Source organism: Cyclopterus lumpus, chromosome 15 (assembly GCF_009769545.1).
Source record: "Cyclopterus lumpus isolate fCycLum1 chromosome 15, fCycLum1.pri, whole genome shotgun sequence".
Classification (NCBI taxonomy): Eukaryota; Metazoa; Chordata; class Actinopteri; order Perciformes; family Cyclopteridae; genus Cyclopterus; species Cyclopterus lumpus.
This window is the reverse complement of record NC_046980.1, coordinates 19,107,956-19,180,044: the sequence shown is the minus strand read 5'-3', so window position 1 is coordinate 19,180,044 and position 72,089 is coordinate 19,107,956. Positions and strand designations below refer to the sequence as shown.

Sequence of the window (72,089 nt, the reverse complement as noted above, 5' to 3'; positions counted from 1 at the left end):
TTTAAAGCAACGACATTACCTGAACAAGATTGGAAAGAACTTACAAGTGTCAAGCCTACCTTGAAGTTACATGCAATGCCACCTATGAGAGCGGTTTCAGTGAAAACAAAGACGGGGTTTGAAAGGCAATTTGCTTTTGAGGGTTTGCTTCTATCCATTTCCTCCCCTGTGTGTGTTGGGTGATTGACAGAAAACACGGAGCAGAGAATTGCAGCACTGATATGAAAACACTCAGCAGAGGGACGCTGAAATTAGATTAAGAAGAGAAACGTTGCCGGAATCAAATTGAGAGTAGATGCTTACTGTTGAAGTCTTGCTGTGCTGAAGTTGTTGTCAGACTGCGAGAGAATGAACGCCGGCCATGCAATGACAAAAATAAGTCCTGGTATCTGATTGTGTTTATCTTGTCTGGCTGGGCAAATATGATTGTGTGTATAATATGCATCTACTAACGGGCTCCAGCTGGAGATGCACTGATCATTTTGGGATGCGTATGGTAGGAGGGCTGAGAGGGTGGGTGGAGGTACCGGAGAGGATGAGGGCGAGAAATTGTAATTTGCTCAGGTTTGATTCGCAAATATTTTTCTGCTGATATGTTTACAGAAGAAAAAAACTGGCTGGTGGGATACCTGCAGCTGTTTTTGCAGCATTCATCAGTGTTATTGTTGAGGATTAGGCATTTTCCATCACCAACACACATTTATATGCAGAAATGTCAAGTTTTGAGCAATTGGGATTTGAAGCATTTTCCCCTCGTAGGATCTAGATACCAAAGAATGCCGTGACGTCCCACTTTATCATGCATGACTCAAAGAAGTCAAGCATAAAAACACCTTTGCCAGTGTGTTATGGCAGCTACCATGAAAATGGATGCTGGGGAACGGCAGTCTGGATGATTCATATCACATATAAGACATAACTTCTTTGAAAAATTGAAAGAATATATGGAAAAATATGTATTCATACCACAAGGTTGTTCTTGTTTGAGCTGAAATCAATGGTCGTTGCGAGGAGGTAACTTAATTAACCCTTCTTTTAAGCCCCACCTCCCTTTTACAATATGCATTTGAAGGATATATGAGAATGTCAAACTAATTCAGCAATGAAAACAGGTAAAGATAAAGATAGAAACTAAAGCCTACAGTGTAAAAGTGAACTACCACATCATCGCTAGAGACAGTAGAAAATTAAATGAAGGATCAACTTCTGCTGTATTGTGTGATTGAATTAATACAACACACCATTGACTAATTGTCTATATACCCAGCTGTGTGAAGAGTAGTAAGTTAGGTAGTCAGCTGGCAGTCAATGGCAGTAAAAAAAACAGGCAATAAAAAGGTGTTTGATTGTTCAGTCACAACAGAGGCCATTCAGCATGCAGCCATAACTGGTGCCACAAATATTATGCAGTTTGCTGCAGCAGAATGCAGAAATAGCCGTGGACAGACACAGAGGTGCACACACAGTCACTCGGAGACGCACAAATGGACTGGACGGCACACACGCAACCAATCGCAAAATCCTCCTGGCGTGATAAGAAAGTTAAAGCGGCATTTGCGTTCAGTGTACATTCGGTGGCTAGCTTAGCATAGAAGTGCTAACGCTTGTTAATGATGTGCTAATGCTAGTTTGTCTGCTAATGTTAGCTCCACATGTTTTTATGTAGAAACGCAACATTTTAGAAATGTATATCTTCTTCCATCCTTTCCGGGTAAGGAGTATTACTATTACACAACATTTAACCATGACCAGCTTGACATAAAAAATTAAAAAGACATTGCACATATAATAGATCTTGTGTGGTTCGATTTTATGAAAACACCTTGTGTCAGAGTAGGACTACCACCCAAAACAAAACAAGAAACCAAGGATATAGCTGTGAGAGCCCAGGACACACTGTTTGATGGATGCAGTGCGAGGACATAAACAACAAAAAACAGTAACTCACAAAGACCACTGAGACTGTATTTTGTTTTTGTACGGAAACATCCCCTCCTCAGCGCTTGAAACAGAGAACATCTGCGACGGCACTGCGCTACATAAAAACAGAAGTACACAATGTACTTTTAATAGGCTACAGACAGCAGTCTTTGCATCTGCAGAGAGGCTGTCTGTTCACAGAAGGTGTTTTCAACATCCTTCCACAACATAATAGGTAAATATATATTTATATTTCAATATTCTATATTTCAATATTTACTCCAGCCAACATTCAGTATGAATCTGCCTTACTGTACGTCTAATTTTTTTATACTGCTGTCAAGTGTGCATGCTCTGACTAAAGCCTGAAAAGAAACTGTGTGATGACCGGGGTCTCTCTGGCAACACGACAGGACCATGAAGGCTGGGCCAGAGTGACCCTGATTCAAGGAAACACTGAATGAAGTAGTAATGGAATGACAGCATGACCTTCAGACATAAAATTGGCAAGGGTCACTGCATGAAGCAGGCAATCCGCCCTTGTGTGAGTGTGTTGTAGGAAGAGGAGGAAGATGGAGGATGCGACGGATAGTTTTTTTTGTTGAAAATGAAACACTATCAGATCATAGTTGGGAATCGCACCACCTGTGCGTTTAACTGACTATCAATTATTTAAAAGAATTCCTCACTACCGCCTTACCAGAAAAGAGAACTAAACTCACATTTACACAAACATGAACAACAATGAATAAAAAAGAAACTCAGGCTACATATATTTGAATAACCTGCATCTTGAATAGCAGAATAAAGTTTCTCCGAGGCAGGCAACACAGGGATGTCAATTCGAAATCAAGTCGACAGCTGCTGCAGCCAACACACACATTAAAACAAATAGAGAGACTGCAGTTTGTACACTCACCATTGCACACACAGACACACACACAACTCTACACAACACAGTGGTTGTAGAGTGAGTTACAAAAATCAATCTAATGCTGCAGAAAGAAACCTTGGAAATAAGTTAACACCTTTTCACTTCCAACTCCCTCCTCTCAAAGTACCTGAAAGAAGGTCTGTTGTTAACACAAGCTTTGAAATATTCCTTTTATCAAAATTATTAAACACGCCAATAAGATAAGATAATCCTTTATTAGTCCCGCAGTGGGGAAATGTACAGTATTACAGCAGCATCCCACATTCATCACTTGCGAAGCTTTTACGTGTCTTAGAGAAGGCGCTCGCTAACAGGTGGGTAAATGAGACTCCCGAACGCCAGTCCATCTTCAGCTTCGTGGCGGCGACGTGAAGTCATGTGACTGTTGTGTAGTAGTTCGTTTCCAGACTAGTTTTTTTCTTTTACTCTACTTTTTACTGAAAGTGGTCAGTGTGAAGATCATCTTGCTGAACAAAATGTGTAAGTATCATGAATTTGAGCTTATTTTTCTGAAGTAATCCAATATGGACAAATGCCATTGGATTTTTGTTGAGGGAACCAGTGCAATGATAATTTTGGGTTGGCCTACAAAAAAAAGTAATTCACGCAGCACTTTTTCGATGTGTAATTTTGTACTCACCTGTCTCACCTGTCTGAGCGGCATTCTGTGAGTCTGTACCTACACAATCTGCACTTTCAACTTTTTTGCCGTTCATCTACAGAGCATAAGGTCCATTGGACCTGACTGTTTCTGAAGCTAGTCCTGGCTCCTGGGTCCTGACTCCTTGCCCCTGCTTTCTGCCTCCGTGGCCCTGCCTCCTGCCATGACCCTGCTGATGCCCCCTTATTTTGGCCCATGCCCTGAGGCCGGAGCCAATCTGTTGGGCAATCAGCCAAGGAGCAACTGAGAAAAGACCGAGTAACTGAGTAAGAAAACATAATGCGTCCAGAAAAATAAATACTTTCCAAAATGATTTTAAATATAATTTATATCTCATACAAATGGGTTGCTCTGCAATTTTGTTCCTTTTCTAAATCATATAGTGACAGTGTCGCATTTTGAGTTTCTTCAAGCACATCACTTTTCTTATCATCAAAGAGAAACAAAGGCAGAAAGAGGTGGAGGGCGAGAGAGGGAGCAGCTCCTTCTGAAAATGCTTTCATAATGTGACTGCAATATGAACTTTGACAGCAATATATCAAGGACAACGGATCCCGAGCAAATATATATATTCGTACGGTAAAATGTTCAGTGTGATTCTGCTTGACGGGTTGCTTGCTGCCATGTGTGTTTCCACTGGGTTTGGAACGCAGTCTGATTTAAAGCACAGCACTAGAGGAGAAGGAGATAAAATGGGTAGTGTCAGAGGGAGGAGGACGGTTCTGGCTGGTTACCATGGTACCTGAGCTCAGCAATGTCGCAGGAGCATTAAATATCACTGAGGGTCCTTTTTTGCCTTGAATGGTGATGCACCATCATATCTTAAGGAGCTTGTAGTACCATATTGCCCCACTAGAGAGCTGCGCTCACTAAATGCGGGGCTACTTGTGGTTCCTAGAGTCCTAAAAAGTAGGATGGGAGCCAGAGCCTTCAGTTATCAAGCTCCTCTTTTATGGAACCAGCTTCCACTTTCAGTCCGGGAGGCAGACACAGTCAACTAATTTAAGAATAGACTTAAGACTTTCCTCTTTAATAGTGCTTATAGTTAGGGCTGAATCAGGTTTGCCCTGGTCGAGCTCCTAGATATGCTACTATAGGCTTATAGGCTGCTGGGGGATGTTTTAGGATACACTGAGCACCTATCTCCTCTTCTCTCTCTACTTATGGATGAATTTACATCTCTCCATTGCACCTTACTAACTCTGCTTCCTCCCATGAGTCGTTGTGACTTCACATCTCATAGGGTCCATTGGACCTGGTGGTGTCTGATGCCTGGTGAGCCGGCCTCCCACGTTGTCCCTGCTGATGCGCCCCGCCCCCTCTCCTCTCTACCTCCTTCTGTTTCATGGATTGGAGTTCCATTCATACATTGTCATATTCATGTAATGTGTTTATGTAACTTTGTAAATGCTGTTCATTCTGTACACATGACATCTATTGCATCTGTCCATCCGGGGAGAGGGATCCTCCTCTATCACTCTCCTGAAGGTTTCTTCCCTTTTTTCCCTGTGAAAGGGTTTTTGGGGAGTTTTTCCTGATCCGATGTGAGGTCCTGGGACAGGGATGTTGTATGTGTACAGATTGTAAAGCCCTCAGGCAAATTTGTAATTTGTGATATTGGGCTATACAAAATAAACTGAATTGAATTGAAATGTTGCTTTTCATCCAACTCTTCCAGACGTGCAGGCTGCTGGAAGGACAGGTGGCTGGAGAAACGCATCAGCCACCTGAGAAGAGAGATACATTTCATACACACATTCACGAACCGATGTCATGTATGAAGGCGTGACGAAATGCTGGCTCCCATCAGACAAATGTAGCATTTTGAGAAAGACAAGTTCCTCCTGAAATATTCAGAAAATTTAACTTTTTCATCTCTTATTTTGAAAGAGATTTCCTCATAGTTGATAAAGTCGGCAGATATAACACCGTGCATGAACCAGATTGTTTTTTCCCACATACACATGTCCCAGCCCTGACATGAAAACATTACCATACAGGAAGGAGCCACAGTTCGCGGAAATACTACTGTAAATAATATGAATGAATATGTAAAGCTGACATGTGTTTATCCAGGAAATTTAAAGCACGGTGCAATTTAAAGCACGGTGCAGTCAATCACACAAAAACCAACACATCACTCATATTTCCACATTTGGAGACGCATATCTCATGTGTCTTATGGAGAAGGTGGTAAACTCGATGAGCTAGGTGGAAATTATGGCGTGAACTGACACAAAACATATTTTACCTATTATTCTGTCGGCATTGCTAATAATAATCTTTGTCTTTTTTCTCAACGTATTGGGTTACAGATAAAGCAAAAAGTTGGTCAGCAACTGTTTGACAACAAAAAGCACAATAAAGTCATCAAACCAAAGATTTAGTGGGAGATCAATCTATCGGCAACAAAGAAATAGAAATGCTGCTGGGAAACTGTAGTGTCAAACTACCAATGTAAATGTGAATAAACTTTTGGAATTATGTTATTGTCAATCGCTCAACAGCCAGTAATGTAAGGTACCAGGGGCCAAGTCTGAAATCTCATTTTATCTAATCTCAGTATGGGATGAAATTTGGGCTTAACATGTAGGAAACAAATCCTATCTTATTGTACGATAGCAATACAGACATATTTGGAAAGTTAGGAATCCTAATAAGGGTGAAATACCTGCCAAAAATTGCAGCAACACCGCTGTCAGGTCTATGACGAATAGGAATAACACAAACACCAAAATGTGATAATTAAAAGGCTACTCAAACTGTATGATGCCCCCCAAAATGTCCAGGACCATGTATTTTTGTGTATGTACATTGACTGCCAAGGCACTTCATTTACAGTATAGATTTATTTTTATAAAGTAGTGTTTCCACTCCTCCATCGACATGACTAATGCCTCCAACTCCTCGTAGCTCAAATAGAACGCCTGCCGTTTCTTTTGTGTGATTCCATGATAGCTATCTAGCTAGCTAGCCATTGACAACCAGACATGGTGGAACAGCCACGAGTTTGGGAATTGCTCCTATTATTGGAAGAGAGGATTTTTCCTATCTTTGAAACGTATCTGTAAGTTAAAATAGGACAAGCAGTTAGGATATTTGTCTGTCATTGGGCCCCTGGTGCTTTAGAATTGTTATTATTATTGGTTGATCTTGTTGTGATGGACTGTCGGTTGTGGCTCAGTCTTAATGGCTTAAAAGCACCTTAAGTATTCTTATCAGCAACACCCTGTGCTTCATTTAGCTCGACATTCTAACATTAGAGCTGAGAACTACCAAAGAGTTCAATCTTTTAGTTGTAGCTATATAGTGACCATTCAGTTTAGCAGTTTGGTGTCAAATCCTTGTAGCTCGTCACTCCTTTCCGATTTTAACCTTCTGACTTCATCACATCTTACATACATCACTAAACAGATCAAATGTGACACTAAAGCTTTTGCTTCATACATCATTCTCATTGTTTGTGTAGTATTCCTGGCAGTTATAGTCCATGTTAGTTTACACTTTTACCAACAAGATAAAAAAATTTAATAAAAAACAGTCCCATCACCAGACCGTTGACCTTAACGCGTCATCAGGAAAGCAATAGGCTGTAAAGTAGCACAACGCTCAAGAAACAGCACATAGCAAGCAAATGCACGAGCCACAGAATATTTGTGTCAATGAGCATGAATGATAATCCCCTCGGTGAAGTGGCTCAGGGTGCAGATACGTCTATGAATAAGAGATGTGGTTTATGTTCCGGTCAATCTGTATTCAAGCACTGTCAGGCGGCAGCAGACAGTAGAAGGTAAAAGTGCAAGCAGCTTGTGTCTTTAAGTGGTTTATCGATGCCTGTCAACGATAGTGTTGCTAATCACAACCGATGACCTGCCCCTGCGCTGAGTAAATGGGCTAAAGACGGAGTTGTTGGAACCTCTTAACCAGTAGATCAATCAGTCCGGCTGATCCTTTCAGCAATCGAAATGGAAACGACTTAATGTCTATTGGTATACTACAGCGTTGTGAGCTGCAATAATCAGTACGCATCAGAAAAGTAGTTGGTGGGAAATGAAAGGCAGTTTTGTTAATCTTAGATTGTTACCAGTGGGGCACATTTTGAAGTCAGAAGGGTTTATTTTATTTGCCACAGATACCACGAACTCCAACAATGTTGACCACATCTGCCTCCCCATCCAAGTTTTCATCCAAATGCAGCATAAATGTAGCAAGATTTCCAGAAAACCCCAAAAGAAATTAATTAATGCGTGTTTTCATCCACTTTTATGCATTATTCATAAGGCAAGAAAAACTGCTGGTGTCAATTATCAGCGCCAGTCAAACCTTAAAGGACGTAAAATGTAGAAAACGTGATGGAATTATAATAATTATTATTATTATAATACTTTTAATTTATATAGCGCTTTTCTAGACACTCAAAGACGATTTACATAAGGCATATACAAACAGAACAAAACTAAATAGAAAGACAAGGAGCAAACAAAACAAACAAACACAACATTTCGGGTAAAAAGGAAAAGAAACTGGAGAAGCTATGCGGAATAAGTCATGTGGGTAGGGTGCAGGGTTTAGCAGGTGAAGGCGAGTTTGAAGAGGTGGATTTTGAGGGCTTGCTTGAATGATGAAAGGGTGGGAGCCTGACGGATGTGGATGGGGAGGGCAGGGCGTTTTGGTCCTCATGCCTGTCTCACCTGCAGCCCATTCCCTCGTTAGTCCCTCACTACTTAGGTGCCCTCACTTGCACTTGTCCTCTGCCAGATTGTCTTGTGTTTTCCAACCAAGCTCTCCAGCGGTCTGTAATCTGTTTATGTCTGTTCTGTTCCTGCAGTTACTCCAGTAAAGGATTATTATTTGTTACCTCTGTTTCGTGAGTCGTGCTTTGGGTCCCTGGTTATTGCTCCGTGACAACACCAACCCTTACACCTTTGCCAAGTTATTTCTCTCCCGACCCTTGAGGTTGCCTATGCAAAAATTGAAAGTGTGCATTGAAGCAGGTCGATGGAAATGCACTCTCTGAATGAGACTTTTCTGAATGGTTCGGACAAGGTAAAGCATACTGTAATATATGGTTGGCACAGTAAATTGTCTCATCACTTTGAATAGCTGAGTCAAATCAATAGTATTCTCAGCAAAGGACCCTCGCCCTTTTTTCTTAATTGGATAATAAACAACACTTTCCTGTCTGACTTTGCAGAGTTAGCCCAATAATACACACTGTAATGCCACTTTAATTCCAATTCCTATGTAATCTGACATTGTCTTAAAGTTAGTTAGTTTTCTGTTGATCCAACCAATCAACAGCAAGGGGTGTACTGGACACCTGAGGCCAATAACAGACCTACTTGAATCACTGGAAAAACAATCATCTTCCTCAGCAATGCTTATGTTTGAACATTCAACTAGCTTCACTTCACAACTTTTATTATAGTGACATAGTTCTTAGAATCAGCTGCTGAATATACAATTTAGCTAGGTGATTTGTTAATATATTATGGATGGAGCTATAGTGTAGCTATTACTACATAGTTTATAGAATATTATGAATCCAAGAACTGACAGAAGGCTATTACAAATCTGTCTGCTACTTCAGCACCAAGGACAGCGCTGTGGATATATTGACACAGCGCAATTAGGTTTCTGATGTTTTAGAGCCAGTTTACAGGGGGCCATAGATTCTATCTTAACAAAACTCGGTCAGGTGAAGAATCGATGAGTCAGGCAAACTAGACTAACATATTCAAATAACAACCCCTCTGCTCTTCCACTCGCTCTCCTGCTATGGGACGGAGAGAGGTGGCAAGATAACATGGGGCAAGGAATTCTGGTGGGAGATTGCATCCCTCCTCAAATCGCCTAACGCTGTATACTGTAAGTCAACTGAAGTATTTCACATAGGAAAAGCTTAGACCCTTTGGTGGCACTTGATCATCCCACTAGAATTCATAAGAATCCCTCTTTGTGGGCCATAAACAGACCACATTTGATGACAACCCATCCAGTGGTTATCTGATGATGCAGATATATCACTCTTGTCCAATGTGTTATACCAACAGAATTGCCGTCCCAAGAGTGTTGTGGCTGAAATACGTCTGGTGAATAAAACATCTAATTTATCTTTCACAGTACAACTGATTAATCATTTCCCAATGGATCAAGCTCAATCAGGCGCTTTAGTCTGTTGAGCAATTGCAGCAAAGCTGAGAACTAAAACTGTAGTGTATGCATTCCGCCGGCATACATTAAATCTACCTTCAAAAACAAACGAGAGCATACAGTACATGTAAATATGCAGCAATGCAGCTCGAGTGGGAACATTTGTCATCCGGTCAACTTGATGTTATTGGCTTATTTCTATGGAGTGTAACCACATCAGCAGATACATGCTGTGAAGGATTGGGCACCGTGCGTGTTATTGCTAAGTATGCATCCAGGGTGCCATCAAATCAAATCCCCATGCAGATGATGTTTTAACAAATCAGTGACATCCGTCATCTCCGATGAGAGCGCGAGCAATGAGTCAATACCCCTCATTAGCCGTTTGAGCACATGCTTGCGTAGATAAGAAACTGTGCGTCAGGCAGTCCAGCTCTGACAGGCCAGATTACTTTCAAATGTCAAATAGTTTCAGCTCGCAGATTGGGAAACCACGTCATCCTGAAAGTGTGTTTGCCTATTGTGCATAAAGTAGGACACTTGACTAGCACAGGATACATACGAACAGAAATGTATGAATAATTAGTAGTAGGCATGGACCACGATCCAGACCTCCACAATCCATGAAGCAGAAGGAGGAAGAGAGGAGGTGGTCCTGCTAATCCGTTGCTCGCAAGTGCAGTAAACACTTGTAGTTATCTCTCCCTGTGCATGTGCATGTGCACAATATGTAAGCTTGCTCAGGTTGTTTAGCCACGCCAGCCTTAACAATGTCCGTCAGCCCAGCACCTTTGTCCAGGTTGAATTATCCCAAAAATATGCAAACAAATATTAATTAATTAAGTATTTTATTAAGGAGACACAACATGTGTACTGAAACTCATATAGGCAAGTCAAAAAATTTAAAATTGGTGCAGCTCCATCGTGTATAAATCTATATTTCATATCTGCTGTTTCAGCCCAACAACCCTTTTACAAGATAACTTCCTCATCCTCCAATTTACGCCACAGCACTCTGGGTTCTCCTTCCTCGAGATGTTCAGCAGGTATATATTATGCCACACTGGAATAATGTGTCACAGTCAGTTAAGTTCACTTCAAACGTGCTCTTTTACTGAACCTGATACTTTTATTGACATGCCATCACCGACAAAACGGATTAGAGAGCGTCATAGTTCGAAGCTTTTGAAGCACTGACCAAAATGCATTATTTTGTTATTGGTGTAATAATGTTTTTCTCCAAGCTCTTGATCTTAGTTAAATTCCTCATTATTTCCTGTCCCATGCGGTGCTGTAGAACAATGACACTGAGACTCAGTGGGAAAATGATTTGATTCAGACCAGTGTAAACCTTGGCACTAGTTATTTTTGATGAGCTTTTGAAGACACCTCACATCTTGCTAATACAATATTGATAACATGTCACTAGATTCACAAATTGTACAAACATTTTTGCTCATACCAGTTGTTTGATAACCTTAATGAAAGGCTATTTCTACACATTGCTCTCTATTGCAGTAGACTCACAAAGAAATCCCTCTTTTTAATCAGAGATGAACAATACAACCTGTTTGGCTTCCAGTCCAAAAGCAAGACGCGTGGTACTTCTTTATATATTCACATATAAGTACAATGGAAATTGCGTGAATGGAGAGAAACAACCAGATCGTATAAATTAGGCTGATGGTTGCTGCCATTCCTCTGTATGTGGGCCTCACATGTGCAAAACGCTCAATTATTGATAACCATTTGAGAGTCGATCAATAATTGATCTCATCCTGCTGATTTACCATCTTAAGGATATGCTGGTTTGGCAGGGGTTTTCAGAGATGTTGAAAGTTATCCCGTCAGGAGGCTGGATAATGCAAAAGAGTTTCTTCCACACAATGCCTTTGGTTCATTATGAATGAGAGGTGAACTGTGCATGTGTGTAGCTTGACGCAAACAAATATCTTTATATATAACGTTCTACATGCCTTTGAGAGTGAACAGTTTCATTATAGCAGCTAATACTGCGGTCAAAGAACCTCCGATCTATGTGACAAATCTGTTCTCTTCTCGCGTTTTCTCATGGATTATCACTTAATGACATTTCAATCATTACATTTGTTACGGTTTGTCTCTGACCCCAAGCTCACGACAACAGGAAGGTTCTAGTCTTAGCCGAACACACGGCGTAGTTTATTTGAGCACAAACGAAACACAAAAAAACTCCTCTTCTCCAGGGGAAGGTAATCCACTTGATGGTCGAACAGAAAATAATCTATACAAAAAAATCCAAGAAAATACTCAGCAAAGACACGAGGGAAAACAGCAAAGACCCGAGGAGGGAAAGTCCACAGACATCATGGCACGAACTCGCAACGTCAGCACAGACAGTCCTGATCTTTATTCCACGTAGACAACGACCTGACGAGCTGCAGCTGTGGGACGAGCTGAGTGGCTTCAGGTGTGAGTTGGAGCGCACCTGGCTTGGCCCCGCCTCCAAGCCCGTAGCTCCCTGGCAGCGCGCTCTGAGGTACCGGGTGTCACTGTGTGAACGGGCTGAGGAGGGAGTCCGGCTGGCTGAGTCCTGACAACATTCTCAATTTGCAAGAGGTCACGAACCAAAGCGTGCCGCGTTTCGGCAAGATAGTATTTGTGATGACTTGTAAACAGGAGCTGAATTGAGCTAAAAACAAAATCTGCTGTTTAGCCTCGACAGAAGCTTAACATGTATTCATTGGATTGAGCTTCAACATGTATTCATTGGATTAAGCTTCAACTCACAAATATTGTTTGTTAAATTCAATTCTGAAATAGTCCAGGCTTGTTATTCATGTAATCCGAGAAAGTCTTCCTTTGTGGATGTGAGCCATTCCTGGGACTGCTCCACTGACAGTGAATTAAAGTCAGATTTTGTGGACAAAGTGAAAATGATCAGGTTGTTTTTCCCGGGACATAATCCGTTTCATACCAGTTACCATGATGAGGTTTTGCCATGACAATACATGTTGAAGTCTTGGCTCATGGATTCTATATTTCCATCTCTATTCAAATTGACAGATATTGATAGAATTTTGTGAGAATATAGCAATTTATTGCATTGTTTAAATCCCATTTCATAGGATTATACGGCAGTAAAGATTTGTGTAAGCTTTACAGCTGGGCAGGTGTATTGTTGTAATATATGGATCACAGCCTGAACAAACACATGTAGCATTTTAAGAGCCTATTCATCTTCATATAGCACCATCTGCGTCGACCAGATTAGCCTGGCTACGAGCTTTGTCAAGCCAGCCACACCCTCCTCTGCTATGAATTGATTATGTCACCAACATGAAATAAAACTACTTGTCCTGTACCTTAATCCTAGGTAGATTGTGCATGTTATGTTTTAATCTGTTTAAATGGGCACTTACAGTAAGGTGGCAGGAGAAAATGAACATGAGTTGTAGGTAGTATGCACTGAAAAAGATCTTACATCATATATCTGTGTCAGTACACCTAACCAAAACATTTTTAGAGGGTCGCGGTTCCACAGTGATTGGCTCGAAATGACCAGGATTTCAGCATGTGGGTAGAGTATCTCAACTCAACACTGAGTGCACAGTAAAGCTCCTGTTTATCAGCAGAAGGCGCTGCTTTGAAAATGGTGAAATTTTAAACAACAAATAAAAGCACCAACCATTAAGTAGGTCAACAGAGGAAAATGCTCTGCAGTAAATAATTATATATTTCACATTTAAAGCCATCCCGAAGGGTGACTATTCTCTCTGTGTGTATATTTAGACGGGTCCCACGATGAGAGTATATTAAATTTGACGTTTAGAGACTACAGTGAGTTGTTTGAACTCAAGTTAGTAGTCAATCAGTACAACAAGTATCAACACTTTTGGTCCCATTCGTTTTCCGTAGTTCCCTCCCGGTCTCGGGTTGCCTAGTAACGCTTCCTAACTACAAACACGCTCTATCCAGCGTTTCCGTCGACACCGGGTTAGTTGTTCATTAAAGACAAGTGGCATGTTTATATTGACGGTAAAATGGAACGTGTTGCTTTTCCAATGTCCAGAGTTTCACACACCTGTAACTTTACAGTTTAACGCGAACAACAGCAGTCGTAATTAGCTTTACGACCCTGGCTAGCTAACATTCTCAAACAAACACAGGAAACGCCTCATTGTTGGCGTAAACATATGAGCTACCGATAGCTGACGTTCTCCCAGGATGGAACTGGATATCCGTCAGTATCTCACTCAGGCAAAGGAGCGACAAGGTCTGTATTGTATCGACGTTCAGCTTCAACGAGTTATTAAAGTGTGCCTGTGTTGTGTTTAACGTCACGTAACGCTACTTTACGTCCAGACTCTGGAGCTCTGCGGTCAGCGTACCAATTAATGGAGAGCGCAGCCGTGGCTCGAACCGGCGGACGAACTCCACGCATCGCCCCGGAGTTGTACGTTGTTTGCGCGGAGGTAGCTTTGCAGGTGAGACCGGGCGAGGGGGTATGTTCGTTAGACTGTGTCAGCAGGGTCAAAGAAAGGATTTGAAACCTCCACTTAACGTGAGGTCATGAGGTTGGATAGGCCCTGGATAAAAAAGAAAAAGAAGGCTGTGCCGAGTGTGTGTATTTTCTGAGTTCCTTGGAAACAATGTCCCTCAAAAATGTAAGTTTTATATTATTTATTATTATTAGGATGAGCTATAGTCACAGGGCTCGTTTGTCTGCACTGTTAAATAATAGGCAGACGAATAAGCCTCTACAAGATATAATTATTGTATTTTTTTCTTTAAATCATGTAATCATGATCTAACTACCCCTGCCAGAAGTGAATCATGTGTAGATCTACTGTACATTGATGACAGCCAATCAAGGTCTTCACAGATGCTGCCAAGACATCTGATGCTGAAATCCGTGTGTTTGAGAGAACACATGCTCTTTGCCTTCCTGTTGCTCTGAGGAGTTTGTGAGGAGTTCAGAGACTGGCGATATGTTAGCATGAGATGCGTTGCTTCAAGCAGCCTCAGAGAATGAAAGATTTATTATCATTTATATGGGTAAATGCCTGGTGCTGTGATGACGTGTCAGCGCCATCGTCTGTGGGAGCACTGACATTTATTGGCGCGTGGAGAGAATTTATTTGGTTTGAGTAAATGAAGCAGAAACTTGATCCTTTTGGAATTCTTCGTCGATGAACACACATGCTTTGTTGGTGACAGCATCTCAAGGTACTGATATAGAAAATCATTTGATTCAAAAAACCTTTGCAGGAAGACTCGTATCATTAATTCCATTCTGTCACTGTTTTTGCACAGTTACTTTAGTTAGCTAAATCTAACGATTCTCCCAGGAGGATAGGATATTAATGAATATTCACTAATGTGGACTGAAGTGTCCCAGGGGAAGCATATTTGAATAATGATATTCCATAATGTGATTTGTTCTCTCTTCTTTATATCACACAGCAAGTCTTCTCAGTGCAGATTGCCTTGAAGTCTCAGGCCTATTTGAATACTGAGATAGTCCCCATCCTTAGCAGGAACACATCTCAATAGTCCTCAGGTGTTGGAGAACTATGACTTTTCCTGTTGCATTAAGACATTTTTCTAACGTTTTCTACCATACTGATGCACTCACTGTTAAGTACTACTTTGTTTTGTCATCTTCCAGCATGAGCAAAACATGAAATACCTAATGATAACACAATTAAAAGTTTACAGCATACAACTTTTCTGTTATGAATGTTCTCCCCTGGCAGCGCTACAATTCTTTGAACAAGAACGAGCCTGTGTGAATTTGTATAACAAGTAGCAGGAGACAGTGTATAAAACAGTGCTGACGCTCTCAAGGGCAAAAACCTGCAATTAGGATCATTTTCCGTCACGCGTAAAACCGATCACACATTTATCGAGACATTTGTGAGTAGTTTGGATACTGCATACATTTTAGAAAAATGCTGGTGACAAAATGTGACAGCGGATGAGGTTTAAATATTGTTGTTGTTTGGCCTTTGTGTGTGTTTTTTCCCCCTTGTGTTTTCAGCTGGGTTGTTTGGAGATAAGCACAGTGTGTCTAAAGATCTACTTTGAAGGGAATCCGACGGCTAATCAATTTTTGTGTCGAGCGTACCTCTGCCAGGGCCAGCTGAAGTCTCCGCCGACCACTGGGAGCGTGGTGAGGACAGTCAACCTCCTCAAGGGGAGGTTGTGTGTATATGTGTTTCTTTGCCAATGGGCTACACACACAGTTACTTTGGAGATGTAATGTACTCTTTTGCATTAAAAAAGGAGCAGATGCCCTTCCTTTATAAAAAAAACTTTTTCACAATGTGATTCTTCAAGGCACATTGCCCGTTTTGTCTTTTCACACTTAAGTGCAGTTTCAAGTTTTTCTTGGTATTTTATCAAACTGTGGCCTCTACTGAATAGTTTCCTTTTCTGATCTTCGTATGTCTGTGTGATGTGACAAAGTCTTTTGCATTATTTTCTATTTTAGGGAGACTTTGAAGAGGCTGTGCTGTGTTTTCTTAAAGCAATTGAAATTTCAAAGCATGAACCAAGGTACGTAGCCTCTCAGAAGTGTGTTTAGCTTTGTTCTAGCAGTGTCAAGAAAGTTGGCCAGTTTATGGCGCGCACAGCTTATTATCTTTAATATTGCTTGGCATTTGCCATCACAGTGCCGAGGTGCACCTGTAAAGACACGCAACGAACGTGAAATAATCAACATTTTTCAGCTACGATAGCTTTTGAAGGTTCAGCGTGCTGCGCAACATATATTCTGCGACATCAAGGTTTGATTTGCAAAGAATAAAGTTGAAATATGACATGATTCTTTATGCTTCACCCCACAGGTGGATGATATTCAGCAGGTTTGCTTTTTAATCTGTGAGCAGGGCAAGAAAAGGATGATAAATATAGACGTGTGATGATAGACATTGTGACATTTTAAGAAAGATGCATTGGGAGGAAGCGGCTCAGCCTTTGCTAACAAGCGGGACTGAATCTCTTTGCTAATGAACTCGTAACCTGTCAATAAAAGGGCTGATTGAGCAATCCCAATTAACACCAAAGAGAATACATATCTAATACACCAAGCCCAGACTAATGCACAACGCACTCTCTGGTGTATCAATTAGCAGCACTCAAACGGTCTGTTCACACACTTTCCTCTAAAACAGCGCCTTGGATTCGTAAATGTTCCTCATTTTACATAGAATGGCTTATACGGGAAGCTCTCTCGAGGCCCATTGGACAATGGCTAATCCACACACATTTGCAATTCACAGAACCTCTCCGCACAGAGTTGACACTTGGTCTGAATTGAGTTGTGCCAAGAGATGAAATGACTTGCCTGATCATGTGCATAATTTAGTTTCCTCTCTTAAATTATTTTGTTTTCTCACAGATACTACTTCATGACGTTCAATGCCTCGGTGCTGTACTTCCAGACAGTGCGTCCTCTCCTGCAGCCAGGGCGATGTCGCCACCTCGTCCCCTCCCTCAGGCAGGTGGTCGGAAGTCTGGAGGAGGTGGCAGACCGGGACCACAGCTGGAGGGCTGAGCTCATGATGCAAGTGGCCCCTCGATGCTCTCTTAGTTCTCCTTTATGAATAAGTCCAGTCCTGATTCTGTCCGGTCTCATGCTGCATTCATGGGGAGTATGCACAGATCTCATTAACCAGCAGTTCATTTTTGACTGTAGCTCTCAGGTTACCAAACTTATTTTCTTTCTTTTTTTTAACCTTATTCTCGAGTGGGGAATACGTCTTTATGTCAGCTGTTTTAATCATGTCTCCTATGACGCCTCAAATGTTACTTTGTTACTTTATTAATAGAATGCAATGCTTCTCATCCCATGTGTCAACATGTCAACAAGGAAGGGCTATTTTACTGGATTGCATTGGATGCTAGGTGTATGTAAAGTAATAGACTGGGAACTTGGTATACAATAAACAACGTACATATGTCGTGGAAACATCGCAAAATACTGTTATTTCACACTGAAATCGCATCGGCCTCATTCTCTCTCTGTTTCTATTCAGGCATCTCATCAAATGTCTTGTCGACTCCCGTGAAATGGAAGAGGCTGCACGTTTTGCCAAAGTTACAGAAGAATTCATAAAGTCACATATTCCACATCTTTATCCAAGACTCTTTACGTTACTGGTAAACGGCATTTATTAAAATTGTTTGTTTTGTCAGTACATTTTGGCCTTAACAGCGCTCTGGAGTTATTGGAAATGTTTGGGATCACACAATCAGGAACAATACCACTTTTCATGCAGTTAGCTGTGTTTAATTTGAAATACAGTAGACCTTTTAGTGAAGCATTTCAGTTGATAATAAATCAAAATGAACTTGTACCTTCGCTCTTCTCTCTGTAGGTCCAACACAAGCTGACAGAGAGTGATGTCCTCATTGAAATGAGTTGGCAGTGTGCTACCTTAGCAGTGATTTACAGAATACAGGAATTTAATAAGTAAGGAAAGTTTCTCTGCTATATTTAAGTAAAAGTGGGGTTTATTTGTGGTGGAGGATTTATATTGCAGAAAGCATTGTTTAGTTGTTTTTTTGCTCTTGTGATGAAAGCATATCCCATCTTATCTAAGATGAAGACGTTGTACAGTAGCAAGAAGCTGCCTTCGATCTGCCTAAATTGTGAAGGCAAAGCTGTGTCAAAGAATATGATTGATTGATTGATTGGATGCTTGGGTTTATGGAATGCTCAATGCTAATACTACAGGCTAGTTCAGTCATGACCTTTTATTAAGTATGACCTTATTAATACCAACTTTGGTTGTTCAGAGTTTCACCACTATATTTGTAGCCTGAATTGTCCATTGTATTATGTTCTTTCTTCGCCTTGAGCGATTCTGTTTCATATTTGTTTCCCAAAATATTACTTTGGCCATAATTCAAGAATGCATATGCTCATGATGACAATTTCACACAATCGTTAAAGAGGATAAAATGATGAAATTATTACATTTTGGACCAACTGCAACACGACTGGTTGGCACTGGCATAAAAAACAGGAGGCGGTAATTATATTTGGTAGTTTATATTTGCCACGTTTTCTTAAGCGGTGGGATTTACAGGGTTTCCCATGGTGTGTAGGTTCATCTGGCTGCCTGCGCACAGTAATGGTATCGTACCATGGCTTCTGGTGTGTCATCATACCAACCCAGCCCCCACCCACCTCCCCCCCTTTTCTGCAGGCATGTACTCAACATGTCAGAGCTCCTTATGGCTCTTCAGCTAATCTATAAACAGTCTGACCCAGCCATCGTCAGCACCATATAGGCTATTTTGCTGGAGGTGTATGCACTGTGTAGTGTGAGTATATTAGGGGGAGAATGGAAATACAGATGCATGCATACTCGTGGATGCATAAGCTTATGCATTATTGATTAACAGACAGTTTTGTTTTTTTCCATGTTATATAAACAGCAAGTTGGAAGAAATAAATGAGGTTGAACCAACAAAAGAGGAGCTTGAGCAGGTTTTTCGACTCCTGATGGATTGCACCAAAGCATCTGCTAAGCCTGTGAACTTCAGTCCTCTTCAGAGCCCGACAGCCATCCAACCAGCTGACAGGTCTGTGACCCAAAGAGACCCGAACAAATGCCCTTCCCAACGAGCTTACTGTCGTTGCTCCCTGTCCTCTTGCCAAACCTCCCGCTACCAATCAACCACATATGGATAACAGGGGCAGCGCACGGCCCGGATTACTGTACTGAAGCGTTGGGAGTTGTGTAAATTATGTTTTATCTGGGATTTTCAGAGTTCCCTTCCTCCTGGAGTTGGCTCTGCTGGCCTTGCAAGTGAAGTGTCACGATGTAGCTGTCGACTGTTTGAAAGAGCTGAGGTCGGCGGGAAAAGCTGTGAGTGTCCGGTGTTCTCCTGAAACATCAGGCAGTAGCCAGGCTATACGCTGGAACCCTACATTCTTCACAACTTTGCCTATAGATGTGTCGCCCTCTCTCCTGCGCACTGCTGAACGGCGACTCTTAAAATCACATGTACGTGTGTTTGTCTTTTCAGACTGTCGGCCAGCGCATAATAATGGCTTGTGTCAACGGTGAAATCAACCTCCAGAAGAGAGAGGGGAAGATGAACGACTACTCCAAAGCCAGTGTGGAGGTGCTCCATCATATGTCTCAGCCGATGCGGGCAGCGGACCCATAGGCGGAGTCTTGATTAACTGTTCAGTAATATTTTCTGTAATCTCGTTCTTTGTCCGAAGGTAGTGAATCTTGAAAGTCCCCTCCACTTTAATGGGTATCCCCGCTTTAGGAACTGCTAACCCATCTAGCAGCGCTCAGAGTTTAAGTTTAAGTTTAATTATCAGTTTTTCCCTCTCTGACTAGAATTTTTCTTTTTTAAATCTCGAGGGAAGAAGGACTCTGTAATCTCATTTTTTACAATTTCATATTTTCGGCGTATCACATTTACAAAATTGGCACCACTTATTCAATCCTCGCTTGCCAAATGATAGAAGGGTTGTGCTCTCGCTGCTACAGGAGAGACACTCTCAAACTGAAGTTGTTATCCCACAGGCCCGGCTGAAGGAGATAGGCCAGCTGGATCAGTGTCTGCAGACCGCAGTTAGGGAGGGGGACCCTCAGGCCGCGCAGGCAGTGTGCGCTACGCAGTGGAGATTCTGTCTGCCCCTGCTGCAGCACAACCTCAGGACACACATCAGGACACCTCTGCTCAGGGTGGCCCAAGTACTGGAGGACATTCAGAGGTCTCCACTTTCCTCATATCCATCATGATATACAGTCATGTGTGTGTATGTTTACATATGTTTGGCTGTGTCCAGTAGTTTAGTTAACCCCCCTAAAAAATAAACAGTTTGTGTCCTGATTAAACATGCTGTCAAAGTTTTTTTCATACAGTACTACAGTATGCTGCATGCTATGGTGCCTCCTGTTATATTACAGCTCAACCAGTGTTGTGATGCAGTAACGTATAGTTTTGATAATATTTTCTTGGTTTTTGAGGGGAATGCAGAATCTTATTTTTTATTATTTTTTATGAAATGCATTATATGTTTGTGTTTGACTTTTGGATCAAGAAAGAATGCTATTATGATGATTTTTTTCACTGTAGTATTTCGTCACATTTACAGAGAGCCAACATTTCGATATTTTTACTGTATATGTCATTAGTTTCCCATCGCCCCGATTTTGAAATTGTGGTATTGGACCTGCAGATGTATCATCATTTATAATATGCATAATTTGCAATTTGCAATTTTCACAGTATGTTGCTGGAGACGCGCTGTCAAGTCCACTCTGAGCTGGCAGTTATTGAAGAGGAGGACGGGCGCCTTGAGGCTTCTTTGACTCACCTTCAGAAAGCCATGCTGCTAGATGACGGGACGCGACAAGAACGCCTGTCGTCGGCTCTCCGCCTCCTGCAGCTCAGAGGCACCCTCTACCAAACGCCCCCCCGGGCCGAGGATAAAGCCGATTTGCTTATGCAGCAGGTTTGCGGACGATCTGTGTCAGACAGTCTTAACATTACAAAATCAAACCGTTCTTTAAAACCTACCAATGGGAGACATTTATGCAAAAACATACTGGGTTTAGAAACAGAAATCATACATGTGCAGTGAAGGGCGATGAACTTAGCCATTGCATGGTTTTTGGTCAACGTTCAAATAATATAACATTTAACTTGCATGCAGTGTGCAGGTTTAAAAATAATTAAGTGTGTTTGTATGCATGGTCCTTAGAGGACTATAAGTAATGGCTTCAAGTTAAGTCTGACATCCCTTTCTCAGGCCAGGGACATGCCGCCCCAAGAAAGGACAGACAGTCGTCCCATCCTGGTCGCCGTGGGTCTGCTTTTGGCCCCTGACGACTTCCAGATGGTGCTGGATGCTGACAACACCTCCAAAAGTACACAGTTCTCTTCTTGCTTTCAATTTTCATACAAGGACACAATAACATTTTCTCAACACGTGTCCTGTTCATCAGAAGACTTTCAATTGTTGGGATATAGCTTGAAGCACACATCCATATTGAATAAGCTTATGGCCCCTTGTTGCTGCACCAGGAATCATACGTGTCATTACACTTTAAAAGAATATTCCCCCAGATACCTCTCATCTGGGGTAAAGTGCACATTTCTCCTTGAAGCATTTACATTAAAGTGAGATGAGAAGTATCTGATTATTTTATGGCATCAAATTAGGTTTTCATGTGCTTTTATGTATTCGGGTGACATTCGGGTCAACTGTAAAATGCCTTTAGGCTTTTAATTTGATCCTCTTGATAAGACATTTGCGGTGAACATGTTGTTCACCGCAAATGGTTCAGTGGAACATTTCCACTGAACCAGTTGCTCGGTCCTGATGAGCTCTCCGTCTGTCTCTCTTTCTCAGCTATCTCTGCACTCATTGTTCTCAATGTACTGTATATATTTTTTTTTATTTTTTTTTATTTTCATTAATAAAATCAGGCCATATTATAATCTATTCAATAATAAAACAGTGATGTTAGGTGTTGAACTATGGCATTAGTACACGCTTTGGAATCTGCCATTCAGTCTCTTAATGAGTATTTATAGACTCCCTCTGTTCTGAGCCGACGGAGCTCCCAGAATGCAGCCTGAAGGTAGTACTCTGCACTGATTGCGTAATGGGCTGCTGGCTCAGCAAAGCAGCCGCTACTATTACTCGCGGAATGTGAATGTGAATTAAAACGAACAGCGACAGTGTTGAAGTTGCTGGGTTTTGCAAAAAAATGTGTTCCGGCAGTAGCTCGCTGCAAAGCCCCATCGACTGTGTGTGCCGGATCATGCAGCAGAGGGGCCTGAACTCGGTGAGCGCCTTTGATCTTATACTTATTTCAGGCGCCTTATTGGCCCACAGCATCAAATGAACATTCAGCAGTCTAATGACCCGAGAAAGAACTCCCCTCGGCCCTTTGACAGCTAGTCAAAGGACCTCTTTGGTCCATAGAGGCATCTCCCGGTTTTTCATCTTTAAACCTCAAGCATCCCCTTGATGACGACACTTAACCGTTGTGTTCAGTGTTTCAAAGCCAGTACACCGAGTATCCACGGGACGAGTGGGTTTAATTAATTTGAGCTTGTATTGTGTAGTGTGTGTGTGCTGTATTTGATTCCTTTGGTGAGCATTCTGCTTGTTTGAAAACACTCCAGTCAAATTCACAGACCTCTTTTTGAGGTTCAGGCCATCAAACAAATGCTGGAATAACCCTTGTTTTGTTTTTTGTTTTTGTGTTTTGGGTCTTACTTATCGACATGATTACATAATTTACTCTTATGGTCCCTGAGTTGTCGTTACTTTCTTATGCGGATAATTGCATAATTCAGCTAATTTTGGATCTTCATCGATAGGATAACATTCTCACTACGCACATTTGTGCACATTTATTGTGCAATTTATTGAGTTGTGCAACAGACTGATAAGAGTTTTTTACTATGCATACTTTCTGGAAAAGTGTATTGACTCTATTTAGAGAAAATGCAGGCGCTTTTCCAGTAGCATTAATAAAAATCAACGTATGTATTCAGTCTTCCAACAATTTTCTAGTTCCCGTAGGCAGTCTTGGATCTGGACCAGGGGCTCGGCTCTCTGCAAAGGCGCAGCATCACTCTACATCTGTGCGGAAGCTGGATGGACACCTGGCCAGACAAGGAAAGGACACAGACATCACAGAGAGGTGTGTGTTTGTACATTTATGTGTATTAATTGGGATTATACATGTATGTGTCTTTAAGACAAGTGAAAGCCCGACTTCATTTGGCAGGTGTAAAGTTTTCTTGGCGATTATTATAGGATTCGCAGAAACCCAGTTGGAAAATGAAGCAGGCTTTTATGACTTGTTGGATTTATTACTCCATGCTGTTCCTGAACATTATATACTAATTCATGTTTTCTCTTTTTATCCTCTTTACAGTTAAAGTTGTGTGACACCAGAAATTAACCTTCTGTTCCATTCATAGTGCATAGTTGAGGCTGTCTGCCTACCTACCAATATCATATATATATATATATATATATATATATATATATATATATATATATATATATATATATATAATTAAGCCTACAAGACATTGTAGGCTTAATGAGCAGGAGAAGGCAAGAGGCTTGACTTGAAGATTACCCAACGGAAAAGTTCATTATTCATGACCCTGCAAACACCCAACCTTGGATCTTATATAGTGTGCTTCTTTGACCTTTCTCTGACCTCCACCTTCTAAGATGGTATCATCTCTAAAGCATTCTTTATTCCTTTGCTGCTCTAGAGCGAAGCTATGGGCAACGCTGGTGAAGACGGCCAGGAAACAGGAAGTTTGGGATGTGTGCCGAGCTGCTTGTCGATTCTGTTTGCTTTATGACGATGGGAGATTGAAGATTTCCGAGACCGACGGTAAGATGATGAATGATGGGAAAAATAGACTGTTGGAAAATGACAGAAATCAGAGAGATGGAACGGAAGTAGCAGTAGTTGTATTAGTTATACATACAAGACGGAGAGTATTTAGCTTTTTATTGAGATAATTCACATCACCATTTTGGTCTGCTTGATCCAGAATGTAGGTCCTTGGAGGAAGGAAGTGGTGCAGAAGGTCTTCACGCTTGCAGTCGAGGCCAAATCTGCGCGAGGGACTTGCTGCGCCTTTTAGCCGAAATCCGCTTCATCAGTGCTGAGGTGGATTATTGCCAACACAAACATACTTTTCAAATGTTTTTTCACTAGTAATCCACAAAATACAGGTTTCACATTGTTCCCGTTGTACAAATGTGTACAACGGGAACAATGTAGAAAGATGGCCAGAAGCTTTTTGACCAGCTCTTCTGTATAAAACGGTATATGACAGCAGCGTGTCACCTGCAGATTAATCTCTCCTCCTTATTAATTGTATTACTCCCCTCAATGTCGTTTTTTTAGATGATAAATAAACAAACAGATGAAGGATCATGGCCAGCCCTGTGGCTTTTTCTGTGGCTTCATGACAGTAAAAGCCACACTTAAAGGTCTAGTGTGTAGTAACAAGCCGTGAGGTTGCAGACTGTAACCAACGGAAACTGAAACCAAGCTGGTAGCAGAACTAGATATGGAAATATGCAAATTGCCCGATCTAGAGCGAGCGTCATGTTTGTCTGTACTTGGCTGCTGGAGAAAGCTTCTAGGGAAACGAAAACACCATCATTCTTATTTTCAGGCTAGGTTACACAAAAGAAAACATATTAATATCGCTGAATAACTATATAACTATATCGCAGATACATTTCTGCCAATAGACACCCCTAAATGCTATACACTGTATTGTTTTAATGTGAAGCAACAGGATGTTCTCATCCGCATTATGCCAAATTCACACGATAAGACTTCAGCCTTTGTTTTTGGCTTATTGTTTCCTTTGATGTATATTTGAATCCAGCTTTGGTTATAGTAGACTCTGCCACTAACAATAAAACTACTGTATAAAAAGGTAACTAGTATATGAATTACCATTACTGAAAATATGGCGATCATAAATAGTAGGAAAATGGACTAATTTTAAAGATTATAACCAAGTGGGACTGCACCCATAGAATGACTGGTGGGTCTTCCACGCACACTCACTAATTGATTTTATTCTACGGATCGGACCTTTTTGGTTATTAGTGTTAATGTACATAATTTACCAAGCGCAGTTAAGGACTACGTTCACATTTCCTGGTTCTGCCAGCTTTTCATTTCAAGCTTCTTTGGATGCAGATGTTTTTGTATAGAGGTGTTAATAATAATAATAATCCATTTAATTTATATAGCGCTTTTTAAGATACTTTACATGTTACATTATACACAGCTACAAGGAGCAACGCAGGGTTAAGTGTCTTGCTCAAGGTCACATCGACTAGGGCGGGGATTGAACTGCCAACCCCCTGATTGAAAGACGGACATGCTAACCACTGACCCACAGTCGCCCCACAAATGTTTACAAAAACTCTTCTAGCTATCTCAGATCATAGGAATATTGTAATATGAGACTGCTTGCAGTAGTAAACATGCATTATGGGATTTCTAACAAGCCTGTGAGGTAGATGTTGATTTGTGGAGTCAGAGATTGTTGTCCTTGTTTTATAAGCCTGTCTCATTGTGTAATCCCGCTTCCCATCAAGCCTGCAGCTCCAAGTCTTTATTAAGTCCATAGAGATGTTAACTTGACAGCACTTTGAAGAAAATGGAGACAACTATCCACAGCAACTACCTGACCTTGTCAGAACTGACTCTCACTGTCACGTCTCGGCTTGCTCCTCTCATGTAGCGCTCCCTTTGTTACGTGGTACACAGGTATCCTTTTTTGACAATCGGGGTCATAATTCATTGAATTAATAGATACCTACGTCTCATTCTGATGATGAAGATGGGTTCCTCTTGGCTTACCCAAGTTGTCCGTCGCTGGATTAAAATGCTCACTCTTTTTGTCTTTGATCTGCTGCAGCTGAGCTTCAGCGGCTCTGGAGAAACTGTCTTTCCCATGGCGAGAGGTCTTCTCTCCTAATTTTATTATGAACTTGTCAAAAAAGGAAATCATCTTTCATTTTGTCTCTTGTGGTTGAGGTATGAAAGTCTTCTGTTCTGTCAAGGCCACAGTCCAGAAGCTGCTCACGGAGGGGGTTCAGCTCAACGGCCCGGTTGTCCCCGCAGTGAAGAGTGAGTTGTGTGCGTCTGAAGAGGATCCACACTGGGTTGTTTACAGGTAAAAACACAATGTGCACACACACACATGCTAGCATTATAAAACAGAATATTCTGTCTATATTGTATGTCTTTTGACTATGCACTCTGTATGTTTCATTATTTGTACATCACAGATTTAAATTATTATTACATTGAAAATATTCTGTTGTATTTGTGATTATTAATAGCTATTCCAGCAATATAAACTTTCAGTGAGCACATTTCCTTTTTATCCTATGTTATTAATAAAAATAATGTTATTTTCTTAAAAGAATGGATTCTCACTTCCCAAAAATTATTATGTTGTGCTTTTTATAAAATATTGTTAAATATGTTATGTATAATTACCATTCTCAGACCAATTACATGGTTTAAACATGCTTTTAAACAAGACTGCAAACATCAATAATGATGTGATGACCTTTTCTACAGACCGAGATATTGTAGATAATATAGAGCTCCAGGATCACACAAAGTCGTAACAGCCTACTTTCTTTATTGAATTGACAAGACCTGAAACATCACATTCAGCACTGCTCCGTTGCGCTTCACCTCAAACAAATTGGTGTCGAACGCCTCATTTGATGTAACCTATATTTGACATCGACATGGTGGAGTTCCTTTCTCGCCTGTGCGTCAAAAACTTGTCTGCAAATGGAACTATTAATGTCAAAATCCTATCCTGCGTTGTAATTTTAAACAAGCATTTAAAAAAAAGAAAAAGAAGAGACAACACAATGTAGACAGTGGCCACTTAACTGTCTCTCACTCACTCACACACAAACACAACTTTCTATCTCCCTTTCCCACACTCTATTATCTCCCTCTCTCTCCCAGAGACTGGGTTCAAGCTTTGTCTGCCTACGCCACCTCCAACTTATTGCGTGCAGCGGAGCTCGGAGCCAGGATCAAGGAGCCGTGGGTGGTAGCCAATGCAGCCATTTACCTGTGGAACTACAGCGGGCACTTGTTGGCTGCTGGGGAGTACCAGCGCCTGCTTCCCACCTTCCAAAGTCTTGTGGCGATGCTCCAAACGACAGAGTTCACTGGGTAGGCCGGGTCTCTAAATTAGTATCAGTTTTAATTACAGTGTGTATACCTGTTAAGGCTTTTACCTTCCTTACCTTGAGATCCAAATCTTCACCAGGGCTCCAAGCCTTCTTGGTTAATTAGGAGGTGTAAGACGATTTATATCTCTGCCTTTAATTTATTTCTCCGAAAAAAACTACATTTAATTATTTTTATGTTTGGATTATTAGATAAAATATAGACTTTTATTTAATCCCCACAAACCTGAACGCAAGCTGTATGCATTAGATAAGTATGTGGATAAAACAACCAAAGAGCTAATAGAACAATGTTCAGCTGATAACTCCAATATGTACAATCAGAAAATCCTTTTAGGCATGCTCAAAAAATGTTTGTTAATTTATTCTCTGGCTCTGGATCTCACTCTCAGAAAAACAGGCGCTTGAAGCTTGGCTCTTGTTTCTGGCTGTAGAACCAAGCTGTCCTTGGGTATAGACATAATAACGTGAATATTTGGATTCATTGATATCCTCATGTAATGATGTCGCTAAGACAACGTACATTTTGCTGTCCAAATCTGCATGTCCAAATTCAAGCCCGAATTCCAGTCCTTGTTTTTCCAGATAATGTCAGTTTGGAGCATGCTTTTGTATTTGTATTTCTCAGGAACTGCACTCTGTTCCTGCTGCTTTGTGATGCTGTGGCCCGGGGATTGATTCAGCCTCTGTGCGGACCAGACAGCGTCGAGCAAACCCCGCCAGGAGACAAGAGTCGAAACAGACACGAGAGGGGGGCGGAGAATGCCGCCAGTATCCGCGGGGTTTTCTTAGACCCTGTTGCCCTTCAGGATGTCCGCAAGGCATCAGAGGTATGTCAGTCTGTGGGAGTGTGATGCAGCTAATGGGCACCTTGTGTGTGGCTGTGCATGACTAAATGTTTTTATCAATAGATTTAATAATCTGTACCATATAAGTGTTTGTGACAAACACTGACCTTCATTTTCAGTTACATCATCGAAGCATTATTCTTTGATCTCATAAAAGGTCCTTTTAACCAATAAATGTGTCTGTGTTGCCAACGTGTGCACAGTCATTGTCATTATGTCATTATGAAATCATAACCAAAGTTGGATACAAACCTCCTATGTCGAAACATTTGCATAACAAGCTGCACACATCACTTTAAATTAACATTTAAATGCTTCTCTTACCATAGATTCATAGATTCTTTAAATCCACATTCATTTGGAAAACAATGAATGAAATCACCATATTTGCATAAAGATTAAAAGGCCTATAAACATAGAACTACTTACAGGTCAACTATCTGGAAAACAAACATAATAGCAGAAAGGAGAATGTTGAGACTGTGAAAGGAGTGCATGTATAATCTCTGAATGGAGTTTGCAGAATCTTTGCAAGACGTGTTCAGAAACTCAAGTTGTAATCTTTTGTACAGATATGTATGAAACTGTTTATCACACTGTCAACTCTTTTGAAAGTTTTAAACTAGAGGTGGGCCCAATTTTGATTGCCCAATATAACAACGATAGATTGGACGATAGCTTGCTGTAAAATCAGCTGATCCCAGGACGGCAAAGTTTTACCTGCATTTGTCTAACCCTTTTGCCAGAATGCAGTGTTGAATGATGGAGGATTGGATTTGTTGGAGTGCAATAAATGTCCCCTCGAGCATCAAGTTGAGGCCCCCTTATGCTATGTTCACACTCCGAGCAACAAAGCAACAGTCTACAAAGGAAGCTGCTGACATGAGGCTACAAACTAATGCCCGTCACTTGTTTTTTTGGTCCGCGTCGTCACTTGTAGTGTGAACACAACATCAGGAAGATATACAATTTGTTATTCCCTTCACACATTACGTATCTAACCATGCACTCATCAGCTCAGTCACATGTGCTGTAGTTGCCAGTTAAGCCCCGTTTTCCTTTCCCCTTTTCTATTCAAATGATCCACCATGAATAACAGCTCTAACTCCAGATGAAAGGCCCTTTATCAGTGAATTATTAACTAAATTCCACCGTGTCTGTTTCCACTTTGGAGGAAAGATAAAAAAGTGATCCTTTCCAATGCATTTCTTTATAAATTGCTGACAGTATAGCAGGGTCAGATACAATGTCTGTCTTGAACAAAGTCTTTCCGTAAGCTTCTGTGTATGGGACAGAGGGACAAAGAGGGACACATAGCACAATGTACGGTATTTGATAGACAATAGAATCCACATTGACATTTTAAACGTCATTTAGGATTATGCAGACTCCTCACTGTTAATGTCGTGTTCTGCTTATTGAGCTTCTCAGACTGCTCATTGTCATTTTCGACACTTCTTCCTAGCTGTGTGACTACGCCCTTCGCATATCCACCTGTAACACCCCAGGAGAGGCCGTCCCCATCGCAGCAAGGAAACAGGCGGTGGCCACATGGGTGCGGGTCAAGAGGCTCCTGCAGCAGGAGATTGGCTCAAAGATGGAGACTAAAGATGAGGTACCATTCTCTGAATCGGCTCAAAGCTGTCTACGGTGCTTCATTTTAGGCCGCTGATACGCGTTTAGGGCTTCATCTTTTCACAGGGTTTCCACGCATCCCGGACAATATGGAAAACAATTTGAAAAGGAGAGTTCTATCCTGGAAAACTTGTGATGTCATGGAAAAAACTATATTTTTAGCTGAGAATTTACTATTAGGTTATCTATCAGAGCTCCCTAAAATGTATAACATTGCCATCTCAAGGGTAAATTATGTTCTTATTCCCAATAACATAAGTTACAGTATGTTTTAAACGTACATGTAAATCACTGCTTGTGACAGGGAGGAGCATATTAGTGTGTGGCGCAATCCCTGTCTGTCAACAGCTAGATCCCCACTGTATAACTATATTACCTTGTGTTTCTTACATTGTAGTCCAGCTTTGGATAAAAGCGTCAGCTAAATGACATGTAATGGATTGGGTTGCAGCAGTACCAGTATTCAGAAATAATTACTTAGTTTGATTGTTGGATTTTTTTAAAAATTAGTCCACTTTCCACCCTGAAGAGTCCTATATACCCCAAGGATTTATGTTAGTAATGTATAGTATGAGTCCCCAGCATTTAGAAGCTGCTGGATGTTAACTATGTTGGTTAATATGCATAATTCACCACATTAGCATAATAATCTGTAATACCTTTGCTTTCCCGGGGTTATTCAGGAGGCTGAATCCATTTCTGTCCATTTAAACCTGAATTGGCCAAATTTCCACTCCCGTTGGGAGAATTTTAAAGAACACTGTATCAATAGGATTGAACAGATAACTATTTGAAATGAATGGAATGTCTTCAAATAATTTTTAAATTGGAAGATAGTTATTAACACAATGATCCAAATGATGCGGAACATGTTTAATTTTAATTCACAGACCGCACTCTGAATTAACTCACAGTTGAGTATTTGTGAAAACAAAGGTGCCATACCAAACTGTTATGACTATTGTTAAATGATATCCTCAAATAAGAGAGAAGGGGGTAAAACATGGACAACAGTTGGAACACACGAGTCCTAGAATATGTTTAAAACACCAGTATACCCAACATGATCAGAGCAGAAAACTCACTGCACTCGTCCACTACTTTCCCCTTTTTCTTCTGCTCCAGACTCAACATTGTCCTCCTCTTCTTGCTGTGAGCGTGTGAGCGGTTTGCAACACGCACTATCAAAGTCTTTGCAGAAGCAGCAGCGTATACAGGCCAGGCCTGCAGCTGCACTTTGCTGTGGTGAATGACTTTAACCCAGCATTGCTGCTACAGCTGATAATGTCCAAAAAACGCACCAAAAACCCCTCAGTATTGCAATGTTTGTGATATGAGAAGGAATGTATTTTTAGATTTTTCTCCGCTGTTCTTTTCTATTTCTTGGAGGGGGATGTGTTTTGAAACCTTTTGAAAGAAAATGTGAAATGTAAAGAGGAGTGGACTGTCATAACTTAATGTCACAGGCATAATGCATCCTGTATTAAATTATGGTTTGTCTTTAATGTGCTTATAATATTGTAGTTGATGATGCCTAACATATTTAATTAATCTTTTTGATGCGCTAGATGTTGCTTACACCGCCTCCATATCACAGCATTGTATCCGATGGACTGCGATCATCTCCAGATGTCATGTTTCTTGATTGTACGGCAGTGACAGAAATGTGGGGAAAGCGCTTATACAATTTGTCAGTTGATTAGTCACCATAATCCCTCGACCATTTGTCGGCCAAGAATATCCTGTCCTACATTAGTCGCTTCAGGCTGATGTGCTTTGAGTCACAGCGACACTAGGTTTGTTTTTTAATTATTAATCATTCATCAACAAATGTTCCAGAAAATAGCAAGTCATACATACATACATCATTAACGAGGTCATCTGATTTTCTTGGGACGCACAGGATAATCCCACTGCAGGTTCATGTATTACTTATGAGCAAATAATAATACATGGGTATGTTTATTTCTATAATTAGACTTAAGGGACTGGTGTGGGACTGGGGAAGAAGACAATGCGTACTGAGTTGTGCGGTCCCCTGCATGCAGCAGGGGACCGCACAACTCAGTACGCATTGTCTTCTTCCCCATTTTCACAGTGCGAGAACGAGGAGGTGTCGGCGATGACGCGCGTGCTGGTTGCAGTGGAGATGCTCCAGTGCAACCGGAACCCCAGGCATAAGGAGTTCTCTGTTCCCGGCCTCTCGTCGGTACGTACATCTCCTCGCTGTTGCCCAGATGGCAGCAACAGATGCCGAGGTGGAACCACAAGCACACCTGTCTGCATTTCATCATGTGTCACTATTGGCAGAAATAATGCAGCTGCCTTGATAGTCATGCGCTGGTTGGATCAAAACTTCACAACTCTGTGGAGAATCCCTCTCTTGATGCTCAACATCCTTTTGACCTTTTTCCACACGTATATACTGTACGTGTATATATATATATTGTCTCTCTGTCCTCTGGTCCGTCCATGTCTCCTCGGCTCTCCTCCTTCCTTTCCTCCCCATTTTCGTTCACACCTTCCCCTTCTCTTTTGAATTCTATAAAGAAAAAAAATTACATCACCGTTCATTCTTTTCCTTTTTATTTCCACTTTGAATACCTTCCTTCTAATGTTTAATTTCCTCCACTCACTCACCTCATTCCTTTTCTACCTTTCCCACCATCCCTGATTACCTATCATTAAAATGAGCTTCACACGCTTGTCTTTACTTTTTTGTACTCAACTCCTCTGCTCACCGCCTCCTGTCTTTTCCCTCACCACTCCTTTCTTCATCTCTGTTCTGCTTTTTGTCTTCATCACACTCTTCACCTTTCCCCCTTTCACTCATTCCTCCCATTTTTCTACATTCCCTGTCTACATTACACTCCGCCCCCCATTTAAATGCCTCCTGTCTTTTTGTCTTCCCTTCCTCTTCTCATCTTTTCTCTCACTCAATCTTCACCTCTTTTCCCACATCCCCTCCTCCCTTCCTATTCCCTCAACACATCCCATTTCCCTCCCCTCTCTCTTTTTCCCCTTGTCTAAAAGCTGGTGAGCATGGCGTCTGAATGCAGCTGGACTGACGCCGTGGTGGAGTTGCAGGTGTGGTGCCAGCTGGCTGCCTGCTGCCACCATGCCAAGGACCACCGCTTGGTGTTGTGCTGCACCGAGAGCGCTCTGCAGCTGGAAGAAGCAGCAACAAAGAGCCTCAACGCCATGCCCCGTGTTTTGTAAGTGTAGTCGGCTGATTACAATTGATTTAAACAATAAGATCATTTTAGAAATGCCAGGGTAGATCTGTCTTAAAAAATGGGAAAGAGATACGACATGTGTGCGCTTTGTTATGGAGAGCACTATAGATGTTAGGAGTGGTTGAGATTGTTGCTTCCCAAGCTCTGTGAGAAGCAATTGACATATTGTGCATATTCAAAAGTATTGCAGTTGATGAGCAAGCATTGCTTTCCTTTAAAAAAGTTTTGATATGGATATGGATATTTTTCAGATTTTTGTAGGGCATGTCATTTTAATTTTGATCGATTGATTTGACTTTGATTGACAGCTAATACCTTTCCTAATGTCCCTAGGTACGGCCCGACTGCGGTGAATGAGATGCTGAGCAGTGCCGGTTGTTTGCGAGGTTTGACTTTGGTCCGTGAGTCCAGTGGAGATCTACACACTTACAGGGAGGCTATGAAGCTGCTTCTGTCCAGTGTCAGGTGCTGTATGCAGCCAAATTATGGATCGACTAATGCCTTGGGCAGCTACACAAGTTTAAATAGAAGTTTCTCTTAGTCTGGTCACTCTACATTTTAAATGTCCAAACCTTATATGTGCTTGCTATCTTCTCGTGTCCGTAGTAATGCAGAGAAGGCAGAGAGTCCAGCATTGTGCGTTGCAGCTGCCAGGCATTACTGGAACACATGTCTACCCCTGACTCAGACTCCTGAGGAAAGATGGCAGCTCCAAGAGCCCCTGGAGAAGATCCTGTCTGCTCTGGTTAACACCAACATAAAGCATGCAAATGTGTGGACCCTCCTTCAGTACACATTCACTATCACCCATATCAATCCATTCATTTCATGTTGTTGTGTATATATATATATATATATATATATATATATATATATATATATATATATATATATATATATATATACACATACACTGTATATGAGCACAAACATGTTGACATTGTTGTCGACAAAGATTATACAGCTCCACACAAAGTGACCCTCCAGATCAACATCGAAGTTTGAAATTGTTTCAACAAAGGTTATTAAATTTGTAAAAAGTCTATTCTATATTTCAATATATATATAAACATTTAAGATATTTAAATAGAAGAGTTCTAGCATTTTCTACTACAATTACTGCAAGCTTTAATCTAGTGTGCAGACGCTCCATTTTTCATTTTTCCACAGAATCTGTTATTTAGCACCTGGCCTAAACACAGAATGGCCCACAGCTACTCTTTTTATGCATTTATGTTACGTTTAAAAACTAAGTATTATTAGTGGTGCGACTTAAGTGCTAAGAACGAGCGATGCAACAAGGGAAGCCAACAACACAAAGTCTGCCCCTCTGCTGAAATGCTCCAGCCCCAGCATCAGACAAGTCTTTCCAGACACTTTCAATTTGTAGTCATGCCAGCTGCTGACAGGACAAGTTCTGCCAAAAATAAGTACCAACATCAAAAGGAATAATAAGTGAGCAAAACAAGAATTTAATGACAGCCAAACTGAACTTTCATGTTCTGCTATTTATTTTCCAACAACTTTAGTTTGGCTGCTCTAAATCTGAGTAAAATAGGCGGTGAGGTTCTCAAACTTGCTCAGACATCTTTATTAATGAAACATATTTTCTTGAGAGGAGAAGTGTGAGAAAGCATCTCCCCGGTGCTGCCTGTGGACATCAATCAAGCCAGGGGAATAAACACTCGTTCAAATGAAAAATGTACAGATAAGAGGACAGGGTGATGTACAGGGCAAGGTCAGATAGCAATTCATATTTTACGTCAGTGAGCTTTAAGTACGACCAAACACCCACCACTACCAGCAACACTCTCCTGCCGTATTCCCCTTTGTCGTGACTTAAGTATAATCCTTTCCCTTTTTATATCAGAAACAGGGCAAAGTGAAAGGCTTGCTGACCTTGACAGCACCGCGTCTTGGGAGCTCTAAACATGAAGCCACAGGTGAGTGGTAAATGAACCCTTACTTGGTTCAGTTGGGAAACTTCTGTTTGATCATTTTTAGATTGCTTCAGGTTTGGCCTTTGTACTTGACACTATAAATGATGGATGGAACAAGATATTGTCATTAATTCCACGTTAAACAATTGTGACATTTGGATGGGCTATTTGGGAGAGCTGAATTTCTTAGCTCTACATTGATAATTGCATTATGAACACATATGTACATGAAAACACAGATCAATCATCTAAATATAATTTCTGTGCATCTCTGCATGTGAATAGAGGAGGAGGACCTTACCCTGAGAGCAGCCATTTACAGTCTGTTGCACCACATCCACGTTGAAAGAACAGATTGGAAAAGTGCTCAGCAGCTGCTGGACCGAGCTATCAGAGACATGCCTCGCACCAGACACCGGCTGTGAGTACAAAAAGAAAAATAACAAAGCACACATGGGGAGGGGAAATATATAATAGTGACTGAGAAGGGTGATAGACAGAAATAAATCATATTGTCCTCTGTGTTTTCTTTCTTTGTCAGACCTCTGCTGAAACACAGAATACTGGTAAAAGCTCAACTGGGGAAAAGTGTACTGACGGACATGCAGAAGTTCCAAGACGAAGAAGATCAGTGCTGTTCATTGATGTGGCACCAGGTGGCACTGTGTGCCGGCAACATAACCCAGCAGCTCACCTGCTACCAGAAGTCCATCACCTCTCTGTTGGTAATGTTCTGGCACCATTTCTGTATAATTACCCAAACCTGATACGTCAGCCGATTAATGCAGATAGATCATGATGGAATCTGTCATATTAGTAAATTCTAGTCTTAAAGTTCACCCTTTTATTTACTGCGTAATCTTTTTCCACTGCAAAGGGGATATTCTATGCTAAGTCTCTAGCACCACGGTGTGGAGCCACTCCGCCAGTGCAACTGGATTTGATTGACTTTTCTTGTTTGTGAACAGAGTGAAGAGCCTCAGTGGCAGAAGGTCAGCCTTCTGCTCGAGTTTGGAGAGTGGTTGTACTGTCACAACTTCCCCAAAGCCGATGCCCAACACCAGGTCCAGTGGGCCATAGACATCCTTCTGCACGTGGAAAGTGAACAGGCTGAGGGATTAGGTAGAATCATTGCCTCATCTCGTTTATTGTATCATGACACAACAGTGTGAATGACCAGTTAGTTGTGTTAATTATGCCACCGTGTACTCTTGAGGGACCCGTGTGGGCATGAAACGGATATCTCATGGGTTTTACACAGTGTTGGTCTAAGCACTAACATCTGATCCGTCGGATCCAGACAAAAGCCGTGCCCCAGCTTTTTGATAATTGCATCAGCAATGGAATGTGTTTGTGCCCTCATTTCAATTGTATAAACATTGAACCAGGCAAATATTGTTCAGAGGTAAAGGAACTGACTAGAGAAAGAAGCAGATTTCTCAACATCCCATGTGGGATGGATTCCCACTGAGAATAGCAGCAACTAATTCAGTAACTATTCCCCAAGAGACACCCAAATAATAGGAAAAGTGGAAACTAGACACAAAGATATGCACCTCTGTATTGTTAGCTTTATTTGTGATTCTCAGCGTAATGGCCGGTAATGATGCTGTTTGATTACACTTACAGATTATTCTTGTTTTCTGTTCAACTCTTTGTCACAGTTGATCTTTTATGTTGTTTTTTCTCTAGAGGACAAGTCTAAAAAAAGGGATTTGAGCTCAGTGGAATGGGAGTCCCTGGTGGGAGTGCAGGGCTCCTTATTGACAGAAAGTTTGTCGAATCTGAAGGAGGTGCGACGTCTTGACAGCTTGGTACGAGCACACACTCTGCTAGCTGTCATGGCCGACAAGACTTCACCTGAGCACCAGCTTAACCTGCTCAGAGCCTCTGTCTTTGTGCTTCGGATTTGGCAGGTACTGCATGTTCAACTCGGACAACGTGGACAAAGAGGCTATTATTCAAGTGCATAATCAAATGTTTAAGTCGAGTAAGGAACATGCTCATATTTGCACTGTCTATCGCTCCAGGTGTCCATGGCCGTAGGTTGGGAGATTTCCAATGAGATGGCAAAGAACCAGCTACCCCAGCCCCCGGCCTCTGCTGGATCCAAAAAAGGCAAAGACAAGTGCAAAGGCAAAAAGGGGAAAGATGTAAGTGTTGAATGTTGTTGATTTACACAGCTTAGTTTAAAGCCTGAGGTATTTACTTTCGCTTGATAAAGTGGTTACTTTACTTGTTTGTCAGCTATTGTTTACTCTCTCAGTCTGTATGATAAAAAAAGAAACAAAGCTTTGAAATGTTCATTATTAGTTAAAACATGTTTTTTTATTGCCTGAGGCGACATGACATAATACTGAAAATGTGCTCTTTATCTACATTAATTATTTGTGGCAGTAAAAATGTTGAGAGAGGTATTTACTTAGTTTTAATAACAACAAAATATCAATTATGTGTCTAATCTGTTGCACCAGCCTACCCCTGTAGAAGAGAGACCTAAACCCGTTGTCTTGGATCAGGAACTCCCTTCCACCCCACAGGACTGGGCTCGCTACGTCTGCCCTCAACAGGCCAGGCACATCTTCAGAACCAACACTAACCCCCACTGTATCAACACACACAGCATTACGAAGCAGGCAGGTCTCTCAGTGTCATGACTATAGTGTGTGTGTGATTTCAGTCTTGTTTTCAGCATAGCAGTGATCGGATCGTAGCTGCTGGTTATATCGAATTAATGGCTCTGCTGCCGAAAACATCCACTTGGCGTCCCTGTCACTGGCTGTCATTTGTTGGTGAAGAGGAAGTGCATTTATTGAAATGAAGATGTTATACGAGGTTGAAACTTCAGTATTCTGAAACCAGTGTGTGTTGTAATTTGTCTGTGGATGTACCACCACAATGGGATGGAAGTATGTGATGAAATTGGGTTTGGAAAATGCAGGTCAGCACCGCGGGCCACTTCCTTTTCTGATGAAACTCCGGATAGTATTAAAAATGTTGGGTATTCCCGTAAGAATATGATTTTCTTTTCTTGATTTGTTTCTTTTGTTTGGCTGCAGAATCAAAGCCTGTTTTATCTCGACCTTCTGGAAAAAGAGTTCTGCTCGCTCTCCCTCGACCACCTGACCTTGCCCATAATGCATCTTGCCGAGACCATTGCTCATGACCTTATGGATAGGAGCAGCCTCTCCGACCTCTACCGACTTAGGTAAGAACACAGATGAATCATACTGCATGTGAGAGAAATACACACCAGATCTCCAACCAAACTGTCCGCAGTCCAATTGCATTGTTGGTAACTGTAAGATTCGTGTTCAAAGCTCCGGGTCCCGTGGCCGCAGGAAATTCAGGATTCGAGTTAAAGTTTAACAATATTTAATGGCAAAGATAATACTCATGTAGCGTTCACGATCGTGGGGCCAGAAAGGAGGAACTTTCCACAGACGGAGTGCAGCTCCTAGGGAGCCACAGACCGGGGCTGTCTCGAGTCTCCAGACCAGTAGAACCATGTCTCCCCAGAACAAATGCTCGGCTATTAGTATGGTCATGCAAATGAATTCACACCTAAAGGTTAGTTCCATTGGTCAGTTCAAAGGATGCAGCAGTTCTACTCGCTACGCCAATTAGTAAACAGGCGAGGTCAAAGCTCACTCTTCCGGTCAAGGACAGGAAGTTCCCCTTCACAATAAAACCCTATTATCCTGCCTTCCGAATAAAAGCAACACATTAGGTTTCAATCGGCATCCATTCCCATGCATCATACAGTTAATCATTACATTTGTCATTAAAACAGAATAATAAAACAGTGATCCTCTCTTATGTTTCATAATACATTCCTCCAGAATATTCCTCATAATATCCCAAATTAATTATCATATCTTTCTTTATGTATTAATTTAAAACATAAACTTCTCTTATCTACATGTGCAAATATATATAAAATCCACTACAACCTAACATAACCTAGGCGCCAGGTTTTGGCAGGGAATGCATCGAATTAAACGCATGATATCTCTGGTTATGCTGCATTGATTTTGATCCTTAACTGAACATCGCAAGTCTGAAAATGTTATGGGAGTGCAATGCTAAATTGGACATTTCCAACACTCTAATTTACTTTATTTGAATTGTGTGCCACTGCAAGTTAAAGATGCAAACCGTCAAACCGTTGCTTTACTTTAAACAGTAAACAGTCCAAATCCAGAACTGATGAGCATCAACTTATGGCTGAATTACTTACTTTGAGTTACTTTTTGTGTGGAGACTGTGGCTCAGTGTTGAGCAGGGTGATCCTTCAATCGGAGGATCGGCGGTTCGATACCTGGCTCTCCATGTCGATGTGTCCTCGGGCAAGACACTTCACCCTAACTCCTGATGGGCAGGTGGAACCATAGCCCCTCCCATCAGTGTATAAATGGGTGTGAAGGGGTGAATGATGACAAGTAGTGTTAAAGCACTTTGAGTGGTTGGAAGACTAGAAAAGCAAGTACATGTACAGGTCCATTTACCGTTTGTTTTGTGCCCCCCCAACTAGAATTGTGAGGCGCTGCAGTCAGCTGGGTTTGGAGACCCATTCACCGTATCAGGAGAAGCTCCTGAGTCTAAGTAAAATCCAAGAACAAGAACAGATGGGGTATGACAACATGGCCGTACATATTTATTGGTTGTACATTTAGCTTTTAATGACCTGTGATATTATATTCATGTTTCCAGGTGCCGCAAAGTGATTGCTTTTTCACAAGAGGGAAGAGGCTTTCACAAAGAGGCCAATCAGGTCAGCCTGCTTCTCACAAAATAGATATATCTGTTTTTAACTTAAAGAAATTAGTGTGTTTGCATTAGCGTGTCTTAAATGTATAACCAGTTGGCAGTTAAAAACATGACTTTATCTGTTTACCATTTAAATCAATGTATGTAACAAGCAAATTGTCTATTTGGGTGATCTTTCAGAGAGTTGAGGTGGATGAAATGGTTGGGTTTGGGCAACAGAGGAGGGATGTGTCTGCTCAGGACATCTGGCTGGACAAAGCTGATGTTTGCCTCAGCCTTGGGCTTCATCAACCAGCCAGGCAGCTCCTAGTAGAGGCCCACTTTGTGGCTGTGGTGAGTTGAAACTAAAGAAAATCACTCCTGCTCACATTGAATTTTCAAAAACAAATTGAATGGTTTTTCTCTCACTTCAAGGGGATCAGAAATCTATTTGACAAAGTAAATTTTTACCCTTTACAAATTGTTTGATTTTTTTAGCAGTTATCAAATATCAACAAATTAATCTGGAGTTTTGCCCTTATCTTGTAACGCCACCCAACTAAACTCCTGTTTCCAGGATAATTGACTGCCTGCTTTTTCGCAAGTGCCCAATCGGTACTGTGCGTGTGAGACTCATCAGAGATGAGAAGGAAGCGAGTTGGATCGCTCCTTAAACACTTCCATTATTAGTTCTGGTTGAAATCCAGTAACTGAGTGTTCTGTTTTCTATTCCGTTATAATGCTCACTCCATTTCCGTCTGTCCAGGAGCTCAGAGACCTGACAGCGATGGCTAGAAGTTTGCTCAGTCTGGCCATTCTGGCTTGTGAAGAGCAGAACTTTGCTCAGGCTTTGATTCTGCTGGACAAAGCCCACGCTCTGGGAGGGGATGAGGAGTTCTGGTACCAGTTCACTCTCACCAATGTCAGAGCTGTAGTGGGCCAGAGAGACCAAGACGCACACACCAAGGTATGGAGACGCAACTTTCTTAAAGCAACATTTACCTCTTTTTTTTAAGTTAAGTTTTATCCCATCGTGCCCTTTTTTTCTTTGGCAGGCTGAACAGATTATAAAACAAGGCTGTGTGGCTCTGAAGCTGGTTCTGCAGACGCGTGTAAACCGAGCCCCAGAAATTACATTCTTCATCACCTCATTAGAGATGAGGTAACAGACGTGGTCACGTCACCCTTAGCTCTGTGTTGTCCTTTCTGATTAGGATTTCTTTATCATTTTTAAGCTGCACTATCCAGTCTCCTTATCAGAGGCACATGATCTGGGTGAAGGAAATGTAAATCCTGTCATGGGGTGTGCTTTGTTGTGTTCCAGGGGTGCCATTGAATGTATACGTGCCCTTGGTGGCGATGAACCTGGGAAGAGATTTAGCAAAGAGGTTGTCCAGAGGCTGATGGCCGCCTGTGATACCCTCAGAGAGTGTGCCAGTGGTTTCACTAAACTCGGCTATGAAGAACACGCAGCAGAGACACATGCAGAGTACGCACATGGGCTGAGGTTAGTCCTTCTGGAGCGACTACAGACCTAAATGACAATGCAATTGCAAATGGAGCTATCTCTAAACTTTCCTATATGCCCTAAATACAATGTTTAATCTACTTGAGTGCACGGAGATAGCTTTGACAGTTAAATCTTGTAACCATTATTTTTATACTACCATTACAACTAAAACACAATGGGCCTCATGCAAGAACATGAGTTGAAGTGTACAACGACCCAAAGTTCTAATCGGGACTGTAAGATTTGTGTTCAGAGCTGGGCTGGGCTGTCTCGAGTCTCCAGACCAGTAGAACCATGTCTCCCCAGAACAAATGCTCGGTCGTTAGTATGGTCATGCAAATGAATTCACACCTAAAGGTTAGCTCTATTGGTCAGTTCAAAGGATGCCGCAGTTCTGTTCGCTAAGCCAATTGATAAGCTGGCGAGGTCAAAGCTCACACTTCCGGTCAAGGACAGGAAGTTCCCCTTCAGAATAAAACCTACTATCCTGCCTTCAGAATAAAAGCAACACATTAGGTTTCAATCGGCATCCATTTTAACTATTGTCTAAACAGTCATACGGTTAATCATTACATTTGTCATTAAAACAGAATAAAACAGTGATCCTCTCATGTTTCATAATACATTCCTCCAGAATATTCCTCATAATATCCCAAATGAATTATCATATCTTTCTTTATGTATTAATTTAAAACATAAACTTCTCTTATCTACATGTGCAAATATATATAAAATCCACTACAACCCAACAGGACTAAAAGCGTAAAGACACGACAATAGTGTTACATAACTTGCACAATATATGTACTTTTGTGTTTAAAGGGCATAGACACATTAAAACGTACCTGGATAAGACATGAATGCTTTTCGTCTTATTTAGAGCATCTTGTAGCTGAAATGAGTAGCACAAGAACAAACATTTGTTTTTCTCCTTTCAAAACTTTTTCCCGACCTGTTCTTAAGTCATAAACACAGGGGAGAAAAAACAATGTTATACAGACAAAATTAAATAGTTTTTTCTCACTTCCATCTCAGGGCTTCTGTAGCTTGTGTTGTTGTCCTGAAATATGCCACCAAAATTAAAAAAAACCTCTCCGTAAATTGCTACGATGATGATCATGATGATGATGATGATGATGAAATGGTCAACAGAATATTATTTTTACATACCTTTGTCTTTTTGTTCATTTCTAGCTGAGAGAAAATTCTTACTATCTGGAAATTAGTGAATGCCACTAATTCTTTAAATCACTCATACTTCCCACATAGGAAAACATATGTTAGTATACATTTTTCTTGCATGAGCCTGCTCTCACATACTCTATTTGTCTCACTCACACAAACCACACAGTTTTGTATGTCTTTGTTCACCCAACAATATACCTGCAGAACCCTAGCCAGCCGTTCTACTCACTCAGAAGACAAACGGTGCTTCCTGCTTGACGGCCTCTCCCAAATGCAGCTCGCCGTTACAGAGCAGGAACATGTGGTACTGACTGCTCAGACGCTGCTCCCCTCACAGGAGGAGGTAAGTAAAGTGCATGCAGTGTTCCCCTGAAGATCTGTCTTTCATCATAACGATGCCTTCGGAGACATCTCGTCCCTCATACCTTCAGAAAAACGCAGCGTCTTTTGTCATCCACACTTTCAATCAACCAAAGAAAGTTCAGTAGAGAATGTGGCTGAAGATGAACAACAGAACCAGAGGACGGATTGTAAAAAACGAATTGCTTTGAACAACTGTGACTTTTCTCGGCTCAGAAGCTGAGTTCTGGGTACAATTGCTGGCCCATGAAGGACGTGTGCAGATGGCAAAATGTTTGATCCTATTTAGAGAAGTATCCAAGCGTGTTTTTCAGCGCTGAGAGAAGACAGAATTTTCCTGTGAAAAGCCCTTTTTGTGGCTAAACGACAGAGAGAGAGATGCTTTGTTTGTGCTCTCCGTATCTCATTTCCAAACAAGCCTTTGATTAACCAAATCACAATTAAGATGCTGCATGAGGTTATTAGGGCCCTGTTGTGTGTATTGCTGTTTATATCTCAGAGTTGTTCTGACTCAAACAGGTAAAGCCTCCATCACTGTTTCCTGTCAACATCAGATGGGTTGCGCAAATCCTATTTTATCCAGACACTAACACCAGCTGTCACACAGATGAGGTTATCTGAGAGCTTCAGTGCCGGAGATGGCCCGGCATAACACCTGGCGGCTGCAGCCTTGGTTTACATGCTGATGGAATCATGAATGAAAGGCTGATTGAACAACTCTCAGACCTACTGCGATGTTTTGCTGTTGAGCTTTTGATTAAATCATCTGTGGATGTTTGTTTAGTTTTATCGTGGGATTTTCAACATCAAAAACAGAAACAATACAATACATAACCCCCCCCCCCATGTTTTCTTTTCCAATTTCACAAAGGATGGGGCATCCTTTATCCAATGTTAATGAGAGGGCGGTGATAGGTGGGTGTGTGAGGAAAACTACAAGTTCAACAAAACATGATGGCAGTGAATGATCATTGGGTAATAATAATAATAAATTTATTTATATAGCACCTTTAAAAACAGGGTTTACAAAGTGCTCTACATAAAAGCAAGGTAAAAACATAACATCAATACAAGTAAACATTTTAGAAAATACATGAGGCAAATATATTGCCATATAGGCAATGAACACAATAGAGGAATATAAAATTACAAATACAAAATAAAGCAGAACAGACAAACTAAAATAGGGGAACCAAAGAACTGCATAAAAGGACGACATCTTGGAGTGTACCAGTCCGGTTTTGGGGAGTGGAGTCAGCAGGTAGAGGGTGGTGGGGGAGCTGTAACAGTTCCTAATTTCGTGCCACCATCTCGCTCTTGGGGGCTGATGACGAGCTGCAGCGATGCGCTCGGCCGACCAGAGGGAGGGGATGGAAAGCGTGAAGCGATCAGGCCAGGAGCAAACAAACCCTCCGCGGGAGGCTCTGTGGATGCAACGGGGCCGACGAAGGGGGCCGACGAAGGAGTCCGAGCACCCCGATGGCCGAGACGACTGGAGGAGCAGAGAAGCTGTTGAGCCCAAGGAGCTGCGAGGTGGAACACTGCAGAACCATGCCAGCCGGGGAGGATGCAATCGCCAACCACGGACCGGCCCACCGGAGCACCAGGACCGCTGAGAGGCGACCAGCCTCAGAGCAACAGCATGGAGTAGGGAGTCGGCCGGCTCGCCCGCAGCCGGCGGCCAGCAAGAGACCGTCGGCCAGCCAGCAAGAGACCGTCGGCTAGCCAGCCAATGCCAGCTGTCCAGGCGGCAGCGGTGGAGAGCATCCAGCAGGAAGTCGGCTGGCTCGTTGGTAGCCGCCGGCCAGCAAGAGACTGTCGGCTAGCCAGCCAACGCCAGTTGACCAGATCGCAGTGGTGGAGAGCAGGCGCCAACAGCAATCACAAAATAAAAAATAATCCAAGATTTGCAGAATAATTAAGTCAGAAGAATTGCTACACTGTTAAATACAATTTTAAATAATTTAAATGAATGTTAAATTGTAAAAAAGGTAGAAAAAAATAAAATAAAAACAGTCCTAGACAGAGCGGCGTTAAGTTAAAGAGCATCACCAAGAAAAATATCAACAGAGTATGGCAAGAGCAATGGGATCAGGAAACGAGGGGGAGGCACCTACACGCAATTCAAAGTAAAGTAAACAGTGTGAGATACAGGGGAGGAAACAAGAGAGAGGAAGTGTCAGTGGCAAGAATTGGACACAGCAGTCTGCACAGTAGGCCTACATTGCATATGATGGGGAAACATCCAACGGGTCTCTGTGATCACTGCCAGGCACCAGAAAGTGTGCATCATGTCATCATCACATGTAGTAGATACAGATCAGAAAGGAGGGGTATGCTGGGGGATATGGAAGGACAAGGGATGGAAGGAAGAGATCTGTGGAATATTCTAGAGTGGGGATCAAGTAAGCTGGGAAGAAGGTGCTTGAGCAAGTTTTTGAGAGCAACAGGACTGATGGGGAAGGTGTAGGAGGTGGGATCCGAAAGGTGGCAGTAATGCAACAGCAAGGATGCAAGCTTAAAAAACGTTAAAAACCATAGAAGAAGAAGAAGAAGAAGCAGCGTTAAGTTTCGCCAGCGTCCCCGTTGCCAGGACTAGGACACCAATCACCCAACATCCGGGGAGAGGAAGTTAAAAAGACGGACTTCCAAAAGAGCGAGGAGGCTAAACCATGTGGGTGAGACCAGCAAAAGTGTCATTTATCATTATTCAGTGCCACAGTAGACGCAAGCTGGTTTGCTTCCTCTGTCTTTATCTCTACATTGAGACCCTCGGACCAGGTCAGAGGCCGAAGGCTGGCACGCGAAGAGAGTTGTGAGGCTTAACAATGGATTCATATTAAAACATGGTGTCAACACAGGGAGCAGGACGCGTGGCAGGGAGACCAGTGAAGTGATCTTGAATAAAGTCTAGAAAGTGGATCCTCTGTTACTTTAATACACAAGCTAACAAACCAAAAGATGCAAATGTCCCATTGATACAAAAGTCCAGAGTCTAAATTGCAGCAACTTGTGTCCCATCAGCAGATGGCGCTGCTGCCCTAGTAAGTTTTTATCCAACCTACATTGTAAAACAACAGCTTTTTGTCTGTGAACTCATCATCACAGTTCGACTTTTTAATATCATAAAGTGAAGGCGCTTCTGATTTCAAGTTGGCAGCCACTTTAAATAGCGAAGCAAATTGACGCAAATTTCAGTTATTATTTCAACTTGAGTTCCTTGAGTTTGTCCCATGTCTCTGACCTACTGATGTATGTGTGTTCTTCATCATGTATTGCTGCATGTATGTGTGCATACAATGTTCAGTGCATTTTCTCATTTTAGTTATTTTCACGCTGTCGCTTTCATCCTTGCCAGAGTCATGGAGTGTCACTGGCAGCCGTGCGGAAGCTGCTGCGCCTGCGACTGGCCCTGGCAGAGTTTAGTCTGGCCGTGCTTGAGGAGCACTGTGTTGAGGAGAAACTCCACGCTCTGGCCCACGAGAGGAAATCCTTGGCTGAGATAGCACTGTGGGAGTTTACACGCTGCCAACCTGAGCCAGGCTCCATCGAACAGGTTAGTGGGTACAGAAGCGCCTCAGGCAATTGATGTAGAAGATGAATAGATTATGCCAGAGCTCTCCTACGCCAACAAACATGCATTAACTGGTCTTTTTATTTTACCATGAGGGTGTAGCATCTTATTTTGAGTAATAAGTCATTATTCTATCTTTTTATCTTTTTCATCACCATCCTACTCAGAAATACAGCTTACACCTACGTCTCATAGAACTCCATTTTTGTCAAAAACATATAAAACCCTTCCAGGGACATGATTTCCTCGTGCCAATCGCTGCAGAGCCTCAAGGCCCTGAATGCAAAAAAAAATGCATTTGATACATTTATCAAATGCATTATCAATACATTTATCTTCAAAGTAAAGATAAATGGTAATTTGGAAATATTTCTAAGGTGGTAAAAACATGACTTGACAATCCAACAATAAAAGAAAAACAAAGCCAACATATATTTTCCCTAATCTTGTAATTTCTTAACGATCATAAAGATTTGATTTCCAGAATAACAAAATCTACCAATAAAAAAAAACTAAGTCACAAGATGTATGCCAGCCAACAAATGTATAAAAGGCCAGACAAGATATAAGCTATTGCATCAGCCAGAACTCTAAACTGGAAATAACTCATTTAATATTGATAGTTTAGATTAGAAGGCTCAGAAGTGTGAACAAATATTACTATTATAGATTATAGGCATAAACAGGACTAATGCACATGCATTAATGTATGGAGAGATGTTAGTCAGAGTGACGGGGAAGCTTCACTGGATGGCAACCCGAGCAGTTGGGGGTGCCTTGCTCAAGGGCTCATCAGTGAGGTGAACTGGCTCCTCCCAACTCCCAGTCCACACGGACTGAGCTACTTTGTGATGAACCCGAAAACTAGACTATGAACTGGACTTCATATTTTCCCCAAAGGCTCCTTTCCACTTTCCCAGTGCTGCTTCTGAGCAGGTTTTATAGCACCTTGTCCTTGTGTGGAAAAGAAGTACATTAAACACGTGTTCCAATATGGGGGTTTCTGTTGAGCCAAGTCCTGAACGTCAATCAGTCCAGTGAAATGTAGCGAGGTTTGTGTGTCCAAAAAAGATGTGATTGTCGGATGATAGCACAAGTTAGAACATTGCCTGTCCTCCATCCATCTCCTCTTCCGTCCTAAACTTCCTTGGGTCTTGTCCAGAAATGGGTGAGTGTGGGCAGGACCTTGGGGCAGGTGGTCCTGGGCCAACTGGCTGCGGTCAGTTCTCACTACCTGGACAACATGGAGGCCAGAGCCTGCTGCCTGAGTCTGATGGGAAAATACCTCAGACTGCTCGCTGTGCAGGAGGACCCCATGTATCTGTGTGCTCTTTGGGACAGACATAAACAGGTATTGTAGACAACACAAATGTCCATTTATGTTTCTATATATATGAATGTACACATACAGTAATGCTCATGTATTCAGTATGTCTGGTGCATAGAGGTAATGTGTTCCAGATGGGAAACTGTGGGATTTGATAGATGATGTAGAGAATCACAGGGAATATCAGGCAATGTAATAAATGGATTCCAAATTGAAACACAGAACAATATGATCAAAGGTCCCAGTTTCTTACCATTGGATTACAAAATCTCTTGGATCAAACTTCTGGGGACCAAATAACTCTGTGGTCCTAATCTTTTGATTTGAGAAGTTTGCATTATTAAGAACCTTATGGCACAGAATGGGTTCCTAAAAAAAAGGTGTGAGGAAGAGCTACATAATGTGCTCTGTGGCTCAGGAGGTTGTTTTTTGGGAGATTATGAAAAAAGATTGTTGAGCTGTATCATTAGAAATGATCCAGTGTTTTAAAAACCAGGATATCTCAGCTTCTGCTGCTTCGATTGAGACCACTCTTTTTGTTGTTGTTTCTTTTGAGTTCCTCTTTATGAAAATACAACACTAAATCACGACAGTGGTCCTCAAGCTTCTAAGGAGCTAACATTGTTTAGAGCATGTATCTCAGCACTATAGTCATGTGACATCATCAGCCTAGTTGGTGTTATCAGCCGGCATACCTGGTATGTATTTACTCTTATTTCCTGACATCTCTACCTGATGTTGGCTTTGATGGCTTTTAGATGATGGCCTTTTAGAGTAAAACACGAAATCTTTAAACTGCCACTATGATTCTACTATTACTACTACTACTACTACTACTTAAACTATGCATCTGTCCTTTTATTAGGCAACTCAGAAATGTTGTAACCACAAAAACAACATTCCAGAGAGAAACAACACGCTTGTATTGCAAGTCATCTAAATCTCTGGGGGATTTTTTTTTGCCATGCCTTTTTGGGAATCCTGATGCACACACATACAGACCGATGGAGAACTAACCTGGAAAAAGTTGCTCCACGGGGTGAAAAGCTTATCGTGATTAAAGGGATTGATGTCAGCTTACATAATTGAAGACGGAGAAGCTCAGGTCTTCGTGGTTTGTGATCATGAGGAGATTTTGTACTAATCACGCTCACTGTTCTGTGATCTTGAAATAACTTTGTGCTGGAGGAGGCCGGGTCCGACTGCAAAGCCGTTTCCGTGGAGGACAAGAATTCGGAGAAAGCCGAAAGCCGAGAGCCGAGGGTGACCTCTGCCAAAAGTGCTGAGCTGCAGGTACATACCTCCCGACAAGTGACCCCATCGCTCCTGACTCATCTCTAATCTACGGTCTTTATACTGAGGTTCGCCTCACATCTCAAATCCCCCAGAGGTAACTCTCTGGGCGCTCTGCATAGCTCTCATATTGAAAAAGATCTACTGTCCACATCAAACTTTAGCAGAATCAAATAAGGGCAATGTATTATTTATGTGGCAACATTTTGGAATATTAAGTAGGATTCAATAGGTAATGTTGAAAGGTTGAATCTTGACTGCACTCAGATCAACTACAATGATACAAAATGTAATATATAAGTTGGATCATATCAAAATGAGATGAATACCTTCACAGATGGCTTTAATCAGATGATTTATTCTGCTTTTGTCCTTGGGGGACCTGCTGTTAAAAACTAACATAGCATTATCAAAGCATTGCTGGAATTAACACCTGGCATCTTTAGAGGGCCCCTGCTCAAGATTTAATTGTCCTCTCGGATTCAACGAAAGATATTCAACCACTGAAATATACACGTATGATTAACTGATACGGCATATTATGGGCATTTTATAATAAAACAATTAAAAAACAGTGCAGGGGAAAGGGGGCATGCTCCCAAAAAGAAATGTACACATGTACAAGAAAAGAACTCAAATTATCTAATAGGTTTTCTTCTTTGGAATAATCTCAGTGTTTTTCTTGTATATTTCGAACTTGAATCTCAGAAGAATTTTCTCGCAATATTATCCTCCTCCTGGCTCTGGATTATTCATTTTTGTACTTACCTACAATGGCCCTAATTCAGAAACAGACACAAGCTGAAAATGTTTTTAAGCTATGAAAAAAAAAAATACTTCTACTTTAATTGTATGCAGTTTCAGAGGTCTTATAAAACAGCAATGGGTAGATAGATAAATTGAAAGATTACAGGTACTAATAATTTGTTGGAGTTGGACCAAGAGAATAAATTTGCTGAAATAGTTTCTCTTGTCCATACTGGATGTGAAGATCTCACTTATGTAATTCCAGCTCAAGAGATGGGCAACAAAACCCACAGTCTTCGCTCTGTGTAAAAACATGCATTCTGAAGTTCAATGGACGCTAACAAGAGGCTTCAGTAGTCTGAGAAAGACAAATTAACTTAAAGTCTTTGAAAAGATTCCCTATTTGTGTTAATGTCCCTCGCCCTCAGCTCAAGGAAGAAATGCCGTCCACAGAAACAGGAAAGTACTCTGAAGCCAGTAGTAAGCGTCATATTAGCTTTAGCTGAACAATGGAATGTATTTTTGCAGGAAAAGACGACTGTGGGTTTTCTTTTGTCCCATCAATAATAGTGGAGACAATTTATGAAAGAATCTTTTAACGGCCAGTATGACGAGGAGGGATGATTACAGGGTTAGGGTTTGAGTGATTGTTTACACAGACACGTGTGTGTGTGTGTGTGTGTGTGTGTGTGTGTGTGTGTGTGTGTGTGTGTGTGTGTGTGTGTGTGTGTGTGTGTGTGTGTGTGTGTGTGTGTGTGTGTGTGTGTGTGTGTGTGTGTGTCCGTGCGTGTGTGAGATTTCTTCTCAGCAGCGGAGGAGGCATAGAGCCCAGCAGCTGTTGGCACAGGCCAGTCAGGCACTGGCTGAGGCCGTCAACCTGTGCCTCCAACACAAGCTGCCCTCTGTCATTCTGGCCGATGCCTCTCTCAACATGTTGGAGTGTCATGGCCAGTCCGACCCTGCAGCATCGGGTCAATACCTCGCCTTGTTTCAGGTATTGTGCATCAGATAGTGTGTGCATTCACTCCACTGCCCGAGTCTCACATCTGAAGAAGGTTGCACCTAGAGTCCATTGTATGAAACAGGTGTCTATATGCTGCCCCCGGCTGCATGCGTGTCAGACACCATGCAGGTGTCTCTGTGCACATCACAGTCCCTTTGCATCTGTACCCTCTGAATGGCATTCCTCGCGATATCATCAGCTGCTCTAATTCCTGCTATTTCGACCAGCGCCGCCTCATCCATCTTCCGTTTTATTCCTAGAGCTGCTGCACTATCGCTACAATGGCCAAGGTCCTGAGCGCTGCCTGTGCTGGCACTGGCGCGTCCCAGCTCTCGGCTCTGCTCAGCCTGCACAGGAAGCTGCTCCTCTCTCAGGAAGAGAGGCCCAGCCGCATGCTGAAGGGAGTGGAGGACTCCCTCAATAGCCTCTCCAAGGTACTGGGGTCACCAAACCCCACCACTGATGATTTATAGATGCTGTCATACTCAGTAAATTCCCTTGATGGCAGGGGACACACAATTGCTGCTGTTATGGCCTTTGCTCTGAATGCACTTCCCGAAACCACACCGAGAAGTGGATCTTCCAAAAGCACTTGCAACATGCACAGTAGCTAGCATGTGGCACAACATCAGGACATCTGCAGCCTTATGAACATAACACAGCTAGAATGTACCCCCTAAAATGCAGATGAATCTTTTGTTAATGTGTGAATATTAGAAGTACAAAAATGTTGCCTTAGAATCAACATTGGTTATGTATATTTCTGTATAGAATGGAGATTAGTCCTCATTTTCCATCAAAGGAAGTTAAGTGTCTCGTGTTTAATTATGTGATTATTACCAACAGTTATATGTCTTTAGAATAAATTATATTTGATGCATTAACATGACAAAGTAAAAACTGATTGTGATATTATCATCATCATCATCATCATCATCATTTTAACATGGACGTGACTGAAATGTCATCATTTCATCTGTGACCTTTTCGGACACCTGATAGTTTTGTTGATCCAAAATGAGGTCTCTTCTTCAGCTTTCAAATCAGTTCTAATAATTACAGTAATGAATAAATCGTTTACTATTTTTCTTGACAACTGCTCTAATATGTGCGAACCTGAGATTCTGCAACTCTGCCCTTTTTAGTTTGTTGTTAAAATGGTGCTTTATCACAACCAGTGCTCAAACACTGAAAGGACCGGCTTCTCCATATGCCTCAAGTTTTCATATAATATTAGTTAAGCAAATACTTCTTTAATTCTCTAATGTTTTACTTCAAACCATCATTCGTCACGTTCAGACGTATATGTGCTGCAGACAGTGTGACGCACATGGGGTTGCCACATCATCCGGTCGGGTGCCCCCTCCCCCTTGCTCTTGCGTCATCATATCATCGCTTTTTGCCTAGTAAGTCTGGAGTCCAAATGACCAATAATTTAGTCATGTCTACGTACAGTATATCTACGTGATCTATGTATATCTTCAGAAATCGAAAGGCAAACTTTTAAAACCAACATCATACCTTTTTATCGTTTCTAAAATTATTTTCTCCACCTAATGAAGAACAAATAGACCAAGGGTAAAAGTTGTTATAATACACTGTTACATGTTTAATCTTGAAATGATTTGCAGACCTTCAGTCATCTTACCATCCATCCCAGCCACCTAAATATCCTCGCAGAGCTTCCACCTAACCTGAAAATCCTGCTACTTCAGCACTCTGAAGATGGGTAATTCCTCTTTTGTCCTTGTCTCAATATATTCTCCTTGTGTTACTTTGCTATAAATTAAGTAACTGACTGCAGGTCACGCAGGTGACAATAGGTTTTAGGCTGAAGGAAGGGGCCTTGCTGTGTGGTACACCTGCCACTAGAGGGCCGATGTGGAAAGAGATGTTAACTGAAATGTAAGATATTTAAAATAAACATGTGAAGTAGTGCATACAGTAAACAGGTAACAGTGTTGGCTTGTTTTTGTTTTTAAGGTCGGAACTTTATGGGGCCTTCTATGAGGTGACCAAAGCTCCAAAACAAAAGGGAAAGACTACGCAAGTAACAGGTGAGAGTCTCACTGGCGATAGCATTATGTTTAATGCATTGTTGTTAAATAGAGACAACATTATTTAGTGTTTCCATGTAACATTTACCTGCAAGGCAGAGGAGAAGTTCAGCTTTAATCAAGACAAGGTGAGAGGAAAATAGTGTCGACCATTTCCCTTTAATCTCTTTGCGTACTGGCCTGGCATTGGTCACCACATGGTATACCTGCTCGTGTGACCTTTAGTGGGACTAGTCTGACAGACTACTAAAAGGTATGTACGTGTCTGTGGGAACGCACGTCTGATTGTGTGTCAACACTGTTGCTGCAGGTACCCTGACGTGCACAAGGGTGGCCAAGGTTTCCGTCTGCCCACAGGCTCTGCTGGCACTGAGGGACCAGACTCAGGCCTTTGGCCTGGAGACTAGACTCTCCCTCATCAAGCAAGCCTGCCGGCACAACGTTGAGGACCATCCGGAGGACTCAGAGGAGCGTTGTGTTTTTCCCCGCGTATGTCTTGTTGAGACCTCTGCTCCTTTTTCACTCTATTAACATTATCCACTGCGAGCCTCATGAATAAACTCAATCCGTTGCAATTATCGCCGTCTCATGTCTCTTCTCGCTTGCTGGGTAGACTTGGGACAGCGGATTTTTCCATCCAAGCATTCAGATGTGTGCATACAAATAATCAGTGGCCCAAAACAACAAAAATATTTTGTTACAGCTACTGAAACTCCTCTTCTCCTGTACAGAAAACCACCGCAGAAGAAATGTTAGGACATCACTTCAGAGACATTGTACAAGACATGGAAGACTATTTAAATCCACTTCTCACACAGTTTGACTTCTCGTGCTGCAGGTGACGTATTTTATCTGTCATTGAAATAGGTTTGACATATTTAATTTAGTTTTCTTAGCCTGAGGAAGGAGACTTTGCTACTTTGAAGTGAAGTTCTGTACACATGACATCTATTGCACTTCTGTCCATCCGGGGGAGAGGGATTCTCCTCTGTTGCTCTCCTGAAGGTTTCTTTGGGAGTGTTCCCTGATGTGAGGCCCTTGGACAGAGGATGTCGTATGTGTACAGATTGTAAAGCCCTCTGAGGCAAATAATGTAATTTGTGATTTTGGGTTATACAAAATATATTAAATTGAATTGAATAAAAGATGTGTCTTTACAAGTCTGTGTTCAAAACAAAGTGAGACTGGTTTGTCTGTTATTCTTGGTGCATGGCAGCAAGCTTCCACAAAGCGAGTGCTGCACGACTTTATCACATTTTAAGCTATCTGGTTCTATCTAATGTTCTTGCCAGACATGAGGTAGCGCACCCTTACTGTTTTGTTATGTTTGTTTTTGTTTTGTTAGTTAATTTAATAATATTATTATTATTTATGAAAATAGTGCATTTTTCTTATTCTTGTATTCTATTTTTTGTATATATTGTGCATTTTTCATTTTTTTAGATTGTATTGCCTAGCTGTATGTATAAATGCTGCTGTAGTGAATATATCCATCCATCCATCTACTGGTCCTCACCTGTCCTTCCCTCCCTCAGGCCCCAGGCTGCATCACCACCAGTCCCTGAAATGACCAAAGCCAAAGATAAAGAAGAGAAAGGGAGCTCAGGTAAAGGAAGAGCATGTTGAGTGTGAGCTTTCTTGTGCATGTGACACCCTAAGGGCTTTGTGGTTATCTTAACATTGTCATATGAACATCCAGCCCCTCCCCCTTCAGGCCAGGGTAGTGGCTTTACATGTGCTATAATGTGATACACGTTGATTTACACACACAGCTTGATGACTCCGTACTTTTACAAGGCTCAGTGGGGATTATAGTGCCTCGAAACTGTTTTAAAAGAAGGAACTCTCTACATTGTTGTTACAACAATGTCACAACAGTTCGGAAATTCTGGATTTCAGAAGTAGAGCGGCAAAAGTTAAAGGTTGTTGTGCAGCGTCATCTTAAAGATTATAATAAACAATGAGTTCTGAGAAAATGTGTGTACACAGCTAAATTACCAACAGAGCCAGGGGAGTGTGTGGTATTGCTGGCAGACAGAAAGTTGCTGGAGTTGCCGCTGGAAGCCCTGTCCGTCCTGCAGGACGAAGGCCTGAGTTCTATGTCTCGAGACTTCTCTCTCCAGCTCCTCCACAGTCGGCTGAACAGAGAAGAACCAGACAAAGGTACCGGAGACACGCGTGCACCGATATTTTAAGAAATTCAATTCAATTCAGTTTATTTTGTATAGCCCTGAGAGGGCTTTACAATCTGTACACAAACCACATCCCTGTCCCGGGACATCACATCGGATCAGGAAGAATTCCCCCCAAAAAACTGAAGAAAAAAAGTGGCATGAGAATGAACAACATAACAGTTACAACAGAAATTATTCATATGAGGCATGGACCACAATCCAGATAATCACAATACATGTAAGAGGAGGGCCATTAGCTGGGCCACGAGCTGCAGCATTCTGGATCAACTGGAGAGATTTAAGAGACTTATTAGAGCAGCTTGATAATAATATTTGTCGGGCGACTGTGGGTCAGTGGTTAGCATGCCCGTCTTTCAATCAGGGGATTGGCAGTTCAATCCCCGCCCTAGTCGATGTGTCCTTGAGCAAGACACTTAACTCTGCATTGCTCCCCATAGCTGTGTGTAAAGTGTCTTTGAGTATCTTAAAAAGCGCTATATAAATTAAATGGATTATTATTATTATAAGGAATTGCAGAAATGTCTGCAAACATTTCCTAACCTATAATAAGATATAATAATAATCTGTCTGGAACAACTGGTAGCTACGTCATTTCAAATATTCATTAATTTATTTAATAAACAGGCATTAGTTTAAATTTTTACTAATACTTGTATAAATGTCCAAAGAATGGTTAACCCAGACCTTTGTTCATTCATTCCCCCTAATTTCCTTTGTTCATTTCGAAGACACTGCTTGTTGCATTTGCTTTAGACTAAGATTTGCACAGTACAGTGTAAGGAACTAGTATTTCTGTCACATATCTGTTGGACAGATAATAGTGGTACAGATAATTAAATGCATATCTTTTATTTTATTTTTTATTTTGTTGGACTAATTAGGTTAAGTAGCAATAATTTGGATCCTCACAAGTTGTTCAACGATTTTGTTGTTGTTCTATTGCAGGCGAGACATTGTGGCACAGATGTAGAAAGTGGCCCAACGTGTTGAACTGAAATTATACCATGCAGTCTGAACAGTCTTGTCTATTTAACCGTTCATAATAAGAGTGGGGTGTTTGAGTAGTATAAGTGGATGTTTGCCTCACATCATTTCCACGTCATATTTAGTAAATAATTGCTTACGTTTGCCAAAGCATCCGGATTTAGACTGCAGGCAGCCAGCCATAGAATTGGAACATGATCAGGAGAGAAAGGTCCTTTCACATCCTGTTGGCATGCAGAAGTTCATGCGGACATCCATGAATACCAAAAGTGGTTGTCCATTAAATGTGGCCATTTTGACATGTAGGGTTATAGCTCTTGTTTTCTAAAATATATAAAGCCCTGCACAGTGCATCAAAATCAGCATTGTTGCTCATCATTATCGTTTTCCAGACTGTGAAATCCCCCCCTAGCATTCAGTGTACAGAAAATTATTACATTTCTTGTTTTCCTTTTATAACAAAATGACATTCAAAGGGCTACAATTTGGAAAATGAATGAATATTTGGTGGTGTTGATCAAGACTGAAGTTGGTTGAAAGATTTAAGTCAGTGAGAGTGGAATTTAATATCAATATATAATTGTGTGCCAGTTTATTGACCTGGACATTTTTGTACCACAAGGACATCAGACCAACTTTTTTTAAAGGTGGGGCACAAGGGCTAATTGTGATTAAAAAAACAAATGTAAAGTGGTCAATGTTTTGAATGCTTCGCCTCCTTAATCCTATAACAAAACTCACTATTCATAAAAAGTTCACAGATGACATGTAACATCAAGAAAGAGCCTTAAATTAACCAAAATTGACACGTTTGTGCTTAAAAAGGGAAAAAAGGCATTATCTGTTATTTATTTTCAATTTACTATATTCTCTCATTAATAAGAACAACAACATTATCCACCAATGTATTGTTCAAGATACATTGTGCAGCATTTCAGGGGACCCACAACGAACTAACCAAACGTCGGTTGTAACAAAAGCCTAAATGTTTCACTATCGTTGCCCAACACTGTGCATTACAGTACAGTTGTATTATTAGAGAGGACTGTTCTGACTATTCTGTCACAACAGTTGCAAAGCTGAAATTCACTAGTAAAGCCCGTACGACGGTTCAGCAGCTTAAAGCATGTTCTGCCCATTTTTCTCTTCATTTTGTTACTGAATATTATAATGATTGTTTACTGTAAACTAGGACCGTTTATTATTGGAGCAGGAAACTAACAACAAATCACGTTTTAATATGGAAGGAAGGATAGGGTGTGATTAAAAAAAAATAGAGATATTTTCATTTTAAACTGCATTTTATTTAATATTATCGACACATTGTGTCCTTCGGTTTTAATTTTGGAGATCTCCTTTGAGTGTAAAATCCCCCCCAAAAGAAAAGAAACGTTGTTTTTTGGCAATGATGCTACAAACCTCTTGGGAATCATGCATATTCATATTTTGAAAAGAAAAGGGAGTAGAAAGATCATTGAATCTGATGTTGCAGACTTCTTTACCTTTTTTAAAGGTTGAATCATTTGCATAACTTGAGTGACTGTTCAAAGGTTACCGTGCGCGTGCACGTCTTGGCAATTGCATATGCCACTGGCATCTTTCATTGCCTGGATCAAATACATGGGTGACGATCAGACCAGAAATAAAGTGATATTGTTCTGGGCCATCATTACCATAATTGTGACATCTATAGTTTACCATTGTGTCAAAAAGATAAAGTGCCTGAAACCACTTCTAAAAAGGGCTATCTATTATTCTGTGCGGTGCTTCCATGATGAATGCACACAACAAATTAGCACAAACAATAAAAAGAGTCCCTTCAGGTGGGAAATATTTGCTTTTTGTAGGAACGAATAACCTCACTTCCTCAAATGTGACTACGTCTGAGAGTAATCGACTGATTCAAACTACAGAGACTTTATTGTTGGTCCTTTTTCAAACTTGTGTGATTAGTGACGCTGATAGGAAAGATGTGTAGGCAACACAGTTATTTCATTTAAAAAACAAAGTCAATGTACTGTGGCGACTGTGGATCAGTGGTGAGCGGCGGTTCGATCCCCGGCTCTGCTAGCCTATGTCGATGTGTCCTTGGGCAAGACACTTAACCCCAAAATTGCTCCTATACCTTAGCTCCTCCCATCAGTGTGTGAATGGATGAATGATGTCATGTAGTGTTAAAGCGCTTTGAGTGGTCGGAAGACTATAAAAGTACAGGTCCATTTACTGTACCGTATATGTATTCAATATTATCAAAATTATTTTCAAAATGTGAGAGAAAAAACACTATTGTGTGGACAAAATAACTTAATAGCCTACTTTATGCAAAGGATTTTTAAATGCCTAATCTTAATGACGCCTAAGTACAAACTGTCAAATGTATTCCAAGCACACCGAATCACGGCCCGTAAAACCACCACAAACTGGCTAAAGGTTCAGACAGAAAGCATTTCCTTATTAACTCCCACGATGAAAGGCTTCCCAAGGCTCTCTTTCCTTCTTAGACAGGCCAGGGAAGTGTTGAGATAATTCTTTTGAATGAAGATTCAGAGTTATGTACTGAGAGCTCTTTTAAAAATCTAGCTAAACTGTGTTTAGCTAGATCGTCTTTCTTCCCTCTCTATATATTGGGACGCACCAATCTGATAAATGGTAGTCCTACACAAGTTTCTGTATGCCTTCCAACATACATGCCTGTAACATCAAGAAACGGACACGTCTTCTTCGCGTCCCTCGCTTTGACCGTGGGTTTGATTACACTTTCAAGCTAAACCCAACTTGTTTGGACTCCCTGAAGTCCATCTGGGAGCGGGACCTCAAGATTACCATGTCACATCAGCAATGGGGACAGTAGACCATGTACACACCAGAGTCCAGTTCACCTACGCAAGAGTAGCCAAGTCGTACACTGACTGAACTGACATGCGCAACAATCACCCACTACCGACATGTACTGTATATGTGTATGTGTTGGTTCATATCCACAATTATATGACCTGCAATATGTTATACACTTAGTGGGGTCTAGGGTAACACAGTAGGCCCAACCCCCTCACAGGCCTTTTTGAAATTCCTTTAACGCACCTAAAAGCCACACAACAAGTAATTGCGTTCACCGTTCCTTTACTCCCTCCACTCTCCTTAAATAGACACCTCCCTCTCCGCCCACTCATAATAGATGGATTCATGACATACTGCAGTGCAATAGGCTTGAGAGTATTAGGTTCTACTAAGAGGTTCCCTCAAGATCTTCAATAAAAACCTGGCCAGCCTTTTAAAAAAAACATATTGACTCCCTGGCTACCGAGGAATAAATCATTTTCACCATTATTATTTTATTTACTGTTTTTTTTATCCAGAAGATGGGCATTCGCCTGCTGCAGTGAGATTTATTTTTTTACTTGTAACTAAGATTACTTATTCAATGTGTCTGTGACTGAACCCATTTATTTGTTTGTTAACAACGGGTGGTTTGAATTAAATAAATCAGGTAATTAAACAGACAATCAATGCTTAATCAATAATCAGTGAATTCATTTACCGAGAGTAATGGATATTGCTGCCATGAGGAAACTTTTAGAACTATTCTTCAGTCGCCAATGAATGTCACTGACTTTGCAGATACAGAGATTTCTTTTCTTTTTTTTTTTTTCCCGGTCCAAATGCTATGTAATCTGCCCCGCAGACAAGTGTATGTATTAATTCTGCTTGCTGTCTGTGGCAGTTGAAAGTGACAACAAAAAGGAGACCAAAGGTGGCAAGGGAACTAAGGGGAAGGGAGATCAAAGCCATACCATCAAAGTGGTGAGTTTAGTAAATTAATCTGGGCCTGCCAGATACAGACGGCAATTTTACTTTTACCTGCAGTCAGCACTGGCAATTTTTTATTTCCTCTCGCCTCCCTTTTAAGTGTGGTTTTTTAATCAATTACATAATGTGTTTTTCATAAAGATCCTATTTCCAGCTTCTGAGCATTCATCCTCTGTCATGCACCACTTGTGTTTTCTTCCACCAACCCCTTTCCTTTTTACTTCTGTTTCTTCTGCTCTGTCTCCTCTGTCTTAAAGCCCACTCTCATATTGTATCTCACAACTGGTATTTGTAGATGTACATGTGCCAGAAAAATGTTTTGCATGTGTGTACTATATACACTTTGTCTGTAACCATCACTGGTTTAAGCTCTCACAATTTTCATGTATTTGCCCAGGTACCTGTAAACCGTGTGTTGCCTTCAAACACCTTTCCAGTGCACACGCGTCACATGAAATGTATCTTTTTTAATATTTAAATATGATACCTGTTTCTGTTTTTGAAACTGGCGGTTTTATTTGTGTTTGTGATACGTTTTACACAAATGTTGTTCAAAGATCATTTTTCTTAACATACCCCCACAGATATTGTTGACCCTCACAATGAAGGCAGCTTTGGTAAGAGAGATTACTTTACATACCTCACATTACATATTCACAGGATTAATAAACTATAATATTGATATGCATTGGTAAATCCATGAGTGGAAATGTAAGTAATAGGATGTCCTCCAGTGACTAATGTTCTCTTCGTAGTGTATATGCAGCCGTGCATTGCTCAAGTCTGCTCTGCATGTCAGCTCGAAGCCTCTCAAAGCACCCGTCTCCCTTTTACGATGTAGTATTTTACTTCATTTCATTCTACTTTTGTGGCCTCGAATGGGTCATATGTCAGCTCCACTTTAGCATTGCAGGGAACCATCATGTTGGTCTGTTGTTGTATGTCTGGCACAGAAGGGACCAGTCTGAGCACGAGGATGAAGGAGATTTTGGAAACCCACAGCCAGCACTGTACCCGTCTGTGGGAGGGCTTCATAGGAAGCAGAGAAACGCCCAGGTCAGAATGCAATGCAGCTTGGTCTTTGCACCGAGCATGCCGAGAGCCAACTGTGTTTCTGACGTTGCAATGCACCTCATCTACACCGCTAACCCTCCTCCAATCTGTATCAAGTCTGTCGGAGCTGGAGCAGCTGCTGTGCAGATGCAGTGCCTTCATTTACCTGGGGATGGAGCGCTTCATGGCAAACATCCCACCTACCAAACTGGCAGCCTTCAATCTGTCTGGTACTGTACTTCATATCAAGGAATACATGTTGTTTTTAAAATGTAAATATCAGTATGCCGAACATATCCAAATGTACGACGGCGTATTGGGGTCATTGTAGGTTTACAAAAATAAATAGAAAAGGGCGTTAATATTACTCTACGTTTCTGAGAATAAAGTCGTACATTTACTCAAAGAACCATAATGCTTCACTATGCAAGGTTTTCTCAGATGAGAAGATAATGAAGAAACAGCTATGGAGTAATTAATCATTCAGAGCCAACGTTTGAAGAGTATCCTCTATGGAACGACACACCCATCCCAATGGAAAGAATTGACTGAGTGACTAACCGTGTTCCTCCCCTTCACACCCATCTCATGAGATAGGCGCGCAAACTGTTCTCCTGGTCTGAGTGAAAACAAAAACAAAAAGGATTCCCTTGATGTTGCTGAGATGGTTCCTACTATCACTGCATCCCAAAGCTAATACAAAAGATCAGTAGAAATGTTGCCGTGTCATATGAAAGAGAAGAGAAGAGGAGTACATTGACAGAGAACCAGTCTGTGTGATTAAATGTCTTAAGTATCTGGTGCCCTCGTTACTTCCCAACTTGTATGTAATCACACTGCTTTTTAAGCTTTCTAAGGCCTTTCAAATGGTGTGTCAGGGAGAAAAATAGGCATCAAAATACTGTAATGACTGCATGACATTTGGAGCAGAGCTGTTTGCCGATTGTGTAAGCCGTGAATGGAGCGGTGGGCTTAATCTCTTCAAACCCATCAATCTTTCATTCCCGTGTGGTTATATATAGACACAACCCTGTTCCGCAGCGGAAAAATCAATGTGGTTTTACTATCGCAGCCCTGCTCCAGTTTAACGTTCTTCTTTAACATTCCCTCATCTGAAAATATTTCGATTCATTTTCTTTTCTCCATGTAGCATTTCAAGACGGATATCTGCAGAATCCTTTCAACGTAAAGTCACTGTTGCCTCAGTCAATTAACAGCTGGAGAGAAATAAAACTCAAACTATACAATTTAGTTTTAACAGAACCCCTGGCAGTTGTGATTTATTTACAGGCCGGGGGAACAAGAAGACTCTAAACCCGTTCCCCTCTTCTCAAACATTCAAGCCTTTCCCCACCCTGAGCACTCATTAGATAAAGAATAGCCTACCCTGAATAACCTTACAGCTTTTCGCACCTTCAAAGACATTTCACACAAACAATATGGCTCCATGTTGACGGCTTCCATCGCCAACACACAACGAGTGGGTGGATGCTGGGTGGACTTGGCGTGATCGACAGTGTCAGATTGGCCGTACGCAAGGCCCCGGGCCAGACATAGGCGCTATAGTGCTGCTAACTATAGTGTGACTGACACCATGGTCTGAATTCCAGCTGTTGCCTCCCAACAAAACCGGGCTGCTCCCACTTAATTAGCCATCAGGATAAGAAAATATTTGGGTTTCTCCAAGAATAAAAAGGTGTTACGCAAGCTTGTGCGGCGCCATCTGCACTCACATCACATGTGCGGGATTGTGCATCACTCTATCTTTATCTTGTTTGAGTAATGATATTATGCTTTTCTTTGGGGGACAACGCTTGATGTCTGTTTCCCTGCTGTGACTCTAACTGGATGGCGGAGGCTCACATCAGAGTGGACTGACGTTGTGTCCCCAGGCGGCCGGATAGCAGCAGGGACAGACACGGCCGTCAATATATAGGAAGCCAGCCAGAACAGCTGCGAGGCACTGCCCGTCCTCGCTGCACGGCGACCTCGCTGGCTCACACTTGGTGTCCGACACGAGCGCCAGTTCTCTCGCTCCTGTCGGTCCGGTCCAAGCGCTCGTACAGTAAACGTTGACGTTGTGTTACTAGATGGACTGTGTTGAAGCAACCTGCTAAAACGCCTGCGGCAAGGCCGATCGCCACAATCTTTGTGTTTTGTGGTTCCTTCATTCCTGTCGAGCAGCCGATGAAGGCAAAAACGACACGGTTTAGTTCAAACAGAGTTACGTACAATATATTAATTTTTCTGCAGAGAAAGTGTAGCGCTCAGAAAAGTATGGAAACCAGAAGCAGCAGAAAAGACCGGATGCTCCCATTGTTGTTCAAGTTCAGTCATCTAACCTCCTACCTTTATTTACAGTGGACACATATCAACTTTAAATCCATAAAACACAATGGATCTAGTTATTTTCAACACAGAGAAGAAAGACAACTAAATGACACACTAGCACCTCTCCTGTGTGTGTTGTTTATTTTGTTTGTGATGGGGTTTTTTACAGTCGTTTTATAAAACTGTTAGGTGTCTTTTTCTGGATGGATTTTATTCATTCTGACAGATAATAATGATGATGTTTTCCCTTCTCAGAGTGTCGCCTGGCTCTGCTCTTTGACCTCACTCAGAACAGTGCAAGTATTCTCCGCCAGTCAAACCGTGACATGTTCAAGAGGTAACAGAATAGCTTGGTCGAATGAGGCTCAAAACATAATGTGCACTGAGCTTTCTTGCCACTTGTATTTGTTGTCCTTTTTATATTCCGGATGTGTTTTATTGGATAACAATTAATGGTTTTGTCTTTTGACAGCATTTTTCAGCTTTTTTTTTGTTGGTAGTTTCTAGAAACTGGGCTTCCTCTCTCTTTCTTCGTCCCTCACTCCAGTGGACATGTCTTGTCGTGATCACGTCTGTCCAGGTGTAATTGATCACTATAATCAGTGTTTCTAATGCAGACTGACATCTTATTGACATTTGTATATTTATCGCATGAATATGAAGTAATAGAATTGAGTTGCTGTGCTGCCATAAGTGCCTTATTTCAACGTGCTCTCCCCGTGCACATTGGTCTTCTGCCCCCGTCACCAGCAGCCATGAAGCTGCTCTAGCTTTAGGAACATAAAGTCCAAGGCTTCGAGGAGACCACGTCGTACATTGAGAGAAAATTACTTTCTCTTCCACCTCACCAGGCAGGCAGAAGAAGAAGGGTTTACCACGAGTGTCATGGGAATAAAATAACAACAATTTAAAATAGAATTATTGTAGTTTAAATATGTTGTTCCCATATATGTTTATATCATGTATGAAAATACCTTGAATGAACACTGTAAGCGGCTACTTAATTATCATGAAGGAGTTATTTGAATTTGGTCACTATAAGCTGTTAACCCTGTATTTCTCTCCACTCCAGGGCAGCACAGTTGGACCTGGAGGAACCACTGGAGACCGCTCTGCTACTGAGTCTGGGCGGTGTTGGCTGTATTGTCCTCAACCAGTGGCACAGCAGTCTTCAACAGAACACACACAATATGGTCAAGGTGCTCGACAGTAGGTTTTGGCCTTTTCTCCGTTTCTCATCCCTTACGAGTAACTTCATACAGTGTAATTTAACCTCCTTCAATATGCACATTACCTTCCTAGCAGTTACAGGGTTGTGTGTCACCATGTGTTCATGCAGATCTACTGAGGGTCAGGCAGATCTCTGGCCAGACTGTGCACGCCCTGAGGAGAGGGGACGGTAAGGTCACAGGATTGTGTGGTCCCGTTTATCCGATTTGCATCCTCTTTAGACTCACATTCGCATTTCTGTTCAGTGCAAATAAGTCCAAGTGTCTTTTTCATTTATTTATTTTGAATCTGTGCATCCCACACATGTCTCGTTCTCTTCATGGGAGGCTCTGGCATCTTTGTGAATTAAAATAACCTTCAGATAGAGTCATGGCTTCCTCTGGCTTGTTCTCCACAGATCAAGTGCTCCGCGATGACTCGAAGGAGGATGACCCACGCCACAAAACAACTTTCGCACCAGTGGCCTTCAACTGCGTCGTCTATGGCCTCCCAAACTTAATTGTCATGTAACGCGCTCTAAATCCTCGCTTCTATTCACGCTAATGCTACTGTAACAAGAGGAGGGATTGATATTTAATTAAAGGTGATCCTTGATTCTTCACTTGTATCCATTTTCCATAGTCATTTCATGAGATTACTGATATTCATACTTGATGTGTTTAATGATGTTGTTACTGTACACAGCAGGCTTACGGTACAATATGCCTCCATGATATAAAGCTCTGTGCTGTGGGAGAGGTGAGCTTCCAGAGATTCACCCTGACCTCACATGCATTGTATTCATTAAATGACCAATGTTACCGCTGCTATTGCCCTGACAACTTGCACCCTTGGGATCAGTCAATACAATGAGTGTTGAGACGTCCACCTCAGACGTCCATGTGTCACCAAATGGATTGAGAGAAAGGAGCTCAGGTCAAAGTAAACTCTGACAGGAGCGCTGTCACAGAGCAGAAACCCCACAATAGGAGAGCTGAGCGAGAAACCAGAGGCTCATAGCCAGGTACGTTGCGAGTGCAGTGTTGGTTCCGTCATTGCTTGTAATGTCTATTTACTCAGGCTCCATTTATAGCCGCTTCCATTTATTCGTGCTGGTTGAGGCTCTCGCTGACAGTATTCATAGCTCTGCTGTCTTGACCCTCAACACTCAATTGAACGATTTCAAGCGTTGACCCCACAACAGAGGGGGGGTCAACACTCAGTGTCTCACTGTGTCACACTGTGTAAACATGAAAACCACTAGAACTCTCTCTTTGGTGGAATCCAGTTGAAAGAAGCTAGATTCCACCTTTTTATGAAAGAGGCTCAATCCATCCATCCATCCATTATCACCCTCTTATCCGGGGTCGGGTCGCGGTGGCAGCAGGTTCAGCAGGCCGACCCAGGCCTCCCTCTCACCCGCAGCACTTTCCAGCTCATTCTGGGGGATCCCGAGGCGTTCCAAGGCCAGCCGGGAGATATAATCCCTCCAGCGTGTCCTCGGTCTTCCCCGGGGCCGTGGACGTGCCCGGAAAACCTCTAATGGGAGGCGTCCAGGAGGCATCCTGACTAGATGCCCGAACCACCTCAGCTGACTCCTTTCGACACGAAGGAGCAGCGACTCGACTCCAAGCTCCCCCCTGATGTCCGAGCTCCTTACCCCATCTCTAAGGCTGAGCCCGGCCACCCTACGGAGGAAGCTCATTTCGGCCGCTTGTATCCGAGATCTCGTTCTTTCGGTCACGACCCAGAGTTCGTGACCATAGGTGAGGGTTGGAACGTAGACCGACCAGTAAATGGAGAGCTTTGCCTTCTGGCTCAGCTCCCTCTTCACCAAGACGGACCGGTACAGCGCCTGTTTTACTGCTGCAGCCGCACCGATCCGCCTATCGATCTCCCGCTCCACCTTACCCTCACTCGTGAACAAGACCCCGAGATACTTGAACTCCTTCGCTTGGGGTAGGCAGTTTGCCCCCACCTGGAGGGAGCAATCCGCCGGTTTCCGGCAGAGCACCATGGCCTCAGATTTGGAGGTGCTAACTCTCATCCCTGCCGCTTCGCACTCGGCTGCAAAACGCCCCAGTGAATGCTGGAAGTCACGGTCCGAGGAGGCAAACAGGACCACATCATCCGCAAACAGCAGAGAGGCGATCCCGAGACTCCCGAACCGGATCCTCTCCGCCCCCTGGCTGCGCCTAGATATCCTGTCCATGAAGGTCACGAACAGGACCGGTGATAAAGGGCAGCCCTGGCGGAGGCCAACACCCACCGGGAACGTGTCTGACTTACTACCGAGGAGACGAACACAGCTCCTACTGCAGGCGTACAGAGACCGGATGGCCCGTGCCAACGGGTCCGGCACCCCGTACTCCCGCAGCACCCCCCACAAAAACCCCCGAGGGACCCGGTCGAAAGCCTTCTCCGGGTATACAAAGCACATGTAAACTGGTTGGGCAAACTCTCAGGACCCCTCCAGTAATCTTGCGAGGGTAAAGAGCTGGTCCACTGTTCCACGACCAGGACGGAATCCGCACTGTTCGTCTTGAATCTGAGGTTAGATAAGCGGTCGGAGCCTCCTCTCCAGCACCCTGGCATAAGCTTTTCCCGGGAGGCTGAGCAGTGTGATACCACGATAGTTCGAGCACACTCTCCGGTCCCCCTTCTTGAAGATGGGAACCACCACCCCGGTCTGCCAGTCCATGGGCACTGTTTCCGACCCCCATGCGAGCCACAGAGGCTCAAATTAAATAAAATTGTGTTTGCTCATTTCAATTTCGAAAATGCCCTTATCAGACAATGCAGTGGCCGCTTTTAATCCTTGTACGCATTGTTGGGTTTCACTAAATGTTAATGTAACAGGTTTCCCCGTTACCCAGTGAGTCTCGGACATAACAGAGGCAGCAACACGGCTTGATGTTGTTCCAAAACTCTTTTATTTACATACAGTCTCAGTATGACAGCTGAATGACGGCTCTTCGCCTCCTTCGCCTCTCAGTCCCTACTGCTCTTTATTGGGGAGAGACACAGACTGATTAAGAGAGTGGAAGTCGTCATCAACATTTTTATGTTTTCAGACTCAATAGATTTGGTAATAAAACACAGCTCAGTTTTTACCTGAATGTGTGTAGGAATGGAGAGATTCTGCTGTAGTTTTTTGTCACACACAAAGCCACAGGTGTACAGGCCACAGTAGAACTAAAGGAACAGATCAGCCTTTCGGGAATAATGTAACTAGGAGCTCTTAAAGGTGCAGTGTGTATAATCGCTGTAATGGTAAACTATGATGGTTCGTTGGCACAGTTCAGATCATCACTTTGATTAAGAAACTTTCTAAGACAAGACAATAAAGTTGTTGCAGTAAAGGAAAATGTGGAGCTCAAGATATAAAAATGAAAAAACATCTCGTGCTGCTTTAACTAGACACTCCCAAGCTCCAATGTAATAGATACTGTTCCCACTTCTAAAAATTGTATACAGCTTTTTGAAATTATTTTTAGTTTTCAAGGTATTTGGATTTCCATACTCTCCGTTCATTCCAATGCAATTTGCTACAACTTATAAGAGGTATTAAACGTATTTCATTTTTTAAATAATTAATAAGATACAAACATTCTAACTTCCAAACCTTCATTATCATCTCAGGCAGAACTAACTCCACACTTAAAGCTTCATGTTGGTTTTAAGAACGGAACTTCAACACTGTAAGTCACAGTATGCCACAGTGACCTGACATACATGTTCATTGACACAACCACAAAGGCAGAAAAAAATAGCGAATAAGACTTTCAACAGAATGGTACGTGTCAGAGTAGTTTTACTGCAGCACAGTGTTTTTGCGGCAGCATCAGCTTTCTACAGATACATTATTTGGTGGACTGCGAGCTGCGGTTGTGAACGCTGATCTGAAGTCAGCCCATATCAGAGAACCGTGTCTGCTGTGTTGAGCTAAATTTACCCATCATGCTCGCTGGTGACGCCTGATGAAGAGAGACGGGCAAGCAGAGGTCAAATTATGCGCACGTGAAAAAAAAAAAAGGATATTATATGGATATGACCGATATAATGTTTTAACTACAGATGGTCTTCTTCGAAACGTACACACACACACCTTGATCAAGATGCAATCAATGATGAAACACCACAGAATAGTCTCCTAATGAGCCGTGAGCTTTCTCAGAAAGACGAGACTGATTTGTCCTTTTACTAATCCGATTGCCCATCTATATTAAAAACATACTTGCGTACAAGATTGTATTTCAAATAGAATTAAATTAAAGGTAATTTATCAGTGCAAGTATCCTCTTTTTTGGTAACACTTTAATAACTACACACTAGCATTAGTATGAATTTATAAAGCATTGTTCCAACATTAACACTCATTAGTATGCAATTCATAAACACAGTTCTAAATGTGGCATAGATAGTCCTCATTTTAGATGAGGTCACACAAAATACTTAACTACCGACTAGTAACTACCTGAATGAATTATGAATTGTGGTAATAAAACACATTTATAAAGCACATGTTAACATAGTCCCTAATCATTAGTGCATATCTAAATAAAAAATATATAAATAATAAATTATGCTATGAAGACAAAATATGATACTACAGTATGCCATAAACCTCAACGTATAATATAATATTCAAATGTGATGATACAGGTAGGCATAAAAAGACAAAGGGTAATATTTAACTTTTAGTACACCAAAATAATACAGCATAAATGTTTAAAAAAAAAAAAAAAGTGTTCCAAAAATGAATAATAAAAATATCATAATAAGGCCTATTATAGTATGCCATCCAAATATGTATAAAAGGTCTTTGAATGGGTCAATGAAATGTCGTGTGAAATGTCGGAAGACTAGAACGGCACTATACAGGTACAAAAGTCCATTAATCATTTACCATGGTATAGTGTGGCAAAAAAAGTCTTTGTAAAGACGCATATCGGGAATTTCTTTTACAAAAAAGTGTCATGTCATAGTAATTTTGAAAAAGGTCATAGTAATAGTCATAGCATATGTGTCAAAGCTCAACACAGAGGCTGCAAAAAAAAAGAGGGAGACAAATAAACTGGCTGCTTAAAATTACATTTATTTCCCACGAACTTAGGGAAAACAATGCAACCTTTAAGTATGTTATCAGTTTGTTATCAGTCGTGCAGTGTATGTATGTATGTATGTATGTATGTATGTATGTATGTATGTATGTGTGTATGACACGCACACACACACACACACACACAGCAACATGGACTCACAGAGTAAGTCAAAATATTAATATATATTATGTGGTTTGTAAACCAAAATTATAGGCAGGCCATTTGTAACTTTAGAGTTAACAATACCAGAATTCTGAATGGTATTTGTGCATCCATGTTCAAATTAATTGTGTTATTACACTTAGGTGTCCTTCCATTATATAATTAATATTTGTATTTTATGCTGTGGGCCATCGTTCTGTGTGTGCTCCATAACATGTGATCATAGTCAATAAAGGAAATGAGATTAACAGTTTAATCACAGGGTAGGATCAGTAATAATGTTTTGGCAACTGGGTTGATTTGCCTTTTAAAAAGGTATTCTTATAGGTCAAAAATATCTAATCTCCTCTGTCGTCTATAGTTTGGGGTTGTTTGGACATTGGCATTAATGTCTCCTGTGACCCACCGGACCTTGTACAACTGGTCAAGCCCCAAACGTTGCCTCATGTCCCCGATCAAACATTGATGTCAAGATCACTCACACACACACACACACACACACACACACCAACAGAGGAGAACAGAAGTACAATAGATGCCATTTGTACAGAGTGAACAACAAAACAGAGTTACAACACATTCAATGCATATGGCAGACATTAATCATATGATGAGTAGTAAGCAGAATAATGAAATAAATAATCAGTACTATCATTAACAGCAGCACTGGCTATAATTGAATAATGAAAATAAAAGTTATTAATAAAAAGTTCCATACAGAGAGCAGCCTTTTAGATAAAATTGCAGCTTGTTCTTCAGCAGATGACAGTTTGCAACATGCCATGTTTCTCGTCATTTATCTCATTCTGATAAATAACCGCCGCTAACTGTTTGTCTCAGCAGCTTGTTTGTCTTCTCACCCAGGGACAACTTGGCTTTTCACTCCTTCTGGGCAGAAAAAACAGATGTCTCTCAGTGGCTTCCGAAGTTCAACTTGCTCACACTTAGATTTCGGCTTGAAGAGTGTCCCCGTTAAAATACTGTATAGATAGTAGTGACAGTAAACGGTCGAAGCTGTATTACATTTTGTACAGGTATTCCACATTCATTGGTATGTATGCAATATAGTTTTATCTTTCATTATCAAAGTTGACTTTCCACCATATCAATTATTAAAGCCCTACTTCCATCAATCAATTAATTAAACAAATTATATCTGGGGATGAAAAATATATTAATGAATGATTAAAACAGTGGCATGAAGAGCACACTACTACTATTAAATACCACACATTCAACACATTCTTACTGGCATTTTGGAGTTTGCATTATTACTGTTTTCACTCAAAGAGTGGGAGAACTACAGCCAGATGATGTTCTTCCACAGCCTGTTGTTTGACCTTTGTGTGCCCTGTGTGTCATAAGTATGTAGGTCAGAGAGAGCTCCTCTCTGTGGAGCAGACTTATCTCACACTGGAGGCAGCCGAGACGGGAGGAAAGCAGGCATAGGCCAGGAGATTACTCTCAGGAAGAGTTGCTGCTCAATGCTCAGGATGAACAGGGAGCTTCATCACCACTGTGTTGCTGGATGGCATTTGCTGCAACCATCGTCTAAGTAAATTCTCCTAGACATAACAACAAATCTTTTCACCAGTACTACCTGTTCTCATTTTGCTATTATTATACACATACTGTTTATCAATCATAACTCCAAGGGGGCTTTGGGGATCCCACGATTAGATTTGATTCCGATTCCTGAAATAATGATGCGATTGATTCAATTGATTCAAAATCAGTTCTTGATTGACTATGTGTGAGTAGTACACCAACACGGAATTGCCAATAGCTAATTCCTTTAAATTGCCACTTGAAGGCTTGCTCCAAAAAGTGAGTCAATCCTCATAGACGTTATGTTAAAATACCCAGCTTTACAGCAGAAATGTACATGTTTACAGCCTGGTACCAACATAAATGGTTTGGGATGGGGGGGGAGGGGGGGGGGGGGGGGGGGGGGGGGGTCCTGTCTTGAAGGACTGACCTCACAATAGTCCACTTAAGTATCAGACTTGAAATGGGACTTGAGATGGAAACTGAGGATTCTGACGATGAAGATGAAACAAAGGCAAGCAGTAGTGTTGGCAACAGGATTAATGAGAAAGGGACCGACCACTTCTTCGGGTAATCCTAATTAGTAAATGCTGTCGTATTCTCCTCGGTGCACCTCATTTATCTTTTATCATCTCCCCTATCCTCTGTCGTGTGTGATCGGTAAATCAATCAGGTTTGCCCTGCCTAAGTACCTCTGAGTTCTCCTAACGCTGCACAGAAAGCGTGCTAAGGAGAGAAAGGAAGCGAGGGCACACAAGAAGCACCTGATGTGGAAGATGATTATCACACATTTCTGTTCATT

At 41.7% G+C, this 72,089-nt stretch overlaps 1 protein-coding gene across 1 annotated transcript; it reads left to right on the top strand.

Moving 5' to 3' along the window:
- The first annotated feature begins 13,638 nt into the window (after positions 1–13,638).
- On the top strand, positions 13,639–65,048 carry LOC117744153 (cilia- and flagella-associated protein 46). Its single transcript, XM_034552289.1, has 59 exons — positions 13,639–13,923; positions 14,013–14,134; positions 15,691–15,822; positions 16,144–16,208; positions 17,053–17,217; positions 17,690–17,813; positions 18,032–18,126; positions 19,098–19,244; positions 19,432–19,531; positions 19,692–19,790; positions 20,207–20,397; positions 20,916–21,141; positions 21,439–21,556; positions 23,227–23,347; positions 23,937–24,061; positions 24,225–24,343; positions 26,269–26,381; positions 27,200–27,412; positions 28,058–28,259; positions 29,743–29,892; positions 32,011–32,121; positions 32,946–33,127; positions 33,482–33,613; positions 33,755–33,920; positions 35,019–35,091; positions 35,374–35,509; positions 35,630–35,813; positions 36,057–36,210; positions 36,781–37,004; positions 37,119–37,241; positions 37,563–37,736; positions 38,148–38,296; positions 39,623–39,721; positions 39,802–39,862; positions 40,039–40,191; positions 40,604–40,804; positions 40,893–40,999; positions 41,162–41,344; positions 42,737–42,875; positions 46,251–46,448; positions 47,629–47,817; positions 48,985–49,086; positions 50,642–50,827; positions 51,097–51,270; positions 52,468–52,565; positions 52,820–52,893; positions 53,204–53,382; positions 53,625–53,731; positions 54,429–54,499; positions 54,883–55,056; positions 59,794–59,873; positions 60,277–60,337; positions 60,464–60,491; positions 60,822–60,935; positions 61,050–61,162; positions 63,519–63,600; positions 64,336–64,472; positions 64,603–64,680; positions 64,891–65,048. Exons 1-59 carry the CDS (start codon positions 13,875–13,877, stop codon positions 65,001–65,003), a joined length of 7,785 nt encoding a protein of 2,594 aa, XP_034408180.1. The 5' UTR covers positions 13,639–13,874; the 3' UTR covers positions 65,004–65,048.
- The last annotated feature ends 7,041 nt before the right edge of the window (positions 65,049–72,089 follow it).

Excerpts from the sequence above, each read along its gene's own strand:
- LOC117744153 (XM_034552289.1), top strand. The coding sequence starts at position 13,875 with ATGGAACTGGATATCCGTCAGTATCTCACTCAGGCAAAGGAGCGACAA. Across the intron at positions 16,209-17,052 it reads ATTTCAAAGCATGAACCAAG|ATACTACTTCATGACGTTCA; the intron begins GTACGTAGCCTC and ends GTTTTCTCACAG. Across the intron at positions 18,127-19,097 it reads AGAATACAGGAATTTAATAA|CAAGTTGGAAGAAATAAATG; the intron begins GTAAGGAAAGTT and ends TTATATAAACAG.